Below are 69,771 nucleotides of genomic sequence, written 5' to 3'. Positions count from 1 at the left end.
TTACAGTGACAGTAATCTGCTGAGAGGGGGAACAGGAACAATGTAAACACAAATGACATGAAAAAATATATATATTTATTAGGCCAAACATTATTGGTGTATACAGTAGCATACAACAAAACCATGAACATACTGTTAATGTATGTAAAAATGAAAAAAAAAAAAAGTATATTCTTTAGAATACAGTAAAGAACACAGTTGTGTGAGGGGGGTCTTGGGGGGAAAAGCATCTATTGCCTAAATAAGTGTCATGCTATCGGGCTGGCCACAATACACTTTTCTCTATTCTTTTCTAGAGGAATTTAGGATTTAGAAAAGGTGAATATGAGGGTAGGTACAAAACTGTTAAACTGTAGATGTTTTTTTTTTTGGACCAAAACAGCCCGGTGTCACATCACCTTTGACCTATTTATAGGCCTATACTACAGTAAAGCAGTGATTGGTTATTCATTCATTTATTTTTTTTGCAGCTTAGTCCCTTTATTAATCTGGGGTTGCCACAGCGGTATGAACACCCACCTTTCCAGCACGTTTTACGCAACAAATGTCCTTCTAGCCACAACCCATCTCTGGAAAACATCCACACACGCTTATTCACACTCATACACTACGGACAATTTAGCCTACCCAATTCACCTGTACCACATGTCTTTGGACTGTGGGGGAAACCGGAGCACCCGGAGGAAACCCACGTGAACGCAGGGAGAACATGCAAACTCCACACAGAAATACCAACTGATCCAGTCAAGGCTTGAACCAGCGATCTTCTTGCTGTGAGGCGACATCACTACCTACTGTGCCACTGCGGCTCGCCTGTAAAGAAATTTGTGTTTTCACATTTGAGCAGTGTGTGTGTGCGACCGTGGGGATAAGTATAGCATTTTGATTGGTTGTGTTTCGAAAAGGAAAACAAGTTCCTTCTTGCTAGATGTTTGTGTTTTAGATAGAGAGTTGTGAGTAAAGTTTTGAAAAAAGGGTTTTATACAATTGAAAATTGAGTTCAAGGCTGAGAAATAGCTTCTGGTTTTGTAGATTTGCTGTGTAGTTTTGCATTTTGTGTGAGATTTTTCAGAAATCGTGTGAAAAGAAAAGATTTTGTGTGTACGCAGTTGGAAAAAACTGTCAAATGTTTTTTTTACAGTTTTTTTGGATTGCTTACACACTAAAATTAAAAGTAGTACTCTATTAGCAAAACCTTACACTTAAGAAGCAAAACATCAGCCCATGTTTGCACAACTATAAGCACATTGTCAACCTCACACTTGTTGCAAAACTCTACACACAGTGATTTGCAAAACACTAAACACACTTAACATACATTACACACAAAAATCTATCATGAAGTCACTTCCTTGCAATACCGAAGCACTGACTGTCAAATTACCGCACTGTCCAACCAATTGGTTCAACACAGTCATCAGGTGTGCAAACACTTGTTTGATTTATTGTAGACACACCAATCAGGTGTTTAAGCACTTTAAAAAGCAGCAGGTGAGTTCATCGTTCTTCAAGCACAGAGGAAAGAGTCAGAGAAAGGGCAAGCAACTCAGCTAATCAAATCGATCATATCATATACATTGTTGTCTGGGACCACATGTCTTTCCACCCCTCTGCTCTGGTTCAGAACTGGTTTCAGGAACATCCACATTTCACAGTCCTATATCTTCTACCATACTCTCCATTCCTCAACCCTATAGAAGTTTATCTCGGCATGGCGGTTAAAGGTATATGATCTCTGTCTCCAGGCTGAGGTACCCTGCATCCAAGCCATGGAGGAGACCTGTGACCAGATGGAGGTAGAAGCAATACAATAATGGATTCGTCATTCAAGACGTTACTTTCCAAGGTGTCTTGCTAATGACAACATTGCCTGCGACGTTAATGAAATTCTCTGGCCAGATCCAGCTAGGCAAAGAGACAATGTGTAGTGTTTTTTTTTTTGTAACAGTATACTTGCAGTACAATATGTAAAGTGACAGTACCACTTTACATATTGTTAGAGTACTATGAATCTAATGTTTTGGGCATGTTAAGAAATTGATGGGTTTCTTCAGTGTGCAGCGTGAACGTATAATTGCTAAAAGTGTTTTAGGTTTATTACAGCAGAGTGTAACTCGTGCAAACGGAGTATAGTAAAAGTGAAACGTGTGTTTCTTGTGGTAAAAAAGTGTGGTTTTTAAACATAAGTGTATAGTTTTTACAAGAGTGTTTAATTATGCAAAGGATCTGTAGTGTTTTGCTAATTGGGTGTGTGGTTGTGCTAATTGTGTGTATTGTTTTGAAAACACCGGCCCTGTTTTGAAAATTGTGTTTAAGCAATCCAAAAAAACTGTAAAACAGTGCATTTTTGTAATAAAGAAAAGACAAAAGTGGCTATGTCAAGACGTGCAAAAACAGTGTGTGTGTGTGTGTGTGTGTGTCTGGGTGTGTGTGTGCATGTATGTGTTTGTGTGTACTGCAAACTTTGTAATAGCATTTGTGTTTTGCCACACATTCTCAATTAGAGACAAGTCGGGAATGCAGCCAGGCCAGTCAAGTACCTGTATCCTTGTCCTCTGCAGTCAGGACTTTGTAATGTGTGCAGAATGTGGTTTTGCTGAAAAATGCATGTGTGTCCCTGGCGTCTTCTTAGCATATTGTGCTCATATTGTGTACTTTTCAGCATTAACGATGCCATCAGAGAAGTGCAAGTTACCTTTGCCTAGAGCACTTGGACCACTTTGTCCATTTCTCCCAAAAAATACCTGAAATACTAATTCAATTGACCACACTACATGTTTCCATTGTGTGATGGTCCATCCCAGATGTTTCCGAACACAGAGAATTCAATGACACTTCTGGACACTGTTACCATAGGGCTTTTTTTTGGCACAGTACAGTTTTAACTGGCATTTGTGGATTTAACTGTGTATTGCGGTACTTGACAAAGGTATGCCAAAGTAGTACTGAGCCCATGTGGTGATATAGCTTATATGAATGAGGATTATTGATGCAGTGGTGCCTGAGGGATCGGAGATCATGGTTGTTCAGCTTAAGCCTAGTTCACACTACAGGATTTTAAGCGTTTTTAAGCGATTTGGAAGTTAACGAGCTCGCTGACAGATCAGGCTGTGATTGGGAAAAAATCTGCGGGTGCTTGGCGCTCGCCAGTCTTTATATGTGAACTACTGAACAACGCGTCAAAGAGGCTCTCTGAAGCTTCACCGACACCTCGCAGACGGAAATCCAATATCTAGCATGCTTAATATTCCAGAGCAGTCGGCCAACTCGACCCCACGTGCAGTCAGATGTAGTGACGAGCTGCAGCCAATGAGAGAGCATATCAGCATGTGCTGAATGCCTGTGTGCTCAGGAGCCCAACAGAAACGTCTGTGATTGGCCAGAATGGGCATCGATGCACTTAACACAGACACGAGAGTAGGATATATTAACAGTGGAGATAGCATTCTGTAACTATTAGAATTACCATACTGGTCATTCTGACCGTTCTCATATAAAACATCACATAATTTTTACATTTAAAACTTCTATTGAGATATTAAAATTAAGCTCTGAATGTCTGTCATCCTATTTGATGGCACCATTATCCTAAAAATATTACCTTTTTTGGTAATACAACCTATAAATATGTAGTTAAGATACTAGAACACACAAAGGTCTGGGGCTCGCTTTCATTTTCACTTTGAAACAGGAGCTATTTCCCGGCACAGAATATGCTGTTTTGAAAGATATATCTGAAGTAAATTTATGTTTTTGCTATCAGAAAGCTATGCTTATGTTAGCAGGAAGTTGCTAGGCAAAAAAATGCATGCATATTTAAAGTCACAGTGAAAAGTAGCAGACATGCATGCAGTCATGTTGACCAATATGGTAATTAAAGGTAGAAATGCTCAGTTCTTTACTGTTTTGTAATTTAAAAAATAACAATGTTAGAAACAAATACACAGATATTCAGGAAACGTCAGGGTGTTATAAATATGTTACTTTCAAAGGGTTATTAAATTACAAAAATTAAAAAACTCTCTGCGTATCAATCCACTCGAACCTTGCAGATGAGCGATTGATCCGCTGATGCATTAGCTGACTGACGATGTTTTTAAATGCCTTCTTGAAAGCTTGAAACGCTGTCAGTGATGTAATGAGCACACAAGCAGTGTTCAGCTTTTTCTGAGGACTCCACCCTCAACATTTCATTGGCTGTGGTTTGGTAGCTTGACTGAGCTGAGTTGTTGTCAGATCTTGTAGTGTGTCACCCCCCTCTTGTGGATCATTTACGTAGTGTTGTGTAGTGTGAACACCCAGCCTGATCTCACAAGAAAACGTAAGTATTTTACGTTTTGTCAGTTTAGTGGCTAATTCGTACGAATTCGTACGAGTTCAGTTGTACGAAATTGTACGATTCTAAAAAGGAGGCGTGGCACCTAACCCCACCCCTAAACTCAACCGTCATTGAGGGATGAGCAAATCGTAAAAGTAAAAAAAAAAATCACCAAATCAAAAAGTTAGGAATTGCCGTGAGATTGTGTTGGAACACCACAGAGATTAAAAGACACAAAATCAAGTCATGTAGTGTGGACAGCACAGCAATCTGCTGATGTTTAAAATCCTGTAGTGTGAACTAGGCTTTAGGCTTGTGCCCTTGTCCTTTATGCACTAAAATTCATCCAGATTCCTTCAATCTTTTTGATGATGTTATGGGCTGTTGAAGATGAAATTTCCAAATGTCTTCCTATCTTTTTTTGAGGAACATTGTTTTTATACATTTCAATAATTTTCCTACATATTTGTTGATAAACTGGTGATCCTCGGCTTATCTTTCCTCCGAAAGGACTAGATCTTTCTTGGATGCTGTTTTTGTTCCAAATCATAATTACAATTACCTGTTGACATCAAAAATTTTTCAAATCACATCAGTATTTATCCAATTTACCTCATTACTAGCCCTAAATTTCTCCTGTCCCAACTTTGTTTGTAATGTGTAGCAGGTCCGAATGACAGGAAAGGATGTATATTTACAAATGAAATGAAGTTGACCAGATAAAAGATGAAATGTTTTGTGTTCAGAATATTGTCTGCAATGAAATATCAGTATTTATTTGCATTTTCCATATTGTCCCAACATTTTCTGATTTGGGATATATAATAATTTAGGGATATATATATATAATAATTTTGGGCTTAACTTTATGTTTGTATAAATGTTCATGTATGGCCATATATGAAAGTAAAACTAATATACTCTATTTTTAACATATATATACATATTTGTAATTCCAACGGTGGACAGTGGCCATTTTTGTAATATCTCCAAATACATGTTGCAAATATGCATATATTATATACATTTGAAGTCAGAATTATTAGCCCCCTTGAATTATTAGCTCCTTTGTTTATTTTTTCCCCAATTTTTGTTTAACAGAGAGAAGATTTTTTTTTAACACATTTCTAAGCATAATTTTAATAACTCATTTCTCATAACTGATAACTAGGCAGGTTAGGGTAATTAGGCAAGTTATTGTATAATGATGTTTGTTCTGTAGACTAAAAAAGTAGCTTAAAGGGGCTAATAATTTTGACCTTAGAATTGGCTTTAAATTTTTTTTAAACTGCTTTTATTCTAGCCAAAATGAAACGAATAAGACTTTCTCCAGAAGAAAAAATATTATCAGACATACTGTGAAAATTTCCTTGCTCTGTTAAACATCATTTATATATATATATATATATATATATATATATATATATATATATATATATATATATATATATATATATATATATATATATATATATATATATATATATATATATATATGAACTTGCATGTCATATATGTAATTTTCATATATTGTCATATATTTTATCTGGGTTGCTCTTGACCTTGAAAAAAGTATATTCTGTATGAAATAATACAAAATAAATCAAAGAACACAAGCTGCATCTTTTATATGGATTCCTGTTCATGTAGGAGCAGAGCGAGGTGAGGTAATGAGGTGTCAGAATATCGGGTCAAAATGACATTGAGACAAGATAAGGCAGGTATGGATATCTAAGATCAGGATTTAGCATTCCATTGATCTGAAAACTGGTTGCATATGTCAGATTTATTGCATGATGTGGGCAGAGAAAGGCTGCAGCTATCAAACAATATTTTCTTCAACAGATTTAATTTAATTTAATTTAATTTAATTTAATTTAATTTAATTTCATTTCATTTCATTTCATTTCATTTCATTTCATTTCATTTCATTATTTAATTCAACAGTCAATGTAACATGAAGGGATAGATCAAATAAACCAAATGAAAAAAATGTCTGCAAAGAAATATACTCAAGTCTTTCAAGTCTGCTCATTTATTAAGCTATTTTAATATTGTATGTTTTAATACAATATTAAAATACAGGAGCTTACTTTGATGCATGATGTATTACAAAAAGTGCTGATTTAAACTGTTTTTTTTTTTTCAAAATACTTCTCAGGAAATTTCTAAAACCAGACCACTAACTGCCTCTTACTCAAAAGATGTTGCTACAGCACAGTGTTGATATTTTGAGGTCACATACAAATAGCAAAACACCATGGATTGCCTGCAAAAGCCAGTCTCTTGCTTAAAATCTTTAGTTCATCTCTCAAAAATAAATATATGTGTCAATGAACATATCAGGGCCATCAGAATGAGTCCTTGATTCATTGTGTCATATAAGACAATTACTTATATTCTTAAATTACTTAGTCATGTTGTCGATATAGCAGTGTACTCTGAAGGGATGTTCTTCCATATTGTGCATTAGATTTCTCTTTGTAATAAATTAAAAGAACAACAACAACAACAACAAATATAAACAGTGCTCAGCATAAATGAGTACACAAATGTATCTTTTAAATTCATATTTTCCATAAGACGTTATACAATATTATTAATTAATTCATTCATTCATTTTCTTTCCGGCTCAGTCCCTTTATTAATCCGGGGTCCCCACAGCGGAATGAACTGCCAACTTACCCAGCACGTTTTTATGCAGCGGCTGCCCTTCCAGCTGCAACCCATCTCTGGGAAACATCCACACACACTCATTCAGACTCATACACTAAGGACAATTTAGCTTACCCAATTCACCTGTACTGCATGTCTTTGGACAGTGGGGGAAACCGGAGCACCCGGAGGACACCCACGCGAACGCAGGGAGAACACGCAAACTCCACACAGAAACGCTAACTGACCCAGCTTAGGCTCAAACCAGCAACCTTCTTGTGAAGCGACAGCACTACCCACTGCGCCACTGTGTCCCCTTTATACAATATTATATTTTTGCATCTACACTAGATTAATCAGTACTGAAGCCAAATGTGGAGCTTATCTAACAAAAATAACTAATAATAATGGTCCAAAATTTACTACACACAAATTTATATTGTAGGAAAATAGACAATTTTTAAAAAAGAGGAAAAATCACGAAAAACTAAATATATATAACATTTAGTTATATAGTTTGAACAAAAACTATTGCATATGGCCTGTTGATCAAAACTGATGAGTCAGTTCTCATTTAAACCATCACTCTTCACAACTTCACTCTTCACAATATATATTTATATATATATAAATAGGCCACAGCACAATCTTTCCCTTTACAACTTTTTTATTGATGATATTTTGCATTTTGTTTGTGTGTGTGTGTGTGTGCGTGTGTGTGTGTGTGTGTGCGTGTGTGTGTGTGTGTGTGTGCTTGTGTGTGTGTGTGTGTGTATGGTGACATAAGGAATACGAAATATGCAATAAAGTAATTGGACAAGCAAGACTGCATTTTGCATGTAAAACATTTGTACTCAAATAAATGTACTGTATAAATACAAATGTTAATTAATTACTTATTATTTTTTTTGGTCACACTTTATTTTGATGGTCGGTTTGTTGAATTTAAGTTACATTGCATCTACATGTCAACTAATTCTCATCAGATTATAAGTAGACTGTTAGGTTGGGGTTAGGGTAGGGGATAGGGTCAGTGTAAGTTGACATACTTGCAAAGTTTCTTATAGTTAGTCAAATGTCTGTTTAGCTACAGTATCAATATGCAGACAGTCTAGTAATACTCAAAATAAAGTGTAATAAATTTTTTCAATGTACTATTGACTCTTCTCAACAAACATCAGTTTTGTTTTAAACCTAAACGTTCAGAGTCGACTGTCATGGTGAAAAAACAACTAATGATTTTGAGCAGTGTGGCTCACACGATGACAAATACACTATGTTTTGGTGGTCTTGGCCAAATACTGACACGATAGCTGGTTTTGAAGCATGAATGACATGTTGTAGGATAGTAACTACATTTTGCAGACATTCAATAAAGTTCTGAAGTTCTAGCATACAGTTTTGAGATTTGCAAGTCTGTTTAGAAAATGTGCCAAAGCAATTGAGAAAACTTGTAATACAACAATTTATTTATTTATTTTTTTTTCACATGAAAATGTATAACCTGTAGTCACCGAGAAATATGTGGTAAATGTACAGGTATATAAATAATTATGATTTAATTTGTCATATTAAATATGAGTTATAAAGTTTTATTAAAAAAAATACCAAAATGTTAAAAATAGAAATTCATGCAAAAACAAAGCCCAGACCAAGTATTCAGGGCTTTACATGTTCATATTTTTCAGTAGTCCAACAATTCTGTGTTAAAAATCTTTTTCATTGGTCTGAGATATTAGGGTTTCATTAGCTGTGAGCCAAAATCAATGAAAAATAAAAGAAAGAAACACTTCAAATAAATGAATCTGTGCATAATAAATCTATATAATACGAGTTTTACTTTTTGGATTAAATTAGTGAATTTAATCAACTTTTTATATTAGAATGACATTCTAACTTTTTGAGATTTACCTAAACAAACTTTGGAGAGGTTGGGATTTATTTATGTATTTATTTATTATTATTATTATTATTAGTTATTAAATATTTTACATTAATTTTAATTACAGTTATCCACAAAAGAATATGTATATCACAAAGATTTGCAGCTGTTATTTCGTAATGGCGCTCAGGAAATGTCTGAAACCAGGCTTCTAACTGCTTCTTACTCAACGGGATTGCTACAGCATATTGTGTTGACTTTTTGAGTCCTACTATAATAGTATACATTTATAATGTATACATTTATATAATAAATGTACTATATATAATGTGTTGAATTATATAATCTATAAATAAATATAAATTATGGCTCTGGGTTTTAAATGTGCAGTGATAGAATCAATAGAAATGAGCCAAGTAATTTCAGATTTTATGTTATATATATTTTTGTGAACATTAAAACAATTGGCTTAAGTCTCACATAAAGTGTTTAAAGTTTACCTATAAAGTTACTATTTTAAACATAAAAAATGACGCTTCCTACTTATCGTAAAATGTTTTGCTGTGTTTTTTAACTAACCCTTGGTCATGTAAATCTAATACCTTTTCTGTTTGGCTTAAATTGCCAAATTCCTACAATAAGCAATGTAGGCTACTGTGTGTGGAAAACCCCAGGAAGCGCATCCTTTCCCTTTGGATAGCGAAAGTGAGGGAGTTCATGGCGTTGCGTCAACAACTCCGGGGCGAGTCTTTAGGAAGCTCGAGGTCGAGAAACACACAACTTTCAAAAAGTAGTTCTGGAAAAAAAGGTCTGTGTGAACACAGCCCGAAATGACTAACTTTCTTTTCACCGTTGCCGCGATTCTCCTGACGCTTTTGATATTGTGGATATGCGGTCACACACGGAAAAGGTAAGATGAACTCTCGGTCATTAACTTGCCTCTGATGACTAATTTTTATTCGTTTTTATAACTACAGCGCAGATGTACATTACGGCACGTACTACACGTATATAGCAAATATTAATGTTAGTTACAAGGGAAAAAAGTCTTGTATATATTGAGTACATACAGTAGATTCCTGGTGAATTATAGTTTTAACAATGTTTTTTAAAGTATTTTAGTGTATTTTGTATTGTATTTCAAATGTTATTTTATTTTAATCGTTTTAATATTCATATATACATACAGTGCTCCACAAAAATGAGTACACCCCTCACAGATCTCTCTTTTAAATGTATATTCTCTATAGGATGCTCAACAATATTATATTTGTGCATACATAACATTTTAAAGCTAAAACTGGAACTAATCTAACGAAAAAGCTTAAGATCACACTCCAAAAATTTAATTAGTACGCACACATTACTGTAATATGCTGGGCATAAATATTAAACAAATTTTAAGAAACAGGAAAAGTCAAGATAAATAAAACAATTTTTTTGACATTTTTATTTTTTTTGCAACTCACTTGAATTTAAATTATCTATCTATTCCTAAAGATGGTTGATGATCAGAATCTCATTTTAATTAAAATAATTATTTAATGAAACTGCTTTGTGTAAATGCAGCAAAATATATTGTCTATATTCACTGAAAAATGGATACAAATTTTCACTTTCAAAAGGGTGTACTCAGTTTTGCTGAGCACTACACACACACACACACACACACACACACACACACACACACACACACACACACGCACACACAATAATATATAATAATAATATACAATAATAGTAATAATAATATTGACCTTAAAATGTTTTTTTTAAGAAATGCAAAACCGCTTTTCTTCTAGTTGGATAAAATGTGTGTGTGTGTGTGTGTGTGTGTGTGTGTGTGTGTGTATATATATATATATATATATATATATATATATATATATATATATATATATATATATATATATAGTAGGAAATACTGTGAAAAATATTTGAAAAAGGGAAAAAATTTTCAATAATTTCCTTTCAGCTTAGTCCCTTATTTATTGGGGGTCACCACAGCGGAATGAACCACCAACTTATCCAACATATGTTTTATGCAGTGGATGTCCTTACAGCTGCAACCCAGTACTGGGAACCACCCATACACTCTCACATTCACACACTCATATACACTACAGCCAATTTTCTTTACCCAAATTCATCTATAGCACATGTCTTTGGACTGTGGGGGAAATCGGAGCACCCTGGGGAAACTATCGCGAACACGCGGAGAACATGCAAACTCCACACAGAAATGACAACTGGCCCAGCCAGGACTCAAACCAGAGACCTTTTTGCTGTGAGGCCACAGTGCTAACCACTGAGCCACCATGGCTTCTTATACATTTTTTTAAATGTCCTATGATTGTGTGAGATTTTTAATCTGGCCATGCTGATTATTACTGTCTGCTTTTGTTTGCAGGAAACCGGGGGAGCCTCCACTGGTGACTGGCTGGCTGCCTTTCATTGGTGTCACAAAGGATTATGTCGCCAATCCTTTAGGCTTTTTAACAGAGACTCAGAAAAAACATGGGAATGTTTTCACATGTTTGATTGCTGGGAAGTACTTTACCTTTGTCACAGACCCCTTTTCATTCTCGTCTGTTGTCCGTCAAGGGAAAAACCTTGATTTTCAGAAGTTTGCTATTAATTTTTCCCAACGGGTAAGTGACTTCATCATCTGGAGTTGGGGCAATATAAAACAAGCTTTGGCAAGCAGACTTCAACTGTATCTGAGGTTCTTATTTGCATGTTAAGCTGTTCTAGGGAACAGATCTGTTCTTGTTGTTTTCATCTTGAAAGCTCTACTGGGAACATTTTAAGGAAATGTGAAGTTAATTATGTACCTGTGGTTCTCTGGGTGTGACAGACTAAGGAAGCACATATTACAGCACACCTGTTGAAAGGACTGACCAATTGAAGATCATCATAAAAAGCCCATCCCTAGATACCGCTGTGATTCACTTAAATCACATTCTAAGGAACACATTTTTCCTGTGTGCCAGAAGGGAAGCTTGGTGAGACAGCTTGCTCTGGGTTACACAAGTAAAGTGTTTCTTTTAATCACATAGTATCTCACTGAGAGTATGGTATGGGCAATTCCCTTAAATGCATTTAGAAGCCACTGTAACTCCTTAATTTTCCCAACACTGTGTAGGCCACAGTAACATCTAGCTGACCCTAAGCATTCCACAGACATCATCACATTAATAAAATATTTATGATAGCAATACTGACAAGAGTAAGACATCGTTCAAAACTATAGAGGGTTTTATACTCATACTTCTAAAGATGACAAAGCATGTGAGGAACTCATACTCAACATGAGTACTTTACACAAATTTTCAATCCACTATATTGAACCTACTAACTCCATTATAGTTTTTTTTGTCATGTGGAATGGCAGATCACAATAGTGAGACAATATAATCAATGTCAGATCATCTTTCAGTGAAACTCTGTGGTGTCAACCATCTGTGTGCAAATATCTGTTACTCATTTTAAATTAAATGAATAAACAAATATACTCCTGATCTAAATCTTAAGACCATGTGAAAAATAGTTTTCATATTTTGCGCTGGTGGATTGTAACCAGCAGGGGTGGACTTAACCAATAAGTGAGGAAAGCAGCTGCTTACAGCCCATTTCCACAGTGGAAACGGGTCATGAGTGGTACCGTAAGGTATGGGTCACCTTTATCAAGCTTGCGTTTCCACTGCCAAAGGGGTACCCAATGGTGAGTGGAGACTGGTGGGTACATGTAGGACAGAAAGTTTCAGATGACGTCTTTCTGGCTCAATGAAATGTCAAAGTAAAGCTGTACAGGTCGTTCACATATCATATGAGAAGCACTTCTCACAACACAGATGCTTTACACCCATAAATACTTCTGTATAAATGTTCATTACTAACCTTTCTATGAACATGATGTCATTATAACTGCAGATCAATGAGAGTACGAAATAGCCTACTGTAACATCTGCGATTATATAAAATAAATTAGTAAATGCAACATTTATGAACACATGCAGACCCTTACAGTCACTGATATGTTACCAATTACAGAAAAGCTACACACAGCATACATTTCTTGGCTTTGTGGCTGTTCATCAAGACGCCGACAAGATTTGTTTGAGCTCGGGTCAACCAAGTCTTGTTATTATATGTATATATTATAACAATGTAATGTCCTGGCTGTGTTTTTAAAAAAGGTGGTTCCTTTGTTTTCATTCTGCTGCTTGTCCATGAGCTAGTGACATATCTCTGTAAACCAATAGCGTTCAGTTGCGCGTCTAGCTCTGCATTTTGGTACCCTTTTGTCATACTAGGTACCCTTTGCAAAGGGTACGCAAAAACTGGTACGGTAGTTTGCTTTTTGGTACCCTTTTTGCCCGTTTCCACGGAGTGGTACGGTACAGTTCGGTATGCTTTTATGCCGATATGTTTATACCAATAATACTAAAATCTAATTACAAAAATGGCTAATTAAGTGTACATAGTTTGTGAACTGTTTTTTTTTTTTTACTTGTGAATTTATTGCATTTAATTGTATATTAAGAAGATATAGGTTCCTTTAAATATTAAAATATATAAATTATACGTTAAATATGTTTTTAACATGCAGTTTATTTGCAAAAAACTAATCTACAGAGAAAAAAGATATAGAAAGATAATTTTAAGTTTCAAATTTTGAGCCTCACACCTGGAATTGCTTAGGGCCCGCAAATCACTAAGTCCGCTCCTGGTAACCAGGTTGTTAATACTGCTTCAAAATGCCAAAAGAAGAAACTGGAGCAAGTGACAAAGAATGAATTTGATCAAAAGTTTAAGACCTTAGCCTTAAAATTTTAAAATCTCAGCACAAAATATGGCTTTAATGTCATTGTCCTTCATGCATTCACAATGTCATGAGCTCTTGAGGGCAAACGCAAAAAGAATTTGTCTCTTTGAATTTGGCAGGGTTGTTGATCAACACACCATCGCTGTCAACTTTAAAAGCAGTAAGACAGTCATTTTACATTTCTCAAAACATCCTGACAGTTATAAGACAAAAAAGTAAAATGGTTGACCTCCCAAAAAAATAATCTGCATTGAGTTGGAGGAGATGTGCTGTCCATCAAGACATAGGCCAAATATCGACCCAGAATAAGACCCTTGCTGATGCTGACAGCATCCCAATAACCATACCCAGCAAGAATAAAAAAAAAAAAAAGATGTCTAATAGATGTCTTATAGACGTCTTAACATAGTCGTCTTGGCTAAAACAAGGCTAAATTTGGGCTGTCAGTGGAAATCTGAAAGATGTCTAAGAATTGCCCAAAACTAGACTAGTCATCAAATAATCAGAAAAGAATGACTTCACATATAAAGTCTGTCTAATCTGTCTATTTGACCACTAGTCTAGTTTTAGGCTATTCTTAGACGTCTAATAGATTTTCACTGATAGCCCAAGTTTAGCCCTGTTTTAGCCAAGCTGTCTACGTTTAGATGTCTATTAGACATCTATGAAACACAACATTGTTTGCTGGGTAAGACCACATCATAAAAAGTCTTGAAAGCAATGAAACAAAGTGATCAAGAAGGATGATAGAACTACTCACTATGAATACTTGTGGTTCTGTTGTGGCTTTTATTGGTCTGTGGTTTTAAACATTTGCTGAGTTGATGAACAGCTGTAAGAATTCACATTTGGTTTTTTAGTTTTTTATCACTTGCTCAGGTTTCTTCTTTCGGTCTTTCAAAGCAGCACATATAACCTAGTTACAATCCACCAGTGCAAAATGTGAATACTTGTAGTTGTTTCCCTGGCCTTAAGATTCTGATCATGAGTGTACAGTATATCACGGTAAATGTATACTTTTAATAGTTTTACCCAATTTTTTGTATATCTGTTATAATACTCTGTCTTTTCTTTCTTACTTTATCTAAGGTCTTTGGTCATGCTGACTTTAACTCCCCCCGATTGAGTGGGAATTACAGGGAAATTCACAGCATTTTTCGCCAGACACTTCAAGGTCCGTCGCTGCAGCATTTAACCCAGTCCATGTTGTGCAACCTGCAGACAGTTTTGGAGCAATGTTTACCTTATGAACATGACTGGCTTCAAGAAGGCCTTCAGAGTTTCACTAACCGCATCATGTTTGAGGCAGGCTTTCTCACTCTGTTTGGAAAGGAGGACGTAAGTTCTCTTCAGAAGAGTGGCATATCAGGCAACAGAATATCCATGCCAAAAGCAACACAAGACTTTTTGGTGTTTGATCGTGCGTTCCCTCTACTGGCTGCAGGAGTTCCTATTGGTCTGTGTACAAAAGCATGGCGAGCAAGGGAAGCCTTAGCCGAGGATCTGCTTCATGATGAGCTTCATCGGCGGAAATGCATCTCAGATCTGATTCAGCGCAGAATGGACACATTTGACCGCATGCTTTTGGACGAAACTGGAAAAGCGCGGACACACGTGTGCATGCTATGGGCGTCTCAGGCTAATACTCTGCCTGCTGCCTTCTGGAGCCTGTACTACACACTGAAGTAAGTCGGCACATCATATAGATATATAATTAATGTAGACAGTGAAACAAAGTCAAAATGTACGTCAAATTATGTAACAGCATTACTCACTATGAAATGTGTTAAACTATCTAGCTATATTTGTTATTAGGGACTAATAGTACATAGTATTAGTAGCATTAATAGGTAGAAAGATAAAGCTGTCTAAAAACTTTTGTGCTATTGTCATACTGTGGGGTCCATCAGTTTGAAATCAGCTTTAGCAGTGCTTCTGTTTTTAAATTTTGTTTTTAAAGGGGTAGTCCACTACGATATCATATTTTAAACTTTAGTTTATGTGTAATGTAGCAACAACATCTCCAGTTAGCTTAGTTCGCTTAGCAAAGCCTACAGCGAACAAAGCTTGAGGTCTACAAAAAAATACATCTGGGTTAATGAGATCACAAATGCTTCAGGCTATGTGCATTCACCACACACATACACCCTGCGCAGTAAAGGGGCGTGGCCAGAGGCGCTGTAATGTTATAGCAGAGAAAGCTAAAATGGTGTCCAAATGCTGCTATTTCCACAGAGCTTCTTCGGGCTTCCAAAGGACTCGACACAAAAAGAGAAGTGCCTACAATTAAATTTTAATTATGTTCCAGAGAATTATAAAAAAAAAAAAAAAAAAAAAAAAAAAAAAAATATATATATATATATATATATATATATATAAAGCATTTGACAAAGAACAGCTTCCAGAATCTTTTAGCTAAAACTCCTCAAAGAAGGAGCAGCACCAACTATAATAGCAAAAGCTTTGGATTGTGAGCCACAACCAGTCAGTATTTTTGTTGTTGTTAAGAATGATCTATTACATGCATAGTGTCTAGTGTTAATGGTATGTTGTAGCAAGGATGTAAACAAAGGCGTAAACAACGGGAAATGCTGTTTGACACCGCTAACAATTTAGCTACAAATTCGTATTTATCCATCAAACCACTGTAAACACACACAATCTTCACCAGCGTTGCAGTGTCTCTCTATGTGGCCGCTTTCCCTGCGTTCTACATCTCAAATAACAAACTCGCAAAAGATATGTGAACGTTTCATACCACTTACACATGCTTATTCTGAATATATGTGAAAGACACTTGTCAGATTTCATTTTAAAGAGCAGGCATGAGGTTCAGCTGTGTCCTCTTTGTCATTTTCTGTCTAATTCAGGCACAAACTGATATGGCTAACAGCTCTGACGGTAATTACACAGCTCAAAAGCGCATGCTTGTAGGTGCATGGCGCTTTTCCTGGTGATGTGTAGCCGATCCATGAATCACAGCACATTATGTTAGCTGACCAATCAGAGCCTCTTGAGGGCGGGCCTTTCAGAGGAACTAGGAAATATGACAGTCGGTTTCATGTTAGCTGAGTAGCAGTATATAATCAAAGATATGTGAAAAAATAAAGTGACTTTTTACAAATGAAGCATGAGTACACATTGCTTTGCATCTTATAAACACAACCAAGCCTTAAAAATACACCCTGGACCACCCCTTTAAGATGCTTATCAATTGAAGGTTTATCTTATCTGTACTGGTGTCACACAGAGCTCTGTATTGGTCCCTTCCATTTTAGCATTTGAAGTTTATTACTTTGTCATCTTTAAAGACCTCTTGATGTTGACTATCATTTCTACTGTACGTGGATGACACACATTTATTCAAAACCACGTCAACAGGTACATCTGCAATTTTCAGATTAAATGTTAATTTAATATAATTTTCTAAAAAATATACAATCATGCTGCTCCCATAATTAACTGTTAATGGTGGCTCCATTGCTTTAAAGTTAATAGTTTTGCCATAGGATTTATGAAGTAAACAAAAAAATCTAACTCATTTTTGATCCTAGTCACATGTTAAGACCTTCTTTCATCATAGAAATATTGCATTTTTACAGACTATGCTGTCATTCTGAATGTTTGATTGACCTAAATGTGTTTTTTTTTTTTTACAATTGTATTGAAATCCATCTCAGGTCATACATTTTAACATTTTGATTCAACGGGAGTTTTGCACATGTGGAATTCATGCCAGTTTTATTTCTGGTGGCTTGAAAGTAGGATGTCCAAAATTCTAGCACATTCAAAATTTGTATTGTTAATAACACATAAATATTATACACACACATAATTATAAATATATAAATATTATTATTATTATTGTTATATATTTTTTAAACCTCTTCACTTTAAGTCTGTTAACAACCACAGAGCACATGAATGCAATGTAAATTGAAGTGTTTATGCGTGTACATGCATATATATTTATGTTTTATGACCTTCAGATCTGTTGATGCTTTCACTGCTGCTTGCACAGAAGTCAACAGGGTTTTGTCGGGTCAATCATTAAACAGCAAGGATCAAACAGTCTACCTTTCTAAAGATCAGTTGGACTCTATGACTGTATTAGGTAGGTGATTTTTTAGATCAATCTTCTCCAACACAGTGTTTTGGGGTATTCCTGAAAGCATGTTTAATCTATGTTTTATCCTGAACTCCTGTCTTACCCTGGACTAATCCTAATCATGATTACTTAAGGTATGTTAGTTCCAACACCATGCCAATGAGAAAGTTCAGGCAATTCACAGTTAAATATAAACACCCAAGGTGAATGCTGAATCTATTTGAAATGAAGATTTACAGTGTTTATTTTGCTAGTGCACATTGTTATTCTTTAGATGAACAATTGATATTTGCAAGTTAATCAACTTGAAAACAATTGTTTTGGTTATCTTTGATTAAGTCTGATCATTTGCTTCAGCAATAATTTTAATAAACATACACATTTTATTTACAATTATACATAACAGGAGGAAATATTCCTTAAGGCTTGCCTTGAGCACACACAGGATAAGTTTGAGGACAAAAAAACTGACAGAGGTCTTGAAATACAACATCTGACTACACTAATTCAGAACCACATCTTCAGACCATAAATAAAGATAAAAAGTAGTGTAGAGTAAATCATAAACCAGGGTTTCTGCAGGTTCCACAGAGTGACTTTTAAAGACATTTTTAAGACCATTATACATGAAATTTTAGACTCATAAAGGGATAAAGGCTAAGGACTTTTTTCAAATGGCCCAGATGGAAAAGATTTTTATTTGACCTATCAACAAAAAAAAAATGAATACATTTAATAGTACAATAATACTTTAAAATATTTTTTAATTTTTTCTTAGCTAAAAATTTTAAATATTGTGTAAAAAAAAGCAAGCTTTACTTTTTCCTACATAAACTTTTTTTAAATATAAAGAATGAACAAATGTTTTAAAAGTTTTAAAAACTATAATAAACTAAATCTATGCACAACAGTCTGTCCAGGTTGTTGTCCTCAGCAGTAAATACATGGAGAACTTTTAAACAAATGGTATTGTAAGGAAAATAATCAAACCATAATTTTAATTTTAATTATAAAATGACCTTTTTAAATAAAAAAGTTTAAAGTTTTATTGAGATAGATTCTTGGTGATTGTATGAGTTTTGGCCATATTGGGTACAATACAAGGAAAATTAAGACCTGTTTAAATAAAGATTTAAGACCTACAACACAATTTTTCAGTAAATTTAAGACTTTTTAAGGCCTAAAATTTGGATTTTTAGATTTAAGACTTTTTTTTTTTTGTCTTTTAAGACCCCGCAGATACCCTGTAAACATAACTGCTGGTCATCTTTTTTTCCTAAACAACAGCTATTCTGCCAGCCTTAGCTTTGCAACCAACTGATTTTTTTTTCCTGAAAATCTTCTTATGTGGTTCTTATCTGGTCCCCATCAGAGATAATCAAATAAATTAAAACTCTTAAATGTTCTACATTCAAACCATACTTACCAAAGGTAAATCTAAAAGCAGTACACCTGAGACATAAATCACTAAACATCAAGGCCAGGCAAGTTCAGTCTTGAAGAAACAGTTCTGCAGAGTTTTACTCCAGCCCTATACAAATACACCTGAACAATCTAATATACTGAGTGCTATGCTGAGTTTAGGTGAGGTCATAATGACCATAATTTTACTATAACTGCTATATGTCTATTGTTTATGTTCACATTACTTTTGTATACAGATATCTACATTGGAAAAAGATTACATTTTACTAGTAGAAGTGCCACCATTCTTTTCTGGTTCTGCATAAAGTGCAGTGATCACATGGTACTAGTCGTAGCTTTCAGAAAAGTTCCTGTTCACAAGTGGTAATTATGCATTCTAAAAGGATGTGAACACTATTTTACTAGCTGAAATCTTGTATTTATGCACCATAACTACACATGAACACACCTAGGGCTGGGTGGTTAATTAGTGGTTGCATTTGTTTGACTCTATGAATGTCACTAAATCATTCAGACAATTTGTTCATTAGTGCTGGTTCATTCAGTAGTGAAACAAGCTGTCAATAATAAGTCATTTATTTGCATTGATGGTGCCATTAAGACTCTTTATCATTCAGGGAAACTGAATGATATTTAACTGATGATTTTAAATTTCAATTAACAAAAATACCAAAATTAACATTTGGTTTCTCAAGCTATATAACAGTGATATTAGATAAAAAATAAGACACTGCTTGTTGTATGTTTAAATATTAGCAACAGTATTTTTTCTTGTGTGATCTAGTCTAATGTTTAATAGAATTGTACTTATGTTTTTAGTTTTAAAATGTTTTCAATTATACTTTTTTTTAATTAAATGTTCATGTGATATCTAAATGATGTTTCTACTTTTTCAGAAAGTATTATAGAAGAAGCTCTCCGTCTGTCTAGTGCCTCCATGATGATACGTGTTGCCAGTGATGACTTCACTCTGACACTGGAGTCTGATCAAACAGCTGCCATAAGAAAAGGAGATTACATTGCTCTTTACCCTCAGCTCTTACACTTGGATCCTGAAATCTACCCCAACCCCACAGTAGGTGTACAAACTTGTGTCCATTTTTGCTGTTGTTCAATCTCAGAAATAAAGATACAAAAGCTGTCACTGCAGTGGTACCCATTCAAAAGGTACATATTTGTATGGCGGCATGGTGGCTCAGTGGTTAGCACTGTCGGCTCACAGCAAGAAGGTCACTGATTTGAGTCCCGGCTGGGCTAGATGTCATTTCTGTGTGGAGTTTGCATGTTCTCCCTGTGTTGGTATGGATTTCCTTCGGGTGCTCCGGTGTCCCCCACAGTCCCAAGACATGCGCTGTAGGTGAATTAGCTGTAAACTAAATTAGCTGTAGTGAATGTATGTGTGTATGCAAGTATGTGTACGTGTTTCCACTGGGTTGTGGCTGGAAGGGCATTCGCTGCATAAAACATATGCTGGAATAGTAGGCGGTTCATTCCGCTGTGGTGACCCCTGATAAAATAAAGGATTAAGCTAAAGGAAAATGAATGAATGAAATTGGCTCCCATAGAGTTAAACAGTTAAGTTTTACCATTTTTTTAAATCCATTCAGTCAACGTGCATGTCTGGTGGAGCACTTTTAGCTTAGCTTAGCATAAACCATTTAATAAAATTAGACCAGTTGCATCTCTAGAAAATATAATTTCATTTTTATTTTTGATAAAAAATCGCTCAAAAAAATTTGAGCGATTTTTGATCAAAAATAAAAATGAAATGATAATTTCTAGGCCGATATGGCTAGGAACTATGCTTTCTTTCTGGTGTAATAATCAAGAAACTTTACTGCTGTACCATGGCTGCAGTAGGTGCAATGATAATACGCATCACTGTTACATAGTTACTTGTGGACTGTATTTTCAAGTGCAGCATAATATCATTAAACCTATAGGGTACCCATAGATATTTACATTAGACCTCGTCTGCGCTATTGTTGTCTATTGGAAGGAATGCGTCAATAGAGCCGCCATTTTAGTACAGGGTAGTGCTCCTTTCAAATGAATGTGGGACCAAGGCACAGTGGAGAACTGGCCATTCAGAGCAAAAATGTATTATGTATAGAAATGTATTATCCTCCTCCCTGTTAAATCTGATCTAACTAATCCGTTCTGAAACACACCCTCTCTCCTGCTTTCACTTCTCAATCTAACAGAGGGAGCAATTCTTTTTTGAATGAATCTCCGTTATGAATGACTTCGCGGACAATAATACAAGTTTCTGGCACCACAGCGTGTTGTTGTCATATTTCATTTACATTGTTTGCTTATTTTATTTAACAAAACTAGCATAAGAGCGACGCAGTGGCTAGCCACAACCCAACACTGGGAAACACCCATACACTCTCATTCACACTCATACACTACGGACGATTCAGCTTACCCAATTCACCTATACCACGTGTTTGGACTTGTGGGGGAAACCGGAGCACCCGGAGGAAACCCACGCGAACACGGGGAGAAAATGCAAACTCCACACAGAAATGCCAAGTGACCCAGCGGAGACTCGAATGAGCAACCTTCTTGCTGTGAGGCGATTGTGTGACCCACTGCGTCACCCTGCTGCTCTCTGAGGTGTTTAAAGTCCAGAAAAAGAAACATTGTCAAAAAAATTGTATGTGTTTCAATTGTAATCATACAAAGCTCCAAGGACACTTCATTCATTCATTTATTTTCTTTTCGGCTTAGTCCCTTTATTAATCGGGGGTCGCCACAGCAGAATGAACCGCCAACTTATCCAGCATGTTTTTTTAAGCAGCGGATGCCCTTCCAGCCGCAACTCGTCTCTGGGAAACATCCACACACACTCATTCACACTCATACACTATGGACAATTTAGCTTACATTATACACCTATAGCGCATGTCTTTGGGCTGTGGGGGAAACCGGAGCACCCGGAGGAAACCCACGCGAATGCAGGGAGAACATGCAAACTCCACACAGAAACGCCAACTGACCCTGCCGAGGCTCAAACCAGCAACCTTCTTGCTGTGAGGCAACAGCACTATCTACTGCGCCTCTGCGTCGCCCCCCAAAGACACTAGTGTAGCAAAATAATAAGAGCATTTTCATTTTAGAGCCAAAACAATTCTTTAACTTGCAAATACAATGTTCTTCTGTTTCCTAGGAGTTCAAATACAACCGCTTTCTGGATGAGAATGGTCAACCAAAGAGTAATTTCTACAAATCTGGCCGACGACTAAGGAATTTCTTGATGCCGTTTGGTTCTGGTGCTAGCGAGTGCCCTGGCCGTTTCTTCGCTGTCTATGAGATTAAACTGTTCCTGGCATTGACACTCTGGCATTATGATCTGCAGCTCCGGGACCCTGATGTCCCCCTCGTTCAAGACAGTGCCCGTGCAGGCCTCGGTATAATGCCACCCTCACAAGATGTCCTTCTCAGATTCAGAAAAAAACAATGAACACCAGGAAATGAGCATAAAGATACAAAATGAAAGAAGATCAAATATTTACCAATTGATGTTTAGCAGAGCTTTTTTATTATTAGCCCCCTTAAGCAATATTTTTTTTGATTGTCTACAGAACAAACCACTGTTATGAAATGACCTGCCTAATTAACCTAGTTAAGCCTTTAAATTGCATTTTAAGCTGAGTGTCTTGAAAAATATCTAGTCAAATATTATTTACTGTCATCATGGCAAAGATAAAATAAATCAGTTATTAGAAATGAGTTATTAAAACTATTATGTTTATAAATGAAAAACTCTTCTTTCTGTTAAACAGAAATTGAGGAATAAATTTACATGGGGGATAATAATTCAGGAGGGCTAATAATTCTGACTTCAACTGTACACATGGACCATGATATTCTTAGCCTAGAGAAAAAGTGGAATGGAAATCTTTTCTATGTTAAATAATGATTCAATTGGTTGTTTCTACAAAACTTTATATGCAAAATTATTTTATTACAAATTTTGCTTAAATGGGCCTAATAATTCAGTTACACAACAATATACTGCCTGATAGCAATTAAATAAAACATTTTTGTTAAATATCAATGACGTCAGTTACATTTTCCATTAACCCTCTGGAGTCAGCAACCAAGAAGGCCTACGCGTTTTCGGGTGTCTTCTCCTGATAATGCAGAAAACAACACACAGACATGAGACATATATCTATAGAAAGCTTCAAGTGTCTACTTTTAAATGCAGCAAGTGCATGTTGAAAACAAATATTGTTTAATAAAGCAATCAGTATGAAACCAACACTACGGGCTCTATTATAATGGTTTAGGCGCAAAGTCTAAAGCGCATGGTGCAAAAGAATTAAGGTCATATCCGAATGTACTTATATTATGGACAATTTTAAGGACAGAAAAATACGCTCTGCGGCCTGGCGCATGGTCTAACAGTGTTGAGCTTATTCTCTTAATGAGTTATGGTTGTGTTTTGAGCATAATGTGCATTAAACCAGTCAGAGTCTCCTATTCCCTTAAAGAGTCAGTTGCGTTGCGCTATGGCGCATTTGCTATTTACATGTTGGACTTTGTAAGTGTAAAAACTGAACACTTCACTAGCGAGAAAACAGTTAAACAGACCATCTGCAGTGCGAGGATAAAGAGTGAGTCTCCTCCATTCGGCCTTTACTTTCACTTTCTCTTTCTCTCTTTCGTGGATAAGGAAACAGGTGCTGTACGCACAGACATCCATTCATATATTATTTAATTTGTTAAGCTCAAAGATTTGTTTCAAAACTATTTCTAAATTCAGTTCTAATTTCCAGCAAACAAATAAATAAACAATAATAACGAAGTGTGCTCAAAAAAACTCAACTAAATCCACATACACATGCTGTGCCCCATATGGTCCAAAATCTGACAGGTGTACAAATCTAAGCTTGTTTTTATTAAAGCAAATATAAATATGCATATAATAATAATAATACTCATAATAATAACAACATTACACAAAATCAAGTTGTCATGAATAAATTGAAAAAAGCCCCCTGAGATGAAGAAGGCATGAAGGCAGTGGTGTTTATATTTATGTAGAAAATACATTTATGTAGAAAATCTTTCATGTTTAAAATATTATTTGTTCTTGTGTTTAAAGCTTTTGTCATTACACTACTTCAGTGTCACAGAGTCATTCAGAAATTATTATTAAAATGCATTCTTTTATAAAAGGTATGGTGTGGTTGACAAGAAAGAAAAATAGCTACACTCTTCATGTTGCAAACTCATTGTGGATAGACCTTGTCACTATTATTTCTAAAGAATATGCATGGGTATTTTTAATGAATCCTAATAAGTTATTCTGTTTTTTTATGTATACAAAATGTGATTGAAATTCTATATATTGGCCACATTGGTAAACATACACATAGAAAAGAGGGTACGTCTATGAAAACATAGAAAGATAAACAAAATTGTGTAACATTTTTTTAAAATACGTAATTAATAAAGACACAGTATGACAAAGTGAATTAGATGATATTTTTAAACATTTGAAGTGGAATGAAAATGTTTTTCAAAATTGTCCTTAGGAAAAAATGGATGTTGTTAAATAGTTTTAAGAAAACTTCGATGAAAGGATCCCCTTCAAATGTTTACTAATAATTTGTCATTTAGTAAGAATATGTGAATAACTCAATCTTGACAAAAATGTCAGATAGAACCTTTGACGATATGTATAAATACTATACAAACACAGAACACTTTTTGTGGTTTACAGTAGCTCAGGGTACATACCAACCATATAAACTCAAGAAAAACAGACGAAATTCATTTCAGACATTTTCTGTGCACAAATTCTGTAATTTTAGGACAGTTTGTGGATTAGTAGTACACTTAGGTCATCTAGTGGTCATTATTGGTATGACATAATGAGCAATAAGAGGATACATTTAGAAATTTTCTCTACATTATAACAATATATGTCATTATTAGGTTTAAATGTGTATTGTCAGGTTACTATTATTCATTTCTCAAATTAAAAAAATATATAATTATTAATTTCTTTAACATAGCCAAACACACACACACAAAAAACATTTTGCAACAGTTTGCATTAAAATGTATTTAAATATAAAGCTTATGAAAGCTCATTAAACATCCTCACAACAATGTATAAGTTATATATATAGACAAGAAAGAAATAAGAAATAAAGAATGGATCACTACATAAATAAAACTCACTAAAAACATGTGATTTAAAAAAACTGTTGCGGTCAGGAAATGTTTCGTTTATTTATAATGTGCTGACATTAATTTATTGGTTGTTTTTCTTTTTTATGTGTTAATTTTGCTCTTTGAATTCTGCGGTTGGTATTTTATCCGCTAGAGGGCGCTCTGGCTCAGCTGCGATGTGATGACATGAGCTCGAGTGTATAAATTTCTCTCATGCAGGACACCCACGGACATCACTCTTTCTGATATCCAGCAAGCTAAATCAGCTGTCATACATTTGCTACCAAGTAAACTGCATCAACAAGCACTAAATACAGCTTATTGACGCGCGTGAGCATCTGCATCGTCAAGGTGAGTGCGCATCATCCTGGCCGCATCTTCACAAAGCGTCAGAAAACGCGCTAATGTTTATCTGTCACACTCCTAGCAAGAATGTATGGCTACTAATGTAATAGCTAAAGTATTCAGTATTTTTATAAGGTTCACCTTAGACTTTAATAGAGATATGAAGGACCACTATAGGATATTTGTCGTTTTATGTCCTTCTAATGCGAAAATAACAATTTGACGTCGACAAGATTGTGACGTAGTATGCGTCTGTGTTGCACCTAAACACTTGATGGGATATAAGAAATGCAGCCTATAAATAATTAAACAAACAAGTGCATATAGTTTACACACAGATATTCGTATTTCCCCAACGTTTTATGACTTACTTTACGCATTTAAATGGTGTTTTTTTTTTTTCTCTTGTAACACGAGCTAACCTAACCGTGTGTCTCAGAATTTCTTCAGGATATCGATCCGGGTGTGCTCCAAACAGAATTAGCCAAAATGTCACTCTATCCGTCTCTAGAAGACATGAAGGTGGATAAATTCATACAGGTTGGTTTCATTTGTTTATTTTTTTATGAGAAACAGTAAATGACTTAAGCTATATTGTATAATCAATATTCAACTTTTATTTTTATTTTTCCCTCAAGGCACACAACACTCCGACTGTGAGTCCATCGAAAGCTTTACCTCTCCCTGAACCTTCCAGTACTCAAAATGAACCCAGTACCTACTGTGATTCAAAAGCTGAAGAAACAGGTAACAATCTGTTCTGTTTGCATTATTTTAACGATGGAAAGGAGGCTTAGATCACCAGTAGCTACCTCCAGCCACACTTTACTGCAGTGTTCTCACAAACTTGAACAATCAGATAATAATAAATAGTTCGCCCAAAAATTTAAATGTTCTCACTATTTACATTGCCCCCTTGTGGATACACACCTGGATGCACACCTTTATGAGTTTTTTTTCTCTGTTGAAAATAAAAGAGTTTGAAGAATGTTATAATATAAACTGGTAACTATTGATCGTTTTCAGTCATGTGACATGTGCCTATGTCGTAGATTTAACCAATAAGCAAGGTAAGCTGCCGCTTAGGGCCCCAGGACATCTGAGGGCCCCCAATAAATATCTATAAGTGTAAATTATACCTATAAACTATGTGTAACATATATTTTTATCATATTTTGTATAGTGAGAATCAAACAAATAAATTGTTTACATCATGAAATATTATTAATATACAATAAAACATAATATTATTACACTAATGTAATATCATGTCATTATAACATATAAAATAAAGTGTCCACCACCACCAATCATGCAGCAGTCCAGCAGTCAAATTTATAAAAAAATATATATTTATTATTTTTAGTTGTAAATTCATTTTGAAATGAATGTGTCTTAAAATGTAGAGCTTGCATTAAGATAAAACATAGAGAAGAAGATTGAGTGACATAAAAATCAGAAAAATAAATAAAAGTTAAACAAAGGTTTAAGTCAAAAGACTTGGGCCCCATGGCTGGAATTGCTTTGGTTCCCTAAATCACTAAACCCACCTTTGCATGTGCCGAGACCCGGCGGGCAAAAAACAATGGGCCATAATGGCAGCTATTCTGGGATCTCTATAGAATGCAGCACAAACTATTCATATTTCCATCTGTTTTAAGCTACTACGAAAATTTGGATCGCATATCAACAGAACAAAATAGAGATATGATCACAAATTGTAAATTTTGGGCACATGCAATCTTCTTGCTGTGAGGCGATTGTACGACCCACTACGCCACTGTTATGCCTATTTGGTGTCATTTTTTAATATTAACATTTGCTGGTAGGGAAAATCTATTCATTCACTTCTGTTATTTATACTTTGACTCTCCATTTCAATTTATACTCTAATTGCACTTAACCTGTAAATTTGAATAGAAACTGTCTAAAAAGTATACAAATGTACTTACAATAAATGTATCATCTATTTTTATGGGTCAATGATGCCACCATTCGGCACAGGTTCATAAATCTTTTCTTTCTGGCTGTTCTTTCTCTGAAGGAATTCTGTAGAAGCACAGCTCAGGTGTGTCTACATCAGTTAGTAATGCTATATCTTATTGCACAACAATGATCTGCTTTTGTCTAATAAAAGATAATTTACTCAGCTCTTGACTTGGCAGTCAGTGGGAGATAGTAATGTTTTGCCCTTATACATTTTTTCATAAAATTTTTTTGTGTTCAAAAACTCAAATGGATTTGTTAAAAGTGAAGGGTGGGTAAATGATGACAAAATATTCAGTTTTGGGTGAGCTATAATTCTTAAATGAAAATGTTCAGGAATGGAAAAGATATGGAAACTACGTTTGCAAGAGCCATGTTAACAATGACAATTTCTTTAGTCTTAAAGAGCCCATATTATGCATTATAAAAGGTCATATTTGGTTTTGGGGGTCTCTTACAACAGGCTGACATGCATGCAAGGTCAAAAAACACATTCATTGTTTTATAATATGCATTTATTTTTACCTAATTATCAAATGACTCCCATATGATTCATTCAGCGATTCATTTGTTACCAAACCCCTTTTTAGCGCGATGCTAATCTGTGCTGTTTGGACTGATGACAGTCTGTTGTGATTGGTCGACTGCGTTCAGCACGAGACCGAGAAATGCCCACAACACCTTATTAACAATTTTTAAGTAGTCAGATTGCAAAGTGTAAGTGTGAGCATACTCCTGTTTTTCCCAGGAGTCTCCCGTATTTAAGACTCATCTCCCCCCACCCTCCCGTTTTGTTATCTCACGTAAAACTTGTGAAATGGAAGAAAGAACTGATCCATAAACTGTGTACCGCAAAGTTCCTGTAAAACTCTGACAAAGTCTCATACATCAATAGTCTTTTCCAATCCTTCCTTTAACAAACGGCTAATGAATCCCACGTTGTAAGCTTGCAGATTGCTGAAGCACTCATCAGAAAAATGACAGGAACACAGCACAAGGCTGGGGCTATAATGCTGAGGGACCGCTCAACGGCTCTGCACACACTGCTTGACATGAATGAATCTGTTAAGGATAACTGTGCTGTGTTCTCACGGGTGGTGTCTGATATTGCACAGATGCTTTTGACATATACCTTATTATTTGCAAACATTATTTTAATAGCAATATGGGTCTTTTCATGAGCTGCATTATTAGTTTAGTCAGTAAAGTCAGTGAAGGCGGGCAAGAGTTGCGGGCTGTGTTTACTGCAGCAGGTTAACATGTCAACTGTTTTAAACTGTTCCTGAGCGCTGCGTTTCAAATGCAAAGATGCATTCTGCCTGAATGTGGCCTAAATACATAATGAATTCATCCTGATATTTCTGACGTTTCCTACTTTTGTCTTATGCTTCGTCAAAGTAGACGGTTCCGGTTTTCACATCCAGATGCGTGCTGTATTGATAACTAGCGAGTTATTCGCTGCACAGTTAAAAAAATAATCATTAATATCTTTTAAAAAAATCTGAAAATATTAGCTTTCACTTGTAATACTGAAAAATATATATTATAATCACTGAAAATTACACAATTTTTTAAATCACTCTCGCGACCCCTTGAAATTATTTTGCGACCCCCGCAGGGGTCACAACCCTAAGTTTGAGAAACACTGCTTTACAGCCTCATCTTTGGGTGTGGAAAATAGCACTAATTTTCTCTCTCACTTCCAATAATATCCAGCTGAGCACAGCGTCTTCACGACATGATTTAACCGGGGTCTGCTACAGTGTTCTTTATCTTCTTTTCTTTCTACTGTTTGTGGGTGGGGCCGAGGGTTTAAATTTTCACAGGTTTGCGCACGCAACAAATGAGCGGCGTTTAAGTTCCGTATTGAAGTCATGCTGACATGGCTAAAGACTCGTTAACAAGATGATTCATTTGAAGCACTATGAGTTGACTCTTATATAAATGAATAGTTTTAAACAGTGCACTTTCAAATTTAAGCCTTAGCTGGATATTTCACTTCACTTAGAACTGTTACGTTCTACATGGAAGGTCATTTTCATAAACCCATAATAGGGGCTCTTTAAGCTTTTCCTCTGCTCTAATATTTTGCAATATTTTTAAGATATAGCATAAAGCTTGTCCACAGTTTTTATCTGTTACTTTGTGCAGTTTTTTGCTTGCATTATGTAGCAAATAAAGCTAGACCCTTTTATGTTGCTTGTTTCTGTTGTTAGGTACCTGTAACAGGTTGTACCCTGAGCTGAATGAGTTTATGGGTCTAAACCTCAGTTCAGATGCCCTACAAACGTTTTCCTCATCAATTCCTGACCAGACTACTGGGGTGAGTGTGTTTATCTGTGAAAGAGACACAGAAACATTTTTATTGCATCCTAGCTACAATATATTGGAAAAAGAGAAAGAATTAATCATTTAAAGTAGTTGGACTTTAGTGCACTTTTTGATATGATTGTTCAAACTTGGCTCAGTTGACTATAGACCATTTCAGAGTCTGATTACTAGTTCGAGTTCAACCTACAGTTTTTTATGATATTTTAAATTGTGAAATACATTACAACTGCACATTAAATGCAAATATTCATTAAATACACTTTTTTTTCACAAGGGTTTGCTTTATGATGCTAGTGTCACAAAGTATTATTTCAGCTGCATTTAATTAATCAAAAAACAGTACACATTGTAAAATTGTGAAATGTTATTGCACTATAAAATAACTGTTCAAAAGTAGTTTATCGTTTAATTTAATCATTTATTCCAGTGATTTTAAAGATGAATTTTCAGCTTCAACTGAAATACTCCAGTCTTCAGAGTCACATGATCCTTCAGAAATCACTCTAATAATAATAATAATAGTTATTATTATTATTATTATTAATGTAATAGTAATAAAAGCAATAATGACTGGATTAATAATTTCATTTGAAACTACATACAATAAGAACACAGTTATTTAAAATTTTAATTTAATAAATTTAAAAAATGCCAAACTTTTGACCGGTAGTGTATTTACGGATGACATCAGCTCTCCGATCCTCTACAGACAGCAACGGACCCAACTCATTCAAAGCCAGAAAGATAAAAAAAAAAAAAATCATCAAATCAATCTGTGTGTCTTCAGTGGTTCAATCAGAATATTTTGAAGCTATGAGAATACTTTTATGCACAAATAAAATAAATCAACAGTGTCTTACTCGGTGTCAGTATAGGGTGCACCTCCATGAGCACTGTGCCCTGATGTATATCCCAGATGCCAGCACGCAACTTCCTCTGTTTGAAACAATGCACAGACACATCTACGATTCTTGCCAGCATGCATAAAAAATACAGTGCTCTCATGAATGTGCACCCTATACTGACACTAAGAAGAAACTGTTGAAAAAATAATTATTTTAGTTTTTTGTGGACACAAAGTATCCTTGTAGCTTGATCATTTTCTGATTGAACCGCTGAGGCAATATAGTCTGTTTTATAAGGTGTTTATTGAGTCTGGACTATTGCCATCTATTTCTCAGATTTAATTTAAAATATTTTAATTTGTATTACGAAGGTTAACAATGAACCCAAGGGTTTGAAACTATATAAGGGTGAGCAAGTAATAATATAATTTTAAATGGTTTGGGTGAATTAACCCTTTAAATAATATATTTGATTTTACTAAATAACATGAAATAACATTTTAAGTACCAAAATCATTTTTGCAGTATATTTATATAGCTTTTTTTTTAGGCTCTCAGCGTGTGTACCTCTGGAATGAGCTGGGCAGCAGCACCTGTAACAGGAAGTGACCTGGGAGTGAAGAGGGCAGAGATTCGGCAGGGTGTACGGGAGGTGGTGCTGTGCAAAGACATGGATGGAAAAATTGGCCTCCGCCTCAAAGCCATAGATAATGTATTTATTAATGTCATAAATTCTTCAACTCTTACATGTTTTATTAAGAAAAAAGAGCAGATAATCTAAGGGCTGGGCGATATGACAAAAATCTCATCACAATATAGTGCATTTTTCTGTTCATTTTCCTTCGGCTTAGTCCCTTTATTACTTAGGGGTCGCCACAGCGAAATGAACCACCAACTTATCCAGGATGTTTTACACAGCGGATGCCAGGACTGCAATTCAGTAATGGGAAACCCTCATACACACTCATTCACACACATACACTTCAACCAATTTAGTTTATTACACCTGTACCGCATGTCTTTGAACTGTGGGGGAAACCCAGAGGAAACCCATGTGAATAGAGAATATAAGAATATGAAAAAGTCCACACAGAAACACCAACTGACCCAGCTGACCTTCTTGCTGTGAGGTGACAGTGCTAATCACTGAGCCACAGTGTCGCCCTTAATTTATGTACTTTTATAATTTCTATACTTTTTTAAATTTTACAATCTTCAATCATTCACGTGATAATTGTTTTCACTATATATACAACTTGAGGGAAAATGTTCAATTAAAAATGTTGAAATATAAAATAAATATTAATGAAATGTAAAACACTTCTCAAAATGCAATGATTACAGACCCAGCATATAATATTGGTACATAAAGTGCCAAATGTAAACATTGTACTTTCAAATTTCTCCTGATACTGTTATTCATGTCTGCCTGTAATGGCTTTTTATTGAGCTCATATAAATTTGTTTATATAGTATTACACAAAACAATGTATTTTTGCTAAACCACAATATAAAAATAGAGCATAAAATGAAACGATAGACTTTTGTCCATACAATATACACTAACCGGCCACTTTATTAGGTACAACTGCTTGTTAACACAAATTTCTAATCAGCCAATCACATGGCAGCAACTAGATGCATTTAGGCATGTAGACATGGTCAAGACGATCTGCTGCAGTTGAAATCGAGCATCAGAATGGGTAAGAAAGGTGATTTAAGTGACTTTGAACATGGCATGGTTGTTGGCGTCAGATGGGCTGGTCTGAGTATTTTAGAAACTGCTGATCTACTGGGATTTTCACACACAACAATCTCTAGGGTTTACAGAGAAAATATTTAGTGAGCGGCAGTTCTGTGGGCGCAAAGGCCTTGTCGAAAGGCCACAGTAACTCAAATAACCACTCGTTTTAACAGAGGTATGCAGAAAAGCATTTCTGAAGGCACAACACGTCCAACCTTGAGGAGGATGGGCTACAGCAGCAGAAGATCACACCGGTTGTCACTCCTGGTCTGATGAGTCTCAATGAGTCTCGATTTCTGCTGAGACATTCGGATGGTAGGGTCAGAATTCAGTGTCAACAACATGAAAGCATGGATCCATCCTGCCTTGTATCAACGGTTCATTATGACCTCAGTGTTCCCATCTTCTGATGGGTACTTCCAGCAGGATAACGCACCATGTCATAAAGCGCGAATCATCTCAGACTGGTTTCTTGAACATGACAATGAGTTCACTACTCAAATGGCCTCCACAGTCACCAGTTCTCAATCCAATAGAGCACTTTGGGATGTGGTGGAACGGGAGATTCACATCATGGATGTGCAACCGACAGGTTTGCAGTGTGATGCTATCATGTCACTATGGAGCAAAATCTCTGAGGAATATTTCCAATACCTTGTTGTATCTATGCCAAAAAGGATTAAGGCAGTTCTGAAGGCAAAATGGGTCCAACCCGGTACTAGTAAGGTGTACCTTATAAATTGGCCGGTGAGTGTATATTGTCATATTGCTCAGCCCTAGATAATCTTTTGCAATATTGCTATCTGCTTGTTAAGTTGGAGGTGATGTATGGACTTTTTAAAGTGTTTTTATGATAATATTTTCATTTAAATATTGTGTAAGTGTTTGTTGTTTTCTTTTTTTATTAGCATCAAGTATAATGATATTTTCTGATTCTCAGTGCTCAAATATGTTTCAGGGTGTGTTTGTGCAGTTAGTGCAGGCTAACACAGCTGCAGCTCTGGCAGGACTGCGCTTTGGTGATCAGATTCTGGAGATCAATGGCAAATCATGTGCTGGCTGGAGTAGCGATTACGCTCATAAGGTGCTCAAGAACTCCAATCCAGAGAGAATCACGTTGGCTGTGCGAGACAGGTATGAAAAGCACACATACACACATGCACAAACACATCATGCATGTAGCAGTTCGGCAGGTTTCAAATACTCTGCACAATGCTGTTTTATTTATGAGGTACAGGTCATTAGGTCTGAATAATTCATGAAGATATCAGACACAGGAGTGTGTGTTATGTAGTTTCAGCCTCACAACTATCCAGCAGTGCAAACATTGTAGTGTTGTCTTTCACCATTATTCTAAATTCAGACCATAAATATACAAAAATTCAAACTGTGGCTTTCAAACACATCTATTAAGTGTCTAATTTTAATAAGGTTAATAAGGCATTTTAATAAGGCATTTTAATAAGATTGTCACTTCAAAACCTCAAATTGCAGTGCATACTTAACAGCATGAAAAATATTTCCTTTAAAATTTTCCCCTCGTCCACTTAATGAATTTGTTTAAAATTAAAACAGGTATTTAAATGAGCAAGTATATCTTGAATCAGTCTTCCTAGCCTGATTTTGTATACCCACGATTAGGAATAACAAAAGTCAGTAAACGGAAAAACTACTTGTGCTACAAAGTTGAGTTTATAACAAAAAATACCACTTTGCAACATCAGGAAGCATAAAAGGTTGTATTGCAAACCTAAAAATAAATGGAAGCAAATGAGAGTCTTAACATATTTGTGTTACAATGGCCATGCCTGCTCTTATGTAAAAAAAAGGTAAGATTTATAATATCTGTTGCTTCAAAACAATATTATATGAAGTGATAGCAAAATCTGACTCCTATGCTATTCACATGTTGGAGGGAGCAATGGACTGTGTGCACAGCTAGTATTTTTTAGCCACCAATAACTTCTGGTGAGTGGTTAATGTAACTTTTTTTAATCCATAATGTGCATTTTATAGCATCAATAATGTAATTGAATTCAAATAGATTCAGTTAAATAGATGTAAGAATTCATTTAATTGTTTAAGCATAAAACAAGATGAAAGACGAACAGTAGACAAGCACAGAAACTTAATACTGTAGTAAAATAAATGTCCATATTTTAAAGACATTCACAAAACAATGGACTTTAAGGACTTTCAATCAGTGCTTCTTGTCTGGTCAAAGATGCATGTCATATGGATTTTTATTGTCTTAAATATGGCCATTTTGTAATGATATGACCAGAAGCGCTTGAGCTGGCTTACTGTTTAAAAGTTTCTGTGCATATACCCCATTCATTCAATTTAGAACTTAGCATCCGAAATAAATTCCATTTATTTCTATAACAATACAAAAAGATCAACCCAGGCTCATTGACAATATGTTCCTCAGCCTTCATTATTGCAAAGCATGATATTCAGGACTTAAAGTATTCCGGCACCGTGAGGAAAAAAACGATTATATTTTAGAGCCTGCACATGTGGTTTAATTAGGGATGCTCAAAATAAGCGATTAAACGTCAACCAAAATGGTGCGTTTTTTTAACCGATTCATGAAACGATTAAAAAATCTTATTTTATATATTTTTAAAGTTTGGCTGCATAAGGGGCCGATTACAGAGAATGTAGTTTTTGTGTTAAGAGGGGTATCTGTTAAATGGTTTACTAACAGCCGCAAGTTTTTTACGCACTGCTTATGCGCCCTGGGCGCCTCACGTTTTGCTGTTGCATGCTGTGTGCTCGAGCGGAAAAAGCATGTTACATCAGTCGCATCTTTTTCAATCTTCAATCAAACGGAAGCGCGACTACGGCGAAGTTTTAATGATAGTGGAGAGACTTGTGGTTGCTGTTTTAAGTTATTACAGATCTTGAATATCACAATATTATTAAAAATTACAATTATAACATCAACAGCAACACTCGCGCAAAATACGGGTCAGCTGATTCAGTAGTTTCCTAGTGACATAAAAAAAGAGTACTGCGCTTCTTTTTTTCTTGTCAACATAAAGGCGGTGCGGTGCACCTCGCATTTTTGGAATGGAAAGGCGTGCTCTTTCTTATCGGCTCCTAAATGTGCAACAAATATTTGTTAACTCGCAGGACAGTAACACATGCAAACACACGTGTCTACAGACGTATTTTGCCAAAGAAGCAAAATGAAAGAAGATATTTCTGGTCACGGTTTGACACAGATGAGTTGACATTAACCAGTGCTGATGCTGATGGCCTCTGTCCTAAACTTAACAAACAGGCTATTGATGTGTACAACCAACAAACCAACCTTTTTTCCATTTGGAAAATTACAGTCTTATATATAATATAATATAATATAATATAATATAATATAATATAATATAATATAATATAATATAATATAATATAATATAATATAATATAATATAATATATAGTATCTTATATAAAACATGTATGCAGATTAATGCAATATCATATGTAAACAACAAAATTGTTAAACAAAAAGTCAACATACGAGCCTTGAGTTTCATTGTCATTTTTTTTCATCACATGCAGCGCGCACACATGAACCGCGAGTGAGACGGAGGAAATGAGTTATAATTATAAGACAATCTTTAATCTAATGACTTTTTAAAAAAATGTTGACAGAGGTTTTGTGAAATAATAATAACAACGGAGCATTATTTAAATGCATATTTCCTGTAAAGCGATCGATTTGAGGTAGCCTGATATTTTGTTTTGACGGAAGAAAAAACATGATTGGACAAACAGCAGACCCTCAGCCTCTTCCTCTGGACCAGCTCCATCTTCGGGTCCAAATGTCTTAAAAAGTACGAGTTTGTAAGACTTTGCTTACAACCAAGTGGCAACCTCCCGCTCTCCCTCGGGAAGCCAATACGGAAGTAACTGAAACTGCAATTCATCAAAATTCTGCTAGTCCTGGCTCCATAATAAAGCAAATTGCAATTGAGCCCACTGTTAGAATGGCCAACTTTACAGCAGAAAAAAAGGTGTTTACAGCCTGGTACAAAGAACGATTTCGGTTCATTTAGCTATTATTACCCTTCATGACAACTGTGAGGGGGGTGAATTTTTTTATAACTCATCCGTTTCCTTTATTTTAGGTTATATTAAGTCTGCATAATTAAAGGTGTGGCCACTTGAGTAACAGCTAGGTCTCGCTGGTCGCCGTCACTTCACCTTCCTGAATCTGGCATATTAGCCGCTGATCTCGGTATATTCATCGTATTTTTGTTTTGTTTTGTGTGGCTTTACACAGTCAGTTGCCTTTTGGAATTATTTCTTACAATTATCAGATGATATGGGATGCTGTGTGCACTTAATTGTGCTCACAAATCATTCACGTGGCCTCCGTTTCCCATGTGAGTAAAGTTATATACTTATATACCATCTTTATAAATGTATTTGTTTTATTTAAGAACATTTATCATTTATATTTTTCTTTAGACCCGTAAAGCACTCCAGAATGTGACAGATTGATTAGCTGTAGGCTCTAGAACATCTGAAGCGTTGTCACACAGTGTTATGCTGGATTTCATCAATAGTCTTGCATTTACTAACACACACTATATTTGAAGTGTTGGAAGTAATTCGCGTTTTCCTCCTGTAGAAAAACATCATAAGAACAATGTTTAGTGGCTCACTGTATTACAGTGTTTTAAAAAGTCTAAACACTTTACTGATATAGTGTATAGCCAAGCACATGTGGTCAGAATACAAATGAGTCACAGATAATAAAGTATTAAGATTTTTCACAAAGTAAAGTCTGTCTAAGCCAGGTCTTAGCTCAATGCCAGCAGGTGTCTGTAGCTCCGCTCACTCTCCGCCTCTTTGCTCTTGTTTGGTATCCCGCTGTGGGTGCGATGACACGCGAACAAAATGACGACGGTTGGCCGCGCCTACTTGTAGCTTCTTTTGCAGTGTTCAGAAACCTAAGGGTGACATCACGGATACTACGTCCATATATTTTACAGTCTATGCTTACAACCCAGAAAAAAAAGAAAAAATAAGTAATAATGGCCTTGATTTCCCTTCTAATCTTCAGTTTAGCAGTTCAGTTCTTTAGCACTTTGAGCACTTGTTATTTAAGCACTTGTTTAGAGGAAAACACTTTATTTGACACAGTACTTTTAAATAAATGTTGCAAAGCATAATCATTCAAGAGAGTCTATCTCAGTCTTAGTTTACCAGTTTTTTTAAGCACTTTAAGCTCTTGTTACTTTATTTTTGTTATTATCATCAATATTTGAAGTAAGTCCTTATGTGCAGTTTCTCTCCAACCACCTCCCCCACCACGCCAAAAAAAAATTCAGGCTCAGGATTTTTTTTTTACTTTAACCCCTGGATATTACTTCGGTTACTTTTCATTGGATGTTTCAGATGACTAATGCCTTGGAGGGCGCTGTCAACATTTTTGCAAATCTAAAATATTACCTAAGGTATGTATTGTTGTATGTTAAAGACATACGTCAGGGGTCACCAATCTCATTCATGGAGGGCCGGTGTCCCTGCAGGGTTTAGCTCCAACTTGCCTCAACACACCTGCCTGGGTGTTTCAAGTATACCTATTAAGATCTTGATTAGCTCAATCAGGTGTGTTTGATTAGGGTTGGAGCTAAAATCTGCAGGACACCGGCCCTCCAGGAACAAGTTTGGTGACCCCTGACATACGTCCTTCTTGTACATGTCCACTAGAAGGTGGGGCTTATCTTACAAACCTCCCAGCAAACACTGGCCACAACCCTTCCTCAAAACCAAACAATAGTACTTTCACAAGCAAATGTAAAAGGAAACTGCACTGTAACCACATACTTTTACCTTGAATTTACATTGTTTTAATCACTTTTGTGGTGTTGGTGTTGTTATTTGGTGTTGTGCAATGAATTGCACGGTAATAATACTTTATTTGTGGATAATATGTTCCTGTAAATATTATTAGTTTAAAAAAGGAACAAAAGTTGTTGGCATCATACTGCCCCATAGTGTTCATTTTACATACAAAAAGCAGTCAAATGTAATTTGAGGGGCGCCTATTTTATCCCTTTTTTAAGATTTAATATAAGTTTAAAGTTTGAATAAGTTTAAAAAACCCATCAGATTATAAATTAGACCTTATTAAATCTTGGAAATTTGAGCTGTTAAGACATTGTCGCTGTCACATTGTGTTTGTTGCCTGCGTCTTTAATGCAACTGAGCTGGTTATCCCTGCCCACCTTTCCCACGTGCGTGTCAGTGCATGTAGCTTTCACGTAGATAAACAGCACAGTGACAGACAAGAACGAAGCTGATCTCCCTTACTACACTAAGAACTTTTCCAACTGTTATTTGATACATTTGTTGTGGAGTTAATTCAAGCCTTTCTGCAGCGATGAGTCACACGCAATGTCGTTATTAAGTTTGCACACACACGCGTAGCACAACAAATGTGACAAGATACACATTAGCATCCACTGCTGTATGGATATTCGTTATGTTAATGTACAAAATAAACCTGATTTAATGTCCACAAACCGGGATTAAAGCCTTTTCTTTTATAATTGTACTGACATGCGGCTGTGGTGATGATTTACGTTGCGATTTTACTGTATTTATTACAAGCTTATTTTAGAAACTTTTTAAACTTGTAAAACTCATTCTTGAGGTGCAGATGATCACAGAGGGCTGAGATCATTTTATCCCAGTTGTTTTGTTCACGTCCTGTCTTGTGGATATGATTATACTCCTTACTATGGAGACATATTAATATGTGTTTTTTGAAGTTTGACAAAAAATGTAAGCTTAGGAAATAAGGGGAGGGTAGTGCAGAGGGTTGGGGTAAATTCTATGTACACATAAATACCAATTATAAAAATGACGCTCTCGGCAGCATGAACAGTGCTAGGATGTTAGCTAACAGGTTTGGTCCTTGTATTGGAGTTGAGAAACACCCCCTTAAGAGAAGCTTATACTTATACTTATAAGGAGACAACTTAAGGACCTCATATTGAGCCCTGTGATCCCACACTAGACTTTTGCTTGCTTCCCACAAATTTTACATAACTCTTGGGCATATTTAAGCTCTAGCATCTTAGACTTCTGTAAACTTCCATATAATATGTTGCAGGACTTGCAAAACCTCTAAATTCGTGATAGCCCTTTAGGTAGGCACTCTTTAGTTTTTGATAGCCCGAATATAAATTTAAGTAGCCCAAATAAAAAAAAATACACTATTTATTCAATTAAAACAAAAACTTAAATTTACTAAACAAAAAAAGATATAATGGCATTTCTTATAGGCTATATATATTTTTTAAACAACCGAAATTGTATTATTTAACTTCTTTAAGTTTTTATTTAATTAATATTTTTTAAATAATAAAAAAATGATGTTAAATGAATATTGTTTCAGGTTCATTTTGTAGTTATAAAGACATTCCAATATGTTTACTTTATCCTTATTGACTTTTAATGAGTATTCTATCCTTCTAAAGCATTTGCATCTGTTCTGCATGCGCTTCAGCACGTGCTTTCTACCGACCCGCACACACTCGCCAAATTTAAAAATGAATGGTTTTTCGTTAGTCTGAATGACTAACCAACATATCTGGATCTTAATACTAAATAGTTGCATAAATATATATTTTTAATTTCACATAGCTTAGACAGGCCTAACATGATGTGAAAAGGCTTGTTTACGAACCGAAAGAAAGACATGTCCTGTTATACTATAATTTTGTACAATTCTGAGGTAAGGAATTAATGTCTTACAAATACTTTATTTTAATTTAGCTTATTCGTTGTTCTTGAATAAATGTCAATTTTATATACTTTGTTGAAGTCATTATTTAGAGCTGGCATAAGGTAATGGAACGAATCAGGATGTTCTGTTTATGCCACACATTAACCTGATTTAAACATATGAAACATATGATTATTACATTTAAAACTTAGCTCAGGCTATTCCTCTATCTGAATCTTATGTCAGTGCGATCTCTAAGTCAGTGAAAAGTGTTTGTGTGATTCAGTGCCACACATATCATTGCAAAACAAGCAATTAAACTGACTAAAATCTACTAAATCTACTAAAATTGAAATAGACTTGGTAGCCTGACTGAAAAAACAATAGCCCCAGGTAGCTACCAGATATTGTGAGCCCTGTGTTGTGGGCCATTACCCTAAAACAGCCACTGTGGTTAAACCAGTAAATAGTGAACCATTTTTATGATCTTACATGAATGTTCATGATCTTATATAATTTAACGAGTATTCAAAACACTGTCATTGTTTGCAGGCCACTGGAGCGAACTGTGACCCTTCACAAGGACATGAACGGGCAGCTTGGCTTTATTTTTAGAAAAGGTCGAATCACCTCAATAGTAAAAGACAGCTCATCTGCACGCAACGGCCTGCTTACTGATCATCAGATCTGTGAGATCAATGGTCAGAACATCATCGGACTAAAGGTAAATCACATTCATATTTTCCTTTTTTTTTTAAATTTTATAAACAGCAGTTAAACTGTAACTGTAACCGTTTAACAACAGTTCAATTGTAAGATTTGATTTAAGCTACTTTCCTTTTTTCTTCTGTTTGATCAGGACACGCAAATCATGGACATTCTTAATTCTAGCGGGGGTGTTGTCACGATAACTGTAATGCCAGTGGTTATCTTTGAACACATGATGAAAAGGTATGGAAAGTAAACTTTGGGTGGGTGAACTATTTACTGTACATAGATATGTTTCTTCTTTTCTTTCATTCCTTATTTTCTTTAATTTCTCATTGCAGGATGTCCAGCAGTATTGTAAAGTCACTCATGGATCATTCTATTCCTGAGGTGTGAGTTGGTTTGGGTCAAACTGTACAGCTGAGGATGATTTAGCCACAGCTTTGACGACTCACATTTGGTCTGTGGTACAAGTTCAGCTACCATTGTGAGAATTTATACATGTGTGTTTTAGAGATTATTGACATGCAAAGACAAAACAGAGCAAGGAGAATGAGAGAGATATTTACTTCAGCTTTTTCTTTTTAAGTAATAGTGTACTCAGAAATGCTGTAATCCTTTACTCATTTTCATGTTGTTCTAATCCTGTATACCATTTTGTTGTGTAAGCAGGGCTTCACAATAACACCCACCAACCCACCAAATACAGGTAGATTTCAGCTGTGGCGGGTTAAACAGACACTCCCACTAGCCACTTTGGCTGGTTGAAAATATTTTTTAAATTGTAGTTTTCTTAAAAGCAGGGTCCGACTATAAAGATGGCCCAATATTAATGCAAATGTGATCTTAGAATCGAGAAGCAGCACGACTGACAAACTAATTGTTTTCGCGCAAGCAAAAGAAAGCAGGGGATTACTGAATGAGAGGATGATTACTCGCATGCACAGGTGATGTGATGTGCTGGACTGTTAAAAAGCGTGTGCGCTCCTGTTTACTTGCGCGAAGCAACCGTGCTTAGAGGAAACGCAACTGGTGCAATCGGTTCTCTTTGAAATAGACTGGACAAAAAGCGATGATCATGCACCCAGAGTCCTGCTGCTTTCAAGAGCTCAAAATGTAAATATATATATATATATATATATATATATATATATATATATATATATATATATATATATATATATATCCTTTTGTAAGCAGCAGCGCTCACTGCTTTCGCTTTAATTATTATTTGAACATTAACAGGGCTAACATAAATCATGTGCATGTGATCTACCTTTCATTATCACACACGATAGTTTTTTACCTGCTTTCTTTTGCTTACAGTTATATTTGTTAATATAGTTTAATTTTAATTTCTTTACAATAGTATTGTTTTAATATGAGAGTAACTCCCCATTTCAAGAGTCCACACTTAGCTGATGATTGATTTATTTTAAAAGCTTGTTTGGCATGCTGTCCCAAGAGAGAGCCCTGAGCTCATCCTCGAGCCCCGGGCTCCTTCCCGTCTGCAAGGTGAGAGGGGAACTCCCCTGCTGTAGTAGCTAATGAACAGATAGTGATTACTCTTAAGAGATAACTACTTACTAGGTGCATGTCTATGGTGCCGATTTGGATTAGTCAATTAACTTAAGTTGCATGTTTTTGGACAGTGGGAGGTAACCGGGGAACCCGGGGGACACCAACGTGATCATGGGGAGAATGTGTAAACTCTGCACAGAAACATCAGCTGGCTTGGTAAGAACTATAATCAGTGACGTTCTTGCTGTGAGGCAACAGTGCTAACCACCCATCTAGAAAAGGAGGAGGAGTAGGGGTGGAAGGGGGGATTCTTCAAAACAAAGATGGCTGTTATATGGAACTTGGGGTATTTATAGTGGCTTAGGAATGGTCTGATTGGAGAATCATAAATTGGACAATGTGGGACCAGCTGCAAGCAATCAAGCACGTAATCCTCTCGAAATTAGTTTATAAATAAACTTCACTTACGTCTAATGTTTTGTTGGATTAAAAAGTGCACGCATACAGCAATATTTTAATATTTAAAGATAAATTTGGTAAATCCTTAGTTTTGAGCCCAGAAAAGTCATGTGAAATAAAAACTAATTGCAATGCGACACAACCCATTTGTGCATATACATACATATCAAGTAATTTTAGCATGTCAAAATCCTATTTATGCATATAAAATATATTTTCCCAACAACAAAATTGTGGCTAGTGAAAATGGCGAGTGGCTAGTAAAGTTGGAAATCTGCTAGCCACAGTGGCTGGTGATCAAAAAAGTTAATGTCAAGCCCTGTGTGTAACACAATAGGATGTGTTAGATCATATGAAGAAAGTCCACTCTAGGGCTGTGCGATTTGTGGAAAATATCTAATTGCAATTTTTTTTGACATGTTATGATTTGATTTGCGATTTAATTTTGTAGTCAAGTTCAACTCTATAATGGGTAAGCTGTGGCATCAATTCTGTGATAGCTCTTAAAAATGACCTGTTTTTGTTTGGTGACTGTGACTTTGAAACCAAAATATTCCCATATTACCAATTCTCTTTTTTTATGTTAATTTGTCGATTTTTTTATTATTCAATAAATACAGAATTTTACAGTAATATACAAAAATATATTTCAGAGTGTACATAAAAACCATTCAGTAACTAAAAATCTTATATTCCTTAAGAATTTTACTAGTCTTCTTTGCTTTTTTATTAACAATGTTCTCCAAACTTGTGCAGTAGTCCTTAGTCTCTTGAAGGAAATGAACAAAATTTGGCTTTGATCTAGTCCATTTTTTTATGTACAGTTGAAGTCAAAATTATTAGCCCCCCTGATTTTTTCCCCCCAATTTCTGTTTAACGGAGAGAAGAATTTTTTTAATACATTTCTAAACATAATAGTTTTAATAACTCATTTCTAATAACTGATTTATTTGATCTTTGCCATGATGACAGTAAATAATATTTTTCTAGATATTTTTCAAGACACTTCTATACAGCTTACAGTGACCTTTAAAGGCTTAACTAGTTTAATTAGGTTAACTAGGCAGGTTAGGGTAATTAGGCAAGTTATTGTATAACGATGGTTTGTTCTGTAGGCTATCGAAAAAAATAGCTTAAAGGGGCTAATAATTTTGACCCTAAAATGGTTTAAAAAAAATTAAAAACTGCTTTTATTCTTGGCGAAATAAAACAAATACATTTTTACAAGTACAAAATACAAGTACATTTTTTGCATGTATTGACATAATAAATGCAAATATCAAAATTTTGAACTTGAATAAAATATTTGTTTTTCTTCTAAGAACATTTTCCACATCCACCCAGAAAATGCTTGTGTATATACAATCACAAATCATATGGACAATAGATTTCTTTTCCATGCAACAAAAATCACAGGAATAATCAATATCCAAATTAAATCTCTCTAAAACCTCTTTAGCAGGATAAATACAATGTAAAATGTTTTTTTTATGTAACTTCTTTTACTTTGCCATTTATACAATATATTTCATAAGAACGCCAATCTTATTTCCAGTTTATATTTATAAATATATTTATGAATAAATTTTTTTAATACATAATTTTTAATTATTGTATACAACTGTATACAGTATATGTGTAAGATAATAAAATACCATTGAAATTTAGAAGTTGTCTAACTAATACAATATCATTTTCATGCATTGTAGAAGAACAGATATTTATTTGTGTATTGAATACATCTATTATTTCAAATAATATACTTGTTTGGTGAAGAATTGTGCTTAAATACCAGCATCCAGGCCAAAAAAGCTTGTTTATGAAATTTAGCTAATTTTATTGGAAGACTGTCAATTTCAAAATCACATCTCAACAAAAATTCTACACCCCATCATGTCAAATATGGGTTTTGGAAAAGTATACCACATACTGTCCTTTTCTTTCATGAATTTAATTAACCAATTAATTTTGAATGTATTGTTTAAAGTTTCAAAACTTAACCCAGATAACCCACCATTGCATGTGTGTTTACACGTAATTTCCTTAATTAAATAGGGATGTATATTCCTCCATAAAAAATGTAATAGTATTTTGATATTAATTCGTCTATTAATGCTTTTGAAGCAGCAGACGCAATCATCTCACTTGTCCGCACTTTCCTTTTTGTTTGTTTTTTTAACTGTGGGTGTTCCACATAGTTTGGTTGCACAATTCTGGCAGAAAGAAAGTATCCTGACTCAATTGGCTAGTACAACTGTCACACACAGATGGCAATTGAACATTTGCTCTGGGTGGGGGAAATTAAATACATATATATTTCATATCGCAGCCTCTTGCTATTAACTAATCGCAGTGTTTCAAATAGCGATTGCAATTAGATTTCGATTAATCGCACAGCGATTTATTAGAATCAAGAACGATTCTAGATTTGTGACTCATTCATGGTGCTTAAAAATAGGCCATAACCATTTATGTCCACATTTGACTGTATATAATATTCTGCAGTGTAAGTTACAGACTTTACTGTTTTTTAATGAGTATTTTATTCACTCATTTTAGCTGGGGAGGAGTGCTTAAGTATAGGATGTATGATGTACTAAGTCATCAAACTCAGGGCATCACAATGAAATGCCATTCCAGAGTGAAAGCAAATTTTCAGATATTGATAAAAAAATAACTAATTGTTTTTCTTTTGATTGCTTTGCATGGATTATTTACCTCAGGAATAGTGTACTAACACAGTAAATATTTCCAATGTTGAGTTTCATTGAAGGTTTAGAACAACATGATTGTAAGTAAATTGTTGTAATTTAAAATTTTTGGTGGATCTAAATATTCCATTCTTCTTGTTCACCTTCAGTTGGTTTGTGTTAAGCTTAAAGCTTCACTTTCTTGATGCTACTTATTTGAATCACAGGAGGCTTATTCTGTAAATCTGTCTTAATAAAGCTGTTAAAATTAAAGTATCAAAGCCATTTAAATCTATGCACTGCTGAAGACCGTTTTGCAAGAAAAAATGGCACAGAATTCAGAGCTTAATTATCTGACATTTATTTTGAAGTGTTCAAATTTTAGCACATCTTTGTGGTTATATTATGTCCCTTTATTCCGATGCTTCCTTTGTTATTGTTTAGGTTTTTTGTGTCCTTTTGTGATTTTGTACTTACAAAATAAAAGTTTGCTTTCCTCCCTGATAATGTTTTCTTGTTTTTTCTTCAGATAGGACAGACCTACCTTTTGGTATTTTGCTATTGCATCCAAATCAAAAACCTGTTTGTTTCTTTTAAGGACTATCTCTCATTAATTTAATGTCTTAGTACTGTAAGAGTTTTTTTTTCTGACATGTCTATATCATATACAGTATGTTTATAAAATCTTGCTGTGTTAGCTTATAAAATATTTCAGATTTTATATTTACTGTAATAGTATACATATAAACAAGAAGATAAACAAAAAACCTGATGAATTCATTCATTCATTTTCGGCTTAGTCCTTTTATTAATCAGGGGTCACCACAGCAGAATGAATCGCCAACTTATGTTTTACGCAGCGGATGCCCTTCGTGCTGCAACCTATCACTGGGAAACACCCGTACACTCTCATTCACACACATACACTACGGACAATTTAGCTCACCCAATTCACCTATACCACATGTTTTTGGACTTGTGGGGGAAACCGACCTGTCTTAGACATAAAGTACCTTTAAAGGGCACCTATGGTGAAAAATCTACTTTTCAAGCTGTTTGGACAGACATGTGTGTAGGTATAGTGTAAAGACCATCATATTGGGCTGATATAAACACACCCAGTCCTTTTTTTCAATTTAACAACACAAAACGGTTTTGAGATCGACCGCAACTTGACCAAGGAGTGCGGTCCCCCCGCCCCAATATTGATTGACAGGCGCGCAATACCACATCCTCGGTAGGTTGTTTCACATCCGCCAGTTTCAGTGTGTGAGTCAAAGCGATGTCACCAAAGAAACACTCTTGCTCTATTTTTAGATGTAAGGCTCATTGGGCTTAACACAAGATCAACATTCACCACAGGATTGCTCTCATTGGCACCATTGTTTGTAACTTTAGGTGGGTTTGCAAATGTGTACTTTTCATTGCGTTTTCCTTAAACTTCAGCCGTTTGCATTTCTTTCGGTCACAGAAGCTTCCTTTCATCTCAACTAGGTGCAGCTGGAAAGTGCGAGCACGTTGCCTTACGTGCGCGTTCCTCCACTGGAAATAACTAACTTGCCTTAGGCAGGTCGCACACCAGAAGCACCGCTCGGCGACGCGCAGCACAGCGCCATGCATTTTAAATTTCTAAACATAGGTTTCTATCAGAGTACACACACCGCCCAGCCACGACTCAGGACACTTCATATTTCTGTGGCGCCACAGAACGCCACCTGAATACTTTCATTTTAAATAACGCGAATGTGTGCATCTGGTGTGCATCTGGTGTGCCATGTCACGTATCCGGTGTGTGATGCCTTTTAGTTACAGCCTCAGTAAAAGTTAATTCAGTGTGCGTGGTTATTAGTCTTGGTGTACAAGCTCAGAACTTTAAACTAGCACACAGTGGGCTGTAAAACTATACAAAGACAGAAATTATTTTATAGTCTCTGCTTGGTCTGTGTCCGAGTCGTACATGTACAGCTGAATGCTGGTCCTCTCACTCATGTTGCTTCTCTCTGCCTGCCTGTCTGTTGCCATACACAAAGCAGGGGAGCTCTTGGCTCTGCCCCTTGTTAAGTTGGGCGGGAAGTCTAAACTAATTTTTATGTGAAGCAACACACCCATAAAACTACAACCTGTGTACACGCCCCAAAAATGACACTTTTTAACACATTATAATAAAAAATCTGAATTGTGATTTGAACCGAACCTAAACTGGCACACTCAGAAGAACCATAATATTAATATTAAATCTTAAGAAAGGGGCAAACTAGGTGCTCTTTAAAATACAGTTAATATTAACTAAAACTTGTAATCACAAAAACATACTAAGTAACATTTTCTAAGATCCTGAACTATACTACTGAAATGATGATCCAAATCAAAATTCACTGTTATTCTAAAGCCATGGCAAGAAAATACTGTGCATTTTATAAATCCTTTCTACATGAGTTCAGTTGTGCCATATCTCGGTCAGATGTTACTGTTTCCACATTTGGCTCAACAATGTTGGATATATGTCAGAAAACTTGTCACAGCCCTCACAAACTGCATGGATCTGATCTGATCTGAGTAATGTGTTTGCAAGACGTGTTTGGCTCGATTTGTTGCTATTTTAAGACCAGCGCAACAGTAATTTTCACATTTTGTGCCATGTTGTTAGCAAATCCATTTGTGTCACTTTGTGGACTCATGGGTGTTCCGGTCTAAAAAGAAGTTGTGTTAAGGCGCAATGTTGGTATGTTGCTATTTTGAGGAACTGAAATAGACCACACCATTGACCAACTAAAAGCTGTCCACCTTTGTGCACCTGTCGGGTTTGGAGACGTATGCATCACCACATGGGGTTTAAGAATAGGACGTGTGTTTGGATATAACTGAGTTTTCTTTTTACATTTCATTTATTCGTTTGCTGGAAATTAGAACTGAATTTAGAATTTGTTTTTAAACAAATCTTTGCGCTTAACAAACAAAAATAAATATGTAGGCTAATGGATGTCTTCAGTTGAGTGAATTTCCACTGTTTTCTTATTCACGAAAGCAAAGGAGCAAAGTAAAGAGTAAAAGTAAAGTAAAGAGGCTTAATGAAGGAGGCTCGTTCTTTATCCTCGCTCTGCAGATGGTCTGTTTAATTGCTTTTCTCGCTAGTGAAGCGTTCAGTTTTTCCACTTATAAAGTCCACCCTGTATTTAGCAAATGCGTCATGGCGCGACGCAACTGACTCTTAAAGGGAATGGGAGATGAGACTCTGATTGGTTTAATGCACATTATGCTCAAAACACACCCATAACTCATTAGGAGAATAAGCACAACCCTGTTAGACCATGCGGTGGGGTGCAGAGCATATTTTTCGTCCATAAAATAGCAAAAGTGGATTTGGACATGGCCTTAATGTTTTTGCGCCATGTGCTTTTGTGCCTAGATTGTTAAAATAGAGCCCATGGTGTACAATTTTTATATATACACTATATAATTAAAAGTTTTATATACACATACTATATATATATATATATATATATATATATATATATATATATATATATATATATATATATATATATATATATATATACACAGGGGCGGATTGGCCATCTGGCAATTCTGGCAAACCATTTTTTAAATGTGGTCCGGTCATTTTTTTTTTACATGCAGGCAGCTTTTATCTCTTGCAAGATGTGAATATTATGATGTTAATGATGATAATAGCAATAATAATAATAAATGTTAAGCATTTGGCTGGTTTCGAGATGGGGTGACCCAATCCGACCTAATCAAGTTACATGGATGTAATCAAAATCTGGCAAGAATGTCAAACAAAGAGTAAGTGCAACACAAGCTAATTGTCAGACATGGACCGTAAAAAAGGAAAAGCTGTGCCGAAAAGCTCAGAGAAAGCAAAAAAAAATGGCTCAAATGTTCTCGAATGGGGGCAACGCGGTGGTGCAGTGGGTTGCTCTGTCACCTCACAGCAAGAAGTTCGCTGGTTCAAGCCTCGGCTGGGATGGTTGCCATTTCTGTGTGGAGGTTTGCATGTTCTCCCCGTGTTGGCGTGGGTTTCCTCTTGGTGCTCCGGTGAATTGGGTAGGCTAAATTTTCCGTAGTGTATGTGTGTGTATGGGTGTTTCCCAGTGATGGTTTGCAGCTGGGAGGGCATACGCTGTGTAAATATATGCTGAATAAGTTGGCGGTTTATTCCGCTGTGGTGACCCCAGATTAATAAAGGGACTAAGGAGAAAATAAATAGAATGAAAGAAATGAATGTATGTATAAATTTGTTATAAATGGGTTGTTTTTGTTTGTGCTTGTCAGTGAGTGGGGCTGTGTCGGTGTGGTATATGGGCTGGTGTGGCTACAGTGCCAGGGCTGATTTTTGTCTCACTCTGCCCCTGTAAATATATATATATATATATATATATATATATATATATATATATATATATATATATATATATATATATATATATATATATATATATATATATATATATATATATATACTGTAAAAAATGTCTGTGATTTTAACAGTAAAATCTGTACAATCTACAGTGAAAACCTGTTAAATGATTATAAGCTCATTTTTGTACAAAATACGGAAAATATCTGTAACAGATCAGAGTGTCTGAATTTTTACCATACACCCTCATTCACAAGTCCCTATATTAGTCAATTAGTTTAGTCCACTAGACAGAGTGAATGACCACAAATGAGTAAATTCAGACTCTGATAAACAGCTGCTGCTAACAAGTACAATCACTGAAGGAAAGAACAAGAAATAAAACTACAGACAGCCTCACATCAAACCAACTGAGTTACAACAGAGGATTCAACAACTCCATTAAATAACAGCATTACCAACTTCACTGATGACAGTTTCACTTCAATTCTCTTAATGTTTATCTGGCTGTTATAACTGTGTTTCTGAAACTCATCAGTTGTAGCAAAAAAGGCAGTGAGAAACTATACTGTGTGTACTTAATTACTACAGATATAATTTCTAGTATTTTATAAGTTAAGCCATAGAAAATAATTTTATTTGATATTGTTTGGGATATATTACAGCTTCCCATGGAGGTTCAACAAACAATTATCAAGGAATAAATAAGAAATTAAAATTTTAGTAGTTTCATGCACAAAACCTTGAGATCTCCAGCTGCACATTATGACACACAGACATCAAGAATCAGGATATGAACCTCAACCATGGTTGCAAAAAAAGCTGCTTAATTCATTTATGCTGCAATGCATGCTGGGTGCCAGAATAGTACAAAAATACCAGCATGCATTGCAGCATGAATATATTATACAGCTTAAAGGTTTTTTTTACAATTTCTTTCTTTGCCTTTATTTATTTATCGGGCCTAAATCCTGTACACAGCAGGGGTCTGTTCTTCGTACCTCGCTTAAATGATCTGAGATGATTTGACAGATCCTGGATCTTTTAATCTTTATGACTGATCTCTGGCTAATTTAGTTCTTCAAACAAGTTCGCGAATCAGATTAAAATATCTGGATGAACTGATCTGAGATCGCTGTGTGTGTTGTGAAGGACAGATCTATCGATCCTCGAAATCATGATCAGCAATGCCACAATTGGCTGACAATTGTCAAACTTCAAGTTTAGTGCGAAACCTTCAAATAAAGGTTCATATTCTAGACAATAAATGTAATATTTCCTTGATTAGAGAAATACCTTTTAGAAATCTCTACAGTAACAAACTCTACAGTGATTTCCCAAACGTTAAAATTAAGAATTTAATTTATTTTCCCCCTTTAATTTCATTCATTTAAAAATTAGTGCTCATAAATATTACTCTTGCCATCATTATTGATCAAATAATTTCACATTTGTTTTAAAATTGTCCATATATGCTAAATATTTTTGGTTATAAACTAACCTGTTGTATTTTTAGATTTTAGCTAATTAATGCATATACTATATTAGTATAATATTTTTTATTCTCATGAACAAAATAAAAATATATTGTTTTGTGGCGAGAAATTGTGTTTTAGCAGTATGGTCAAAAAAAGCTCAATTATTCTCATGATAGGCGCACGATATACAGCAGGTGGCGATGTGAGGACACGACAACAATCCGTCTTTAAACTCAGAAAACGAGGAAGAAAAATCTTTCTGCTCAAGTCACAAGAGAGTAATTCAGAACTTGGATATAGCGCTATTAATGAGTCTTTGACAGGCACACACAAGCTCCCTCCGTTATCATGAAGCAGAAAAAAACGGCTCGCAACCAGTCCAGAAAAGGTAACGCAATTTGAATATCACTACATGCAAAAAATGTTTATACTGCGGGGCCCAATAACGTTACATCAATTCGGATGCGTTTCATGATGCAGTGGTATTTAAATGCGATCACAACCGGTGTTACGTTAATGAAGTACGCGCTTACATGATCAAACAGTTTTAACGTGTTATTTACACATTTCTGACGAGAATTAATGTCTTTATTGTGTGTTATTATAATAGAAGCGGCGGATATGAGTTCAGTGAGTTTGTCTGACACTTTTTATGAATGGAATTTGAAACCGCTTTCCAAATAAGTTTTAAGGCACTTTCGTATTGGAGTGATGGTATTAGATTGATAAAACATACTGCTGATTTGTTTCATGGATTTATTAACATGGTAATATTTCTATTCAGTGAATAGTGAGCACAGTATTATGGAATTCACATTACAAATGTATTGAGACGTACATGACCCCAACAACAACAACAACAAACTAAACAGTACCATTGGTGTACCATTGAGGTGAAGTTGGTTTTATATTCGCATATTCGGACTTTCTCCTTAACAATATATTTTCAGAAAAGTATTCTTTGCGAATTCTAAATTGGGCAATCATATTAGCAGCCAATGATTATCAAAGTACAGAATTGTTCACATTTAATTAGATAGTGTTAATGTTGTTTAGAAGTCATACTTGCATGCTAATTCCGATCGAATATTCAAAGTAACATGGTAAACAATATAGAGACTTTTAAATGAACGAGTATGCGAATATAAAACCAACTTTACCTCTATAGTGACAGATCCCTGTATGGTTTACCATGGTGCTTTGAATATTTGGACTGAAATTTTATATTTTCAAGTATGACTTGAAAACAACATTAGCGCTATTTAATTGACTGTGAACATTGTAGTACTTTGTTATTCATTGGCTGCTAATATGAGTTCACTATTTAGAATTTGCAAATAATACTTTTCTGAAATGATATGATTAACAAGAAAGTCCAAATATGCAAATAGAAAACCAAATTTACCTCAATTGTTGAACCATGGTCTTTTTCAACACAGTTTGTTCTCTTTTAGTCACTTTAATTTATTAATTAAATTTTTTTTACCAAAAATTTTACCAAAAAAAATATTTGCTCAAATTCATTGAATCCATCCGCTGAATTGGATCCTGTATTAAAACAATAAAAACAATTTCAAGATAAACATTTAAGTTCATTAATTCATTCATTTTCTTTTCTGCTTAGTCCCTTTATTAATCAGTTGTCGCCACAGTGGAATAAACCGCCAACTTATCAAGCACATGTTTTACACAGCAGATGCCCTTACAGCTGCAACCCATCACTAGGAAAAACCCATATACTCTCATTCACACAGATACACTACGGACAATTCAGCTCACCCAAATCACCTATAGCCAGGGGCGTAGCAACCGGGGGGGACGGGGTGATCCATCCCCCTCACTTTTAGAGGCAGACCATTTAGAAACAGGTGATTAATAATTATATGAACATATGATCTCATACAGCCGTCCCCCCACTTTTAAAATGTCCGCTACGCCCCCGCCTATAGCACATATTTTTGGACTTGTGGGGGAAACCGGAGCACCTGGAGGAAACCTACCCCAATTTACAGTTTTGGATAATTGATCAAATTTTAATTTGTTCATACAAATAGGTTTATACCATTTGCTTTTGTGAATTACATTGCACATAAATAACGTAATATTAAAATTTGTAGAGATGCGTCTGTAAATAAAATTTAATAGTGGATTGTTTTACCTAATCTGTGGCACATTGTGAGATTTTAATGCTGAAATCCCTTTACATTAGCTTAGGTAATTGAAGGGATAGTTCACCCAATAGGGAAAATTCTGACATTATTATTTTACCTGAAACTCCACAAAGGAAGATATATTGAGTTGAATGTTGGTGGAAAAAAAAAACTGCCACTGACTTCTATAGTGTTTTATTCTGGCTGCTTTCCTCCATAAAACTTTCTTCAGAACTTTTCTATCTTGTTTTCAAGTTTTTAGTTGAATCATTTACTTGAGTAAATGATTTTTCCAAGGGCATCAATTTGCTTTTGATATTGGTGGGGACCAATGGTGTAAAGTAACAAATTACAAACACTCAAATTACTGTAATTGAGTAGTTTTTCTCAGAAATTGTAATTTACTATGTAGTTTTAAAAGTGTGTACTTTTATTTCCCCTTGAGTACATTTTTAGTGCAGTATTGGTACTTTTACTCCACTACTTTCCTTCAACCTGCAGTCACTTCTTTATTTTTTCTTGTCTATGGGGATTGGAATAATCAGTCCTGTGATTCCAATCAAATCGCACACAGAAGGTAAATCGCATCATAATGAATTACCTTAAGACATGGGCGATTTATAATTGCAGCAAACTGTTTGGAAGCATTAAAAGTGTCCAAGAAGATTTCTAAAATCTTAACACGCACTGACCCAGAGACTATTTAGATGCATGTCACTGATGAGAAGATGATGGATGTTTACTGTATGATGACCGAAATGGCCTTAAACACCCAGCAGGCATAAGACGTCAAGATACGTCAGATACCCCAATGTCGTGGGGATGTTGCATTTTGTTTAGAGATGAAAATCTGGTTGACATCAGAACCCAACGTCAGGCTGATGTCAATGTCCAACCTAAACAACTTGATGTGGGGATGTTACCACTATGACATCTCTAAGATGTTGGATTTTGGTTGCCATACCTGACGAATAAATGTCAGTATTTGACATCAATATGACGTTGGTTAAAGATGTTGGCTCGACGTTGAATTTTGGTCACATTCTAACACAACCTAAAATCAAGCAAATTACATCAATTGATGTCGTTATTGGACATCAAAATAACGTTGTCTTAAGTCGCTGACTTGAATTTTGGTCACCTGATGTCACAACCTAAATCTAACCAAATAATCGCATCTTATAACGTTGTGTGCATGCTGGGCAATCACTAAATGCACTACAGAATATTCCGTTTACACACATCCACAACTTGCATGTAAATGCATCAGCTTTTACAGCGTAATACTCACTACTCTTGAGTACTTCTGAAAGGTCTACTTTTAACTCATACTATGAGTAATATTTACAACAGATACTTTTATTCTTTTTGCACTACATTTTTAGGCAAGTAATGAAACTTTTACTTGAGTATGATATTTTTTACCACATTTCCACCACTGGTGGGGACCTAATTTGACACCGCTGTAAAATTTAAATGTAACTTCACATTTAAAATGTAAAGTTAAAGGAATGTCTGACAAAAAGGTAGTTTAATAAAGACTTCTTTTTACTTATTTGTGCATAATCACTTAGCACCGCATCTGAACACATTTTTTGCGTTAATATTGCCATTTATGCACTTTAAGCTAAAAAGATGACTTTACATGTCCATGTTCTTTTCCTTCTCTCAGTGTGCAAACAAAATAGCACATGTTCTATTTCGCACTTTAAATAAAAAACTAATAAATAAATCAAATACAATTAGTAATAAAAACAACATTAAATCAAGCATGTCTTATGGTGCAAAAGAAAATTTACATGATTTTACTTTGACAAGGATTGAATGCAGACTTCTGGAAAGGGGGAGGCATGTAACAATAACCATTTTATCTTGATTGTTGTTTTTCATAATCGTTGAGAGGCCAAAATCGAAAAAAAAAATTTATTAATTGCACATCCATGACTACTATTATGGTGGACTATTAGTGAACTTGACTTCAAGTGACTGACATGTTTTCTTTCAAATGTAGCTGCTTATGTCTCACTTGAGTCTTGCACAGTAAGCCTGATTGGAAAAGTTTGACAAATTTTATTTTGGATGCGATTAAATTATTGGTGGGGACATTTTAATAATCTGTGGATATTGGTGGGGACACGTCCCCTTCTACACCTTTGGATGTTTCATTTTTTTGGTTGCACTATCCCTTTAACAAGTCTGTCATAGTCAGAAATAAACTATTGAGCGTGTGTCAGAAATCACTCTAAAATAAAGAATTCCCAACAAATTCAAGATTATACTGTAGCTTCAGCACAATAAAACAAAATTGGTTTTACCTATCATGGGTACAGTAAAAATTATTAAAAATGTCAATTCACTTTATTACAGATCTTCCCCATCTTATATTTTTATTTATCACTTTAGTTGCCATAAATCATTTACCAATGTTGTTTTTTTATCATTATCTTTTATAGATTATTTTATATTTGGTTTCTAAATTGAACTGTACTAACAACTAGGGCTGTGCGATTTGTGGAAAATATCTAATTGTGATTTTTAAAAAATATATATTTATTCATTTTTTATTTATTTTATTTATTTTCGTTTATTTATTTCTTGACAGATATTGCAATTTGATAATTTAATTTTGTAGTCAAGCTTCAGCTCAATCTATATCGTAGCTTCTTACTGCTAAAATGCAGTGAGTATTGGTTAAAAAAAGGAACTAAAAAGCTATTAACGTACTCAAACATTTATTCAAATTTGTTTGTAAATATTCATAAACTAAACACAAATTTTTCTCTAGAGCAAACAGTAAACAAATAAAATTACCTTACCTTTCTGTAAACAAGTTCTACTCAAATTAGGGAGATAGTGTAGCTTATTATAAAAACCAAAAAATAGTAATTATAAAAATACAAAAAACTCAGCAAACTAAAATGGCTGAAAATTAAATTAAAAAATTAAAGAATACATATCTTCCATATCGTAGCCTCCTGCGATTAGCTAATTGTAATGTTTCAAATCTCGATTGGGATTTGATTTTGATTAATCGCACTGCCCTACTAACAACATTATTAAATCCCAACCAAAATACAAAAGTTTTGAGTAGTGATGAACTTCTGATGTATGTGTGTGATTTATTATTTGAAGCGGTCATATATGAAAACATAGGCCTCGAAACAGACAGCCAGTAACATGTGCAGGCAGTCTTATTGGAGGGCCAATTGTGTTAGTGAGTGTGTTTGGCTATAACCGAGTCTCCATATGAGGTCTAAAAGAGGGTGTGTGTACAGCAGCACTAAAAATACCCAAGAGGCTGTGCACATATCATATTGCAGCTAAACCTGTGAGAAGTGCTACATGTAGAAAAAAACCTTCACTTTTCTTTTGCAGTTTGATTTGCAAAAGCTAGAATCCCGAGAGGATGGCAGAAGCCAGTGTAGATGGAGCCAAAATGACAGGTATAGTCTGATATGGTCAGACATGGCATGTTTTGCTGCTGTGGTGTGGGTAAAATCTCAAACATTAGACTGTGTCAGTGTTCTGTTTCATATCGGGTTGTTGAACCGAGTGTGTGAGCATGAAGTTTAAAGATCAAGTCTTGGTGTGTTTCTATGTTGCATACTTTTGTAAAGAATGCGCTTAAGACTGTTATGATGTTTGTATGTAACTTGTAATGCCTTTTTTGTGATTGAGTTAAATATAAATGAATAATCGGTTTGTTTGGACTGACTAATCATTGTCTAAATACTAATTACACTGGCCATGTCATTCTTATGACGTCATATGTAGCCACTCTTCATTTATAGGCTTAATAAAAGACTATGATCGTGATTGTATGTGCAGGTAACTTACAGATGACCTCTGTAATGTGTAATGTAATCTGTAATGTGATATTTTTGTTATTTTTCTAACTCTTTGTTATCTGCCTCAAGTAGACTATTTCCTTTGGCTTTTTAATGGAAACTTGTTTCAGGGTGTTACAGGTACATTCAAGGGATCAGAAGATCTAGTATTTCCCATTTTCAAAACCGATTTCACCATAACACAAATAGGATATTAGCACCAAATGTCAATATAAATGGATTAATTCAATCAGTAATGAAAGTTGTCTTTCATTTAATCATCATTGTAATCAATACAAAACACTGCTTAATATATTTAGATCTAAAACATGATATAAACATTCATGGTTAAGTATGATACAGTATTACCGTTAACTTGATCTCATTATTTGATTTTCATTTATAATTAAAAATTAAATGCAATCAGTTCATACTGAGAAGTGGTGACTGACCTACACTTTTAAAAAGGATGTGTTTAAGACAACACAACCTGTATCTTTTGTTAACCATTGTGTAATGTTTTGGATGTTTTCATCCACTCTGGTATGATTTTGAGTCTTAATTTGGCCATCATTTTCTCTCTCTTTCAGCAAATGGAATTAACCTTATTTTGACAGATATTTAAGGAAAATGCTTGGAAAGTTTTCAAAAACTCAACAATAAACTCTGGGCAAATTTACTACCCATTTATTATGATCGTGCTGTTTTTGCCCCATTGACTTGATGACACTATGAATATGCATTTTTGATTGTTGGTGGTTTTGGGAAGAGGTCGAAATTTTATGTTTTACTGTTTAATTACTTTTACTGTTTAAATTTGAACTCAATGTTTAACACATCCACGTGTTGAGGACAACACATTTTGTGTTAGTTGTAACACAAATGTGTTAAAGTGATAAAATACTACATTTTCACTAAAACTGGAAAGTTGTGAGCATGTTCAGTTACACAGAACTGGTACTCTAAAAATAGCTATAATCAACCCAACCTGTGTTACACACCTGTGATGTGTGTTGGATTAAGAAATAACTTTTAACACATACAAATAGATGAGTTAAAATCAACCCAACCTGTGTTACATTTAGACATGGGATGATAACCGGTTTCAAGGTTTACCACTTTTTGGAAAAGGTTTCAACAATAAATATGAAAGTTTCTGTATTTTTTTTTGTGTGTTTTTAAAAAAAAAGGCATTTAAAAAAAGAACATATTTTGGAACAGTAATCACAATACTGTGGTATACATGCCTAGTTACATTACATTAAACACACCTGTGATGCGTGTTAGATTAAGGACAACACATGTTGTGCAACTTATTGCACCGACACAGACAGTTTGATAATATTTGAATTCAAGTGGAACTGAAAAGTTGTGAGCATGTGTAGCCAAAGGCTAGTGCACAGAATGAGCTGTCTTGTTTTTCTTTTTCTTTTTTTTCGGGTGGGGGCTATTTTTACTGCTGGATAAATATAAACCGTCTTGCACAGCTTTACATACCTATTGAAAAAGATCAATATTTTGATGTGTAAAAATTAAAACAAACAAAAGCAGGAGGACTGGCTAGTATTTTAAAACAACGGGAAATATTTGCAAATAGCTTGTGAAGTAAAGAACCTGATCATTTTATGTAGAGTTCATAATTTTATCATAGCTGAAACCAAAAAAAAGGTCCACTATGGATCTACTATGAAACATAACTTACCTGGAAACAGTTGTATGAATTTTTGGGACCTTATTTATTGTAAATAATATATTTTTAAAAAAAGTGAAAATATAACCTGTGTTTAAAAATGAAACAATAATAATGAAAAGTAATGAAATGCCTACTTTTTTCTGTGCGATCAAAAATATGAATAATTTGCAATTTTGTAGAATTTTTGCAGCAGAAGTAATATTACTAACAGTGACATATGATAAGATTTAAGATGAAGTTTGATAGAACAGAAAAAAAGTAAAATAGTCTACTTCTATTAACTAAAACGTTGTTTATGTATGTATGTATGTATGTATGTATGTATGCTCTATTTATTAGTTGTGGTCTGCTTATTAAAAAGTAATGCTATTTAATATCTATCTATTTATTTTTAGCACCCCCTCTAAATTTTTGATGGAAGGTTCTGGCTGTGAATACAACCTAGTCAGGGATGAAGATTGTTTGTGATGGCTTTTCTTTACTTGTTGAACGAGCACTTTCTTTTTCTTTTCCAATTCACTTTGGTACTATTCTTTTCCACAAGTTTTTTTTCATTTTCCACAAGTTCATTTTCATTTTCATTTTCATTTTTTTTTCAAAACATTTTAAACAAAAACCGAAAAATTGTCACATTTTAACACTGCAAGTCTTTCAAATCCTTACCTTATGTCTTCATTCATTCCCTGTTTCAAATCACAATGACCATGTTATATGCATTGAGAAGATTTGGTTTACCCTCCAGACCACAACAGTGTCATCTTTCTATTAAAGGGAAGGTTCATCCAAAGATGAAAAGTTACAGTTAATTTACCCACCTTCAAGCCATTAAAGATGTAGCTGACTTTTTCATTAGTACATTAAATAAGCTTTTTAGCTGATTCCATGGTTCTTGGTGATTCGTATAATAGCAGTCGGTTGATTTTTACTTATTTGTACATCATGTGTTTGTGACAAGGTCCATAGATTCAGCTTAAACTATTCTTCTACAGGAGAAAAATAGTCACATTCTGTATAACTTTAATAGCCTAAGGGTTAAGTACATTAACTGTATATTAGAATTTTTGAATGAACTATCTGTTTAAATACTTTTTAACAATCTGCTCCTTCAATGGAAGCCCTCGCATTCATTATCACAGGTCAATCAGTAGTTGATTTTATTAATAACACCGCTGATGGGATTGTCTGTCTGATTGTCTTGTTCATATTTAACATGGAATGATGCCTTCAAGACATGCAGAAGTTCTGAGTGTACAGCATATCAACACAACACATAGTGAATTATTGTGTCAATAGTGAATGATTGTGTGTGTGTTTGTTTCAGAGTCTCCAGTTGAAAATACAACGGTTAAGAGTGAAAATAAGACGCAGGGCAACTCCTTCTTCAGCTGGATCTTGGTGCTGGGTCTGCTGGGGGCTTGGTTGTCAGTTGGTGTCGTGTGGTTTGACATTGTTGACTATAACAGTGTGGCTGGTAAGTACATATAAAATCACATTTGCAGGGATGCAGACGTTTAATCGCTGTGTGTCAATTAATTTAATACATACAGACCCAATCCCAATTCTACCCCTTAGCCCTTCCCCTTCCCCTTACCCCTTCCCCTCGTTTTGCGCGTCCACGTCAAGGAGTAGGGGTGTCCCAATTCTCTTTAGCTTGAAGGAGTAGGGCTAAGCGAAAGGGGTGAATACAAAGATTTGAACAAAGATTTTTCAGGACCACACTCGAAACCAAGGGGTAAAAAAATTTCCCAGAATACACCAGCCACAATAGCAGTTTTTCTGAACCAGGAAATAAGGAGATCCACAAATTAGAATTTTTTTTTTTTGTCATTATTACAAATTTTTACAATAAACAAGCATATGTTTTAAAATATTCATAACTGCGTTCGTCTTTTACCGTCATGCTTTTTAAAAAAATGTGATCTATAAAAAAAAAAAAAGCGATCAATAATCCATAATCATAACTCCTGTATAGCAGTCCCTCAACATTCTGACACTCAATGACACTCGAATCTCCTGTCAGAAGTCTAGTGGCTAAGAATGGGCTTTTTACAGTGTCTGCTATAATGTTAATGTTTTTTTGGTGTGTTTACATAGATGAATGTGGCCACTGTGTTAAATGCGCAGTATAGTTACGATAATATTGCCACATTAGATCATCATGATAACATGATATATGCCTTGTGTGATTTCTTGAAGATAAATATATAAAAATAAAGCACCTGGAATGACTACAGCAGTCGCGATCGTCTGATCCCATATGAAGCAAGAGATCGCGATGACAAATGATGATGTATGCAGGTGCTGTAGTGCTGTCCCAATTCTTAGGGGTAAATTTTAAAGCCCTTCCCCTTAACCCTCAGTTTTAAGGGCCAAGGGGAAGGGGTAGGGGTACAAAAATAGAATTGAGATTGGGCCAAAAAATGGTGAGCATATTTTGTGCATCTTTGTTGCTAAAAACATCCAATGAAATGGTAGGACTATGTTGTTGTGAAGGCACAGAGTAAAAGACACCCAACAACAATTGAATTGAATATCTTTTTTTTGTCCAAACCAGGAAAAATGCATCTCATTTCACCTACATATAAAGTTACTCAAAGCAGCTAAATGCAAATTTGTAGTCAATATAATAAATCTCAACATTCACTGTTTTAGGCACCGTTTACAGAGATGCATTAGAGATTAAAAAGGCATAACTTATGCTATGGTTACACCTTCTGTTCACACTACCTCTGAGTTTATACTTTATTGCCATTTTTATTTGGAAACGGGATGGTGCTCCATGTGAGTGTGGGTGAAGCTAAACAATGACATCTGAAAACGGAGGTGTGACTGCTGACATTTCGCTCCGTGAATTGGTATTATGGGCCATTGCAAGGGCATTTTTAGCTATTTTTGTGCAATTTTTTTTTTAATTTAGCAAATTTGTGGAATAATTTTTGATAGTAAAGTAACTAATAACTTCATTCATTCATTTTCTTTTCGGCTTAGTTCCTTTATTAAGCAGAGCTTGGAAAAGCGGAATGAACCGCCAACTTATTCAGCATGTTTTACGCAGCCGATGCCCTTCCAGCAGCAACTCGTCACTTTGAAACACCCATACACTCTCATTCACACACATACACTACGAACAATTTATCCAATTCACCTATAGTGGATGTCTTTAGACTGTAGGGGAAACAGGAGCACCCGGAGCAAACCCACGCGAACACGGGGAGAACGTGCAAACTCCACAGAGAATTTTTGTTATTTCACATTTATGATCCATTACATATAGTAGGGTTGAGATATATTGCAAAAAAATAAAAATGATCACAATATCATGTTTTATATCTTTCGTTATCGATAATTATTGAATAGTTTTAACAGTCCATTTAGGAATATTAGAATTTTATTTAATCACTTTATTTTAATTTACCAACATTACCAAGGCAAATAGTTTTAATAGTCAAAAATATTTCAACTAAATGTCTCATCTGTTTATAATAAAATAAGCATAAGTGTTAAAGAGACTCTTAAACTTGATAAATATAATGTTACAAAGTGCGTTCAATGGTAACGTAAAAACGCTGAACAATCAAAGCAAACTTTAAGGTATCAATAATAATGATCTATTAAACCTCAAACTCTGTGAACAAAAATTATGATAATCAAATCTGAGCTTTCAAGTAAAGGAACCAGCCATCATTATTCAAATTCATACTGCTCATTTCAAAATGTAAAGTTGGATGACTACATTACCCCTATGCTAAAAACTCTTTCAGACGTGGAGCTTGTGGCTGGGGATGCACAAGAAAAGAAACCAAAAAGCCACTCTAGCGACATAATTACAGCCTTTTTTATTTACAATCTCTTCACTGCTGCTAGCCACGGCACTCGTTTTCTTATATGTTGTTATTCTGACCTGAAGTGACAAGTGCACTCACGTGGTGTCCTTGACCATTTACAATGGGCTTTACGAGAGACACCAGGGGAGCATGAGCAGAACTAGGCGACCATCCACCGCTTCCTCAGAGGATGACAAACAGACAAACCATTGCTGCAGCTCGGATGCAAGTTCATGAAGAAAAGTAAAAAGCACTGCAGTGTTTATGTTCATTGTGTTTGTCTGAGGTAATTAGTCTGCTACAGTGGTTCTCAAACTTTTTTCATGAAGTACCACCTCAGAAAAAAATTGTCTCTCCAATACCACCATAATGACAAGCTAGATTGAGAACATTTATTATTTATTATCATAAATAGTTTGAACATTAATTCTGTACTGTGCTTACAGGTTAAAAAAAAAAGTCAACGTTTAAAATGTTCTTTTAAAAATTGATTAAAAATAGTAGGCTACTGTTCTAAAAGTAAAGAGAAAACTGCTGTACTTGTATGTAAAGCATTAACAAATAGTAACCCTTTCATCAAAACCTGGAAATGTTGGTTGGACCTCATAAATATAGACTATATGTCATCATAATCATATATAAACTCTTTTTGATAAATGTTGAAATATGTTGCATGTACACTAAACATCTAAACATTAACTTGTATTTTAAAATAAATTATTTGAAATTACATATTTAAGTAAAAGTTTGATCTGCTTACTGCCAGGCCTTTACAGTTGACCAATTCATACGTGCTTTATCCATTCATGCGTGCAGAATTTCCATGATTTGTGATCTCATCTTAAGTGGGCCGTGGAGTTTGTTAACCGCACACAGAGACTAACTTTAATTTGGATATATTCTAGCTCCAAGCTTTAAGCAAGGCAAAGTTGAGTCTATGTTCTATGTCCCTAAATCTGTGTGCCTAAATCTGAAGTAACAAATTAATCCAAAGCCATGCTGCTTTACAAAACAAATAACTTTATATATCGAAAACACGAATTTTTTTACACAACTACGAAAACACATTTAACACATTTTTGATAATTAATTTACCAATGATGATGAAGCATGAGGAGATTCCTGAGTTTGTAGTAACTGAAATGTGTATCTGATCTGCAAGAGTGCCTCTTTCTCTGGCTCTGCACCAAAGCAGGTTGATTTTTAGCATCTAATGACGCGATGAACTAAAGTAAACATTCTAAGCACAGAGATGTAATCGTATGCTTTAGGGAACAGCCGGTGCTAATCACATCAGAGTAATCGTTCGCTTCAAAGGGTTAAAAGTGTGGTTTTTTTTTTTTCTTTATTATTATTCAGTATTTCTCCACGTACCACTAGAAGGAAGCCACAGTTTGAGAACCACTGGGCTACCGTTTATACTGAAATATATGTATATTCCATACATCACGTGTTCACCGCTTGCACAACATGCTTTGCTCCTATATTTGCATCATGCAAGTCGCGTGCCTCCATGGGAAGTGACACTTACACACTAAGCTTATTGGCATTCTTTTCAAGGTGCGCGCTCAGCAGCCACATTTTTAATAAAACTATAGCCTTCATACCCAAACTTCATACCGAATCTTTTTTTATCGATATTGACAATGGTGTTTGGTCAATAAATATTATTCTGTCCTACAAGCGCGTTTCTTCTACGCGTTATTGACAGATAGCTAACAGTTAGGAATCAAGAAAGGATCAGACGAAGGAGTAAAGCTGAACTTTTTACTGTTATGTTCTTTCCTCTTCCTTGTTCTTTTTTGTAAAACTGAAACATACAAAGATTACAAAAGTCTCATTACAGAGAGTTCAAATTAATACAAATCAATTTACATTATTCACAATGTCATCTGAACAAATGTCAGAAGGGTACATTCAAGCTCTGATTAGCATTATCATTACTTAACAGTGGTTCTTTTTATGCTCTTACTCATTATTTTAGTATACATATTTATGTATGCATATACAGTAGTTCAAACAATATTAGAAAATAACAGACTTACAGGCGAAGCCTTTCCTAGGCACAAACACAAAGAAAACAGAGAGTTCTTAGTCAGCTTAGACCGCATGGAGAGAATCTGGAACACTGCGATCACTTCCTGATTAACCTCTAACCTAAGAGTCTGGTGATCTAAATCGACCAATAAGAAAAAAGCTTGCACTTATCAGTGTCATTACACCAAATTACCACAAGATGGAGCCAAATAATTATAATGTGTAACATGACAAATATCAATACCGATTTTTTTTTTCACCCAGCCCTAACATATGGTATTTTACCAATTTGAAATATTTAGTTACAGTGACAAGCTCTCGGTCACTTCCAGTTTTTAAAAAGTAGCTCATATGAAACAAAGTTGGAGACTCCTGGGGCCTCATGTATCAACGCTGCATACGCACAAAAACTTTGCGTATGCCAGATTTCACGCTCATGTTTGGATTTACTAATGATGAAATGAATGTGAGTGTGCGTTGGTCCAACTTCATGTCTGGCCTACGTGCATTTCTTGTGTGTTTGTTATATTTCCATTGGCGACTCCTAGAGGCAATTATGTTAAAATGCACACTACAAAGTATCTTTGAGCCATGCAATGGCAGCTGTATGAAACAGGATCATCCGCATGTCTAGCAGGTACATAAGGTTTCCATACCATGTATTTGACCAGCCAAACATTAAAGCGCAATTTGCAGCGATCGCCGGTTTTCCCAATGTAAACGGAGTGATCAACTGCACGCACATTGCTATAAAGGTGCCATCTGAAGGTGAATTTGCATACGTGAATCGGAAACATTTCCATTCAATAAATGTGCAAATAATATGTGATGCTCAAATGCGCTTAACATAATACACACACTTATTAATGATTCCTACTTGTCTTCCTCATGATGAAGAGTAGGCAAAATCTGATATGTAGTGTGGGAAAAAAGAAGAATGAGTTCATCAGACACTGGATTCGAACCGAGTTCATGGTCGATCGTGTCAAAACATGTTGCCATGCGCTTTACAAGCTACGCCACTCACGCTGCTGATAGATGCTCTCTTTAGTTATGTTGTCTCTGTCAATCAAATGGTGATGGCCGAGAATCACTCAACTAGCTCATTCCAACGTGGTGTACTATTTGCACATAGCCTAAATAGACACTATAAAAATGTACACCTTTACGTTAGACCATTTCTTTCTTAATTCACTCACAATGCGATGTTCAGACTCCACTGCGTTATCCGCATCAGCTAAACTCTCCCACTCTCCTTGCAAATAACACCGTTTTTCTCTGGTCTACCTCCGAAAGGAGCACCTCCAATTCACATTCTGTTCAAAGTTTCTCTTTTTGCTTGCTTTTGCCATTGCTTTTTTATGTGGTTTTGCCAAAGTAGAGTCATTACCATATTTATTAGGGGGAGGAGGCAGGGAGGGGTTTTGCGCTCGTGCACATGTGCTCAGTTTCACGTTAATTCGGATATACAAAAATAATATGCGCGTGATTCCACGTACACAGTGTTTTATTTACAGCTTTGTGCGTACGCAATGTTTTAGTATGAAATCAACACAAGTCTTCTTACATGATGCCCCTGGTGTATGGTTGCATGATGTATGTTTTCTTTTTTTTATCATTTATAACAGTTTTTAATCAGCGCAAAAAAGTATTCGTTTTTATACAATTTTTTTATACAAATTGAATAAATGCCAGAAAAGCGCCAGTGTGGATGTGGATCATTTTCATTCCAAAACTAAAACACATGAATGTAAAAAGGGACTTAGACACATGGCCCAAATATTTGCATCTTTCATGCGGTACAATTTAAAGTTCAGTAAGTAAGGAGGATAACACATTTTAATTTAACAAATGGACTGCCTCCATTCAGTTAGAAACATACTGTACTATGCTATGGGGTTTAATTTGTTAACTGTAAAAACAGTGTTTTTTGCTAAGAAAAAATTTAACTATACTAAACTCCAAATACGCTGTTAAAACTATATATTTTTTATAAATTATAAATACCAACTCATCATTATATCTAATTATAGGATGCATGCTAATATAGCCAAGCTAGCCATAGCACACATGTACTAATATAGCAAGTTAGCTATACCACACATAGCAGCATAGCAGTCTTGACATTCTGTGGCCAAAGAACATGCGCTGAATTTACATGCAATGTGAACAGACACTGATCTCTGAGCCCGTATGACTGACAAAACCACAAACAAGAAGTGGTGTTTGGAAACGCAGTTTCATTTTGGAGCCACCACTCACTTGGTTGTATAAAAGACAGTTTCTTTTCTATCGCTCAATGCAGATGTTCTCGGAGAAGTATATGATGCTGATGGTGATGGAGACTTTGATGTACAAGATGCTAAGGTTTTGTTGGGTGAGTGCAATTGACTTTATTTTTAATGTGGCTTTTTAGTGCAAGACTGTGTTTCCGTTTCTTTCAGCCTTAAAGAAGTGGGCTAAACACGCTTTTCCTGTGTCACTACAATATGTTGGTACTCTGAACCTAGTCAAATGTATCTGCATATGAGGTTTCCTGTCATTTGATGGTGTTAGCAGATACTGTCCATGGATCTAAATAGTCTTGTCTTAGTGAAACTGTGCATGGATCAACTATTGCTTTCAATGGTAAACAAACAGTGCACACATTTAGCTGATATGCTTTCCGCAGTGATGTTCACACTGTTGCACAGAATTAGAACTAGTTTTTCCACTGTCAGGTCTTTGCTTAACTGTTCCACTACTAGACTGTTACAGATATGGTTTTATTTTCTTCTGTATAGGACTGATAACAGAGCACTTGCAATGAAAATTTTGTTATTTCTACACTGCTTGGCATGAATGAGTACTTTAAATGAGTATTAATGGGGATTTTCTTTTTGAAAACGAATATTTTTAATAGGGCTGCATGATACTGGAAAACTCGGACATTGCAATATTTAGTTTTTCTGCAGTAAATTTTGCGATATAATGTATATACGATTTCACCAGATGACTTGAAAACTGCTATTTGGATATAATTTATTAAGTTAGATTTATTGGGATGATTCTGTAGAGAACTTAGTTATGCATGAAACTTAGTTATGCATGAAATTACAAGCGTAGATAAATACAAAAGAGCAAAGACGGAAGTGTGATAGTAGTATTTTATGGCTTTCAGGGCAGTTAAATAGTATTCAAAGTACAGAATTTGAGTAATCAATGTAAAATAACATTGCAAAAGGCTTTACTGTATAAATCATTCGATACACTTAAGGTACACACTAAAGAATACTATATGTTCCTGAATACTTTGAACTCTGTCAGGCCTTGAAAACATGTGCAAATAATACAATTTCACTCTATTATGTTTAAACTCTGCAATAACTTCACAATTCTCGTGTTCCTGGTCAACTTCAATCATAACTCAACATTGCATATCCTGCGGATATTGCATATATTGCGGATGTGCACATTGCGATATTGATGCTGAAACAATATATTGTGCAGCCCTAATTTTTAACCATTTCTCAGTGAATATAGACAAATTATTTATTTATTTATTTAGTTGCATTAAAAACAAACAGTTTTATTAAATTAAAATAAGAATTTGGTTTAAAGTTACAGTTAAATTCAAATGAGTTATTGCCAAAATAAATAAAATAAATATATATTTATATTTGTGTCTGTGTGTGTGTTTGTTTTTTCTTTTGATTTTTCCAGTGTATTAATGTTATTCAATATTTTTCCCCAACATATAAATTTGGGTGTACAAATGTTTGGACCATGATTTATTTTTTCGATTTAGAAGTAACCAAATGATTTTGTTAGCTCACATTGCCAGTTTTGTGGTGAACAATTCCTCTGTGCATGTCATTAGAAAAAAACATTCTTGCCTTTCTAATCATTAATTGAAATCTGTAAATGCAAATTTTGTAATATGCTTAACCACGCCCCTCCAGCTGTCAGTTTAGACAACAAACTGAGATGGTGAGCAGGAGGAGTCTGTTAGGTTGTAATAACTTTTCTAAAACCCCTTTCCCAGTCTTTCTGAATAAAACGCCTACTTTACTACATCCATTCAGCCTGCAGTAGAAAGAACAAGCCATGTCCACTGATTATTCATTTAAAAAATCAGTTTCTAACTACGTCACAATACAAAAAAATAAATGAATATCGATCGCAGCTTCTGGTTCATTGGGACTTCAACAATCAATCAAAATTTAAATAATAGGGTGCTTTCACGCCTAGACTTTTGTTTCGAAACCTGTCTTGTTTCCCCAGTAAGTGCGGTTCTTTTGGCATATTTGAATCCAGCAATCGTGCTGGGATCCGCGTCAAATCAGTCTGTCCGAGATCTCCTAAATGAGTTGGTTTTGGCTTGATTGAAACGAACTCTGGAGCAGCTAGATCGATTGTAGTGAGAAAGCAATACGATCCGAACCAGGCTGTATCACACTGCATGGTTTCCACTACATTCATTCTTCAATGGCAGGGCGCCACGCCAAAATTCATCCCGCCACGGCTACATTACAGCTTCTCATTCTAAACATTTTATTTTTTTAATAGCAGGTGATAATCGCGCCAAAACGTTTTTAAAGGGTAAGTGAATT

The 69,771-nt window shown here is 35.1% G+C and overlaps 3 protein-coding genes across 3 annotated transcripts in view; all 3 read left to right on the top strand.

Moving 5' to 3' along the window:
* Positions 1-9,568: 9,568 nt before the first annotated feature.
* On the top strand, positions 9,569-23,282 carry LOC130232350 (cytochrome P450 7A1). Its single transcript, XM_056462199.1, has 6 exons — positions 9,569-9,765; positions 11,266-11,506; positions 14,773-15,368; positions 17,673-17,797; positions 20,113-20,291; positions 22,392-23,282. Exons 1-6 carry the CDS (start codon positions 9,686-9,688, stop codon positions 22,683-22,685), a joined length of 1,515 nt encoding a protein of 504 aa, XP_056318174.1. The 5' UTR covers positions 9,569-9,685; the 3' UTR covers positions 22,686-23,282.
* A 2,311-nt stretch (positions 23,283-25,593) lies between these two features.
* On the top strand, positions 25,594-42,226 carry sdcbp (syndecan binding protein (syntenin)). The gene is made up of 9 exons (XM_056462955.1): positions 25,594-25,762; positions 26,196-26,296; positions 26,395-26,503; positions 29,959-30,065; positions 31,469-31,630; positions 33,621-33,796; positions 40,967-41,138; positions 41,274-41,365; positions 41,464-42,226. Exons 2-9 carry the CDS (start codon positions 26,246-26,248, stop codon positions 41,516-41,518), a joined length of 924 nt encoding a protein of 307 aa, XP_056318930.1. The 5' UTR covers positions 25,594-25,762; positions 26,196-26,245; the 3' UTR covers positions 41,519-42,226.
* Positions 42,227-51,886: 9,660 nt separating this feature from the next.
* The window catches only part of unm_hu7910 (un-named hu7910), a 61,243-nt gene continuing 43,358 nt past the window's right edge, over positions 51,887-69,771 (top strand). Inside the window, 3 exon segments of the mRNA XM_056462198.1 lie at positions 51,887-52,036; positions 60,640-60,789; positions 67,485-67,556. Of these exon segments, the coding sequence (XP_056318173.1) occupies positions 51,997-52,036; positions 60,640-60,789; positions 67,485-67,556 (262 nt within the window). The 5' untranslated portion in view covers positions 51,887-51,996.

Source organism: Danio aesculapii, chromosome 7 (assembly GCF_903798145.1).
Source record: "Danio aesculapii chromosome 7, fDanAes4.1, whole genome shotgun sequence".
In the NCBI taxonomy this organism is placed as follows: domain Eukaryota; kingdom Metazoa; phylum Chordata; class Actinopteri; order Cypriniformes; family Danionidae; genus Danio; species Danio aesculapii.
Note: the sequence above shows the minus strand (reverse complement) of the source record. Positions and strands in the feature narration are given on the sequence as shown.

Excerpts from the sequence above, each read along its gene's own strand:
- LOC130232350 (XM_056462199.1), top strand. The coding sequence starts at position 9,686 with ATGACTAACTTTCTTTTCACCGTTGCCGCGATTCTCCTGACGCTTTTG. Across the intron at positions 11,507-14,772 it reads CTATTAATTTTTCCCAACGG|GTCTTTGGTCATGCTGACTT; the intron begins GTAAGTGACTTC and ends ACTTTATCTAAG. Across the intron at positions 20,292-22,391 it reads AAATCTACCCCAACCCCACA|GAGTTCAAATACAACCGCTT; the intron begins GTAGGTGTACAA and ends TCTGTTTCCTAG.
- sdcbp (XM_056462955.1), top strand. The coding sequence starts at position 26,246 with ATGTCACTCTATCCGTCTCTAGAAGACATGAAGGTGGATAAATTCATA. Across the intron at positions 30,066-31,468 it reads TTCCTGACCAGACTACTGGG|GCTCTCAGCGTGTGTACCTC; the intron begins GTGAGTGTGTTT and ends CTTTTTTTTTAG. Across the intron at positions 41,366-41,463 it reads TTTGAACACATGATGAAAAG|GATGTCCAGCAGTATTGTAA; the intron begins GTATGGAAAGTA and ends TTCTCATTGCAG.